At 38.3% G+C, this 72,089-nt stretch overlaps 1 long non-coding RNA gene across 1 annotated transcript; it reads left to right on the top strand.

The window, feature by feature from the left end:
- The first annotated feature begins 55,156 nt into the window (after positions 1-55,156).
- On the top strand, positions 55,157-57,529 carry LOC104246544 (uncharacterized). The gene is made up of 3 exons (XR_715983.2): positions 55,157-55,520; positions 56,604-56,720; positions 56,791-57,529. It is a non-coding gene; the product is annotated as an uncharacterized lncRNA (long non-coding RNA).
- The last annotated feature ends 14,560 nt before the right edge of the window (positions 57,530-72,089 follow it).

Genomic DNA, 72,089 nt, shown 5'->3' on the forward strand with positions numbered 1-72,089 from the left:
TTGCCTAGAACCTTCTACCATTTTCCAAAGTATCTTCTTTATGTTTTTGTTGGCTGCCTCAACTGCTCCATTCGCCTTGGGACGATATGGGGTAGAATTGCGGTGTGTAATCTTAAATTGTAGACATACCTCTTTCATCAAATTGCTGTTAAGATTAGCACCATTATTCGTGAGGATCGCCTTTGGGATTCCAAATCGACAGATGATATTTGAGTGAACAAAATCGACCACTGCTTTCTTGGTCACAGACATGAAAGATTTGGCCTCCACCCATTTGGTGAAATAATCAATGGCTACCAGAATGAACCTATGCCCGTTGGATGCTGCTGGCTCAATTGGTCCAATGATATCTATGCCCCAAGCGACGAAGGGCCATGGCGCTGACATTGTGTGCAATTCCGATGGTGGAGAATGAATCAAATCTCCGCGTATCTGGCACTAATGACATTTGCGCACAAACTAATACAATCTCGCCCCATGGTGAGCCAATAATAACCTGCTCGGAGAATTTTCTTCGCCAGCACATATCCGCTCATATGTGGTTCGCAGACTCCTGAATGTACTTCGGACATGACAGACGTAGCTTGTCTAGCATCTATGCATCTTAACAATCCCAGGTCTGGTGTTCTTTTATACAAAACTCCTCCACTCAAGAAAAATCCGCTCGCCAACCGTCGAATCGTTCTCTTTTGATCCCTCGTGGCTTGCACTGGGTATATCCCCATTCTAATGTATTCCTTGATATCGTGGAACCATGGTTCGCCATCCAGTTCTTCTTCAATTATGTTACAATAAGCATGCTGATCTCGGACTTGAATATGCAAAGGATTGACATAAGCTTTGTCTGGCTAGTACAACATTGATGCTAGGGTAGCCAAAGCACTGGCGACCTCATTATGGACCCTTGGAATATGCATGAACTCCACTGATCTAAACCGTTGGCAAAGATCATGTAAGCATTGTCGGTATGGTATGAGCTTCAGGTCTCGCGTTTCCCATTCTCCTTGAATTTGATGTACCAGAAGGTCCGAGTCTCCCAAGACCAAGACTTCCTGGACATCCATGTCTGCAGCTAACCTTAAACCCAAAATGCATGCTTTGTACTCAGCCATATTGTTGGTATAATAAAAACGAAGCTGAGTCGTAACAGGATAATGATGCATTGTTTTAGAAATAAGCATAGAACCTATTCTGACCCCTTTCATGTTAGCAGCCCCATCAAAGAAAAGTTTCCAGCTTGGTTTTTCGGCATGTTCTAGTTCATCAATATACATCACCTATTCATCAGGAAAATAAGTCCTCAGTGGCTCATACTCTTCATCGACCGGGTTCTCGGCCAAATAATTGGCCAATGCTTGGGCTTTCATTGCAGTCCGAGTCAAATAGATTATGTCAAACTCTGTGAGCAAAATCTACCATTTTGCAAGTCTTCCTGTCGGCATAGGCTTTTGAAAGATATACTTCAATGGATCCAAGCGTGAAATGAGGTAAGTAGTGTAGGATGACAAATAATGTTTCAACTTCTGTGCCACCCAAGTTAGGGCACAACATGTCTTTTCCAAGTGAGTGTACTTAACCTCATAAGCTGTGAACTTCTTGCTAAGATAGTAGATGGCCTATTCTTTTCTGCCGGTGGTGTCATGCTGTCCCAGTACACAGCCAAATGAATTTCCCAGGACAGTCAAATAAAGAATCAAAGGTCTCCCTGGTTCTGGTAGTACCAGCACATGCGGGTTTGTCAAGTAACCCTTTATCTTATCAAACGCTTCTTGACACTCATCAGTCCACTTGATCGCAGCGTCCTTCTTAAATAACTTGAAAATAGGCTCACAAGTTGTCGTGAGCTGAGCAATAAACCTATTGATGTAGATCAACCTTCCTAACAGACTCATCATTCAGTCTTGTTCCTCGGAGGAGGCAATTTTTGTATGGCTTTGATCTTTGACGGGTCCAACTTGATGCCTCGCCGACTGACTATGAATCCTAACAGCTTTCCGGATGGAACACCAAATGCGCATTTGGCAGGGTTAAGCTTGAGGTTGTACCTGCGAAGCCTCTGGAAGAATTTCCTCAAATCTCTAGCGTGGTCGGCTTGATGCTTTGATTTTATGATCACATCATCTACATATACCTCAATCTTCTTGTGTATCATATCATGAAACACAGTAGTCATTGCCCTCATATAACTTGCCCCAGCATTCTTCAAACCAAATGGCATTACCCGATAGCAAATACGTTCCCCAGGGTGTGATGAATGCCGTCTTTTCTGCATCTTCTTCATCCATTAGAATTTGATGATACCCGGCATAGCAATCTATAAAATATCCGATCTCACGCTTGGCACAATTATCGATCAAAATGTGGATATTGGGTAGTGGGAAGTTATCCTTCGGACTTGCTTTGTTGAGATTGCGGTAATCGACGCATACTCTGATCTTGCCGTCCTTTTTCGGTACAGGCACGACATTAGCCAACCAGACAGGATATCGAGTGACCCGAATAACCTTTGCATCCAACTGCTTGGTAACTTCTTTTTTAATCTTCACACTCATATCAGTTTTGAATTTCCTCAACTTTTGCTTGACGGGTGGGAACGCTGGATCAGTGGGCAATTTGTGGACCACTAAATCAGTGCTTAAACCTGGCATATCGTCATATGACCACGCAATAACATCTTTGTACTCAATGAGTGCTTTGATTAACTCCTCCCGGATTTTTGGTTCGAGGTGGACACTTATTTTAGTCTCTCGAACGTTGTTTGTGTCCCCTAAATAGATGGCTTCTGTGTCATTCAAATTGGGTTTGGGTTTTTCTTCAAAGTGAATTAACTCCTTACTAATTTCTTCGAAGGCTTCATTCTCGTTATCATATTCTGATTCATAATCACAATCTACTTCTTGAATTATCATTTCGGAATTAGATTGATTTTTAAGACAGGGCTGAGGATTCCTTATGCACGCCATGTCATTAAGACCAGTATAAAGAGAACTGTACAGAAAAAGAAAAGAAGAAAACAAAATTAAAATGAAATAAGGAATGAAGAATAAACTTTTTTATTTTATTGATTACGGGATAACAAGGTTTCACACTTTGATGAACACAACAAAATAAAAGAAATCTGGACTACAACCCTGGAATAATCCAGAAAATAGGAATAAAAATCAGAGCCAACTACCAAGACTCCCTCCGAATGGGAAAAGGAGTAGCCATCCAATTGTTGATTTTTTCCTTTGGCCCCACAAACCGCACATCCACCTTGCTGGACCCCTCCCCAACTTCTACCATGGTGATATCGGTGAATAATCTTTCAAAGCCTTCATTTAAGTCTCTATCTGCACCAATCAATGGCCCTGTAACCTTGGACAGCCATTGCTTTTTTATGCTCGGCCTGACAAAAGATCTGGACTGGCGTGGGATTGGCTTGGGAAGGACCCAGCCTCTTTTCTTCAAATTGCGGGCCCGTCTCACATCCACCGCAGTAGGCTTGAACCCCAGCCCAAAGGTATCCAGATTTTTGGGCAAAGAAACCGGTTGAACAATACCCTGAAGATCATCCCCTAAACCTTTGCCTGGCACAAAACCGTTTTTCAACATCTCCGAGGCTACCATGACAGTTGCAGCTGCTATTTTGGGAAGTGGGATGCTTTCACCCTCGGGAACTTTGTCCACTAAAAATGTATCGAAGACCTGGTAAACCCAGGGCCCCTTGTCATTGTCAGCCTCTATGAAGGGTACGATGGCATCACTTACGGCGCTTGCATTGTCTTTCCCATGTACTACGATCTCTTGCCTATCCCATTCGAATTTGACCATCTGATGTAGTGTAGAAGGCACTGCTTTGTCGGCGTGGATCTAGGGTCTCCCCAACAGAAGATTATATGACACTGCCACATCTAACACTTGAAACTCCATGGTGAACTCGACCGGACCAATTGTTAATTCAAGTATAATGTCACCCACTGTGTCTGTACCACCACCATCAAACCCTCGAACATAGCTGTTGCTCTTGTGAATTCTATCACCATCGACCTTCAGTTTGTTTAAGGTAATCAAAGGACAGATATTGGCACTGTACCCATTATCAATCAGTACTCGAGTGACTACCGAATCTTCACACTTCATGGTCAAATGGAGGGCTCTATTATGTTCTGTACCCTCCACGGGCAACTCATTGTCTGAATAAGTGACCCTGTTGACCTCGAAAATCTTGTTTGCTAATTTCTCCAGATGGCTCATAGAGATCTTATCCGGAACATGGGCTTCCTTCAGAATTTTCACCAATACCCGGCGGTGCTCATCTGAATGGATCAACAAGGATAACAATGAGATCTGTGCTGGGGTCTTCCTCAACTACTCCATAATGGAGTAATCTTGCACCTTCATTTTCTTTAAAAATTCTTCCGCAACTTTCTCGGTAACTGGATTCTTTGTCGCTACTGGATTGGCCCTTCTTAACTCTGTGGGAGCAAAACACCTTCCCGAACGAGTTAGACCTTGGGCTTCACACACTTCTCTTTTGACTTCTTTCCCTTTGTAATTCACCATCACCCGTTCATAATTCCAAGGAACAGCCTTGCTGTTGATCACTAGAAGCTGAGTTACCGGTTTTATAATAACAGGCCCTGTGCGAGCACCCTTCACGACCAAAACAGGTTTACTTGCAACCCCTGGCACTACCACTTTAGTTTTCTTGGGTTTCACTGCAACAAGGCTCAACAACCCTCTCTCGACTACCACAGCTGGCTTATCATCTACCCCTCTCAACTGGACCACTGATTTCCCACTGGTTACTTTTTCCTTTGAGCTGGTTTCGCTGGAACTGATCATCATTACCATCTGTGAGGGCTTCCTGGGCTCCCCCTCTTTGTGTATCAACTCAATCATGTGTGTCTCCTGGTGAGCTGGCAGTGGATTCTGGTTAATATTTGGTGCTTCTGGGGTTTGAAACTCGATCTGATGAGTAACGATAAGCTCTTGCACAGCTGTTTTTAGTTTCCAACACTTCTCTGTATCATGCCCAGGGACCCCTAAATAGTACTCACAACTTATCGAGTGGTCAAGATTTCTAGGGGGAGGATTTGGCATTTTAGGCTCAATTGGATTCAACATGCCCAACTGCCTCAATCTATGGAAAAGACTGGTATATGATTCCCCCAGTGGAGTGAAAGTCTTTTGCTTCTGTGACCTCTCATTCTTGAGGGCTGGGTTTGGTCGGAAACCTGTACCGGGGGGGATTTTTGTAGGCCCTTGGAGGTGGATATGTGTTTTGTGGAGCTGGGTATGGATTTTGTGGAGCCGGCGCACGCCATGGCGCGTGTGCCGGAGTTTGGGTATATGTTTGTGCATGATGGATGGAAAAATGGGGATCTGGTGGTGGGTAGTAATATTGTGGAGGGCTATATAGAGTATGGGGGTAATTTTGGTGGTATGGTCATGGTTGGCTATAGTAGGGTGACGGGCCTCTAGATCCGAACCAGGCTACGGACTCAACAGTCGTGACATCTTCTTTCTTCTTATTCCCAAGTACACCCCCAGTGTCGCTTTGGATGGCCTGAGTGGTTACCTTGATCGCTGAATAGCTCATGATTTTGTTGGACTTAAGCCCCTCCTCGACCATGCCTCCCATTTTTACAACCTCATTAAAAGACTTGCCAATTGCGGACACCAAATGACCAAAGTAAGTTGGCTCCAGAGCCTGCAAAAAGTAATCGACCATCTTGCTTTCTTTCATTGGGGAATATACCCTTGCTGCTTGCTCCCTCCACCGGAAACCATATTCTCTAAAGTTTTCACTGTGCTTCTTTTCCAGTTTGGTCAGGGACAGTCGGTCCGGAATGATCTCAAGATTATATTGAAAGTGACAAGCGAATGCTTGGGTCAAATCATCCCATGTGTACCACCTACTATGATCTTGTCTGGTGTACCATTCTAACGCCGATCCACTTAAGCTTTGGCTGAAATACGCCATGAGTAATTCATCTCTTCCGCCCGCTCCCCTTATCTTGCTACAAAAACCCTGTCAGATGAGCCACCGGATCACCGTGCCCATTGTACAAGTCGAACTTGGGCATTTTGAACCCTGCCGGTTGTTGTACATTTGGGAATAAACACAGATCTTTGTAATCCACGCTTTCCTGACCTCCTAGCCCTCTCATATCCCTGAAGGATTGCTCTATGCTTTTCATTTTTCTGAACATCTCTTCCTGTTCAGGATTTCTGGCCGGTTTTTCTGCTTTCCCCGATAGGTCAGAATGTGAATCATGTGGATAGGCTTCAGGCGCTTTTAAAGTAAGCTCCGGGGGATAATACTGGTTGTTATGTGCTTGGATCACAGGTTCACTCGAGGATTTATGGAGTGCAGTTGGTGGAGATGCCACAAAGACAGGGGTGGTTGGTGGAGGAGGGTATGGAATTGATTTTGGTGGTGGAGCTTGTGGGGTATGAGAAGTAGTGCCATGGTAGTGTTGATAAATGGGAAAACCTGGATCGGTGGCGGGATGATCTTGAGACTGAGTTAATAGTGGGGTAAAAGCAGGGTTAGCAGGGTAAGCTGGCGGTGATTGCCCTATGGACCAGGCTTGGTACATTTCGACCATCTGTTGCTTAAGCTTGAGCATCTCCTCTTTCATTTTATAGACGTCCAACTCCTCTACCTCAACACTAGTGTCGACATCTGGAATAGACATGATTTCTGGTATTGGTCCCTTTGATCTGGTTTGGTAATGATAATGTGTCAGTATCCTCTAAATAAACTAACTGCTTGAATTCTATGGAAATCAACAAATTTGTTAGTTTTCAGAGTTTAACACATATGCAATTACACGTTGGGATGCAATGCATCTAGGCAATTAACCGTCTTCTATCATGCATTTGCTTCGGTTGCGTGTGTCATTCCGGCCTCTCATAATTGTGCCCCTTCTTTTAAGCTTACTTATTTATTTATTTTTTCATTTTCCCCTTTTTCTTTTTTAGTGGTGGTCGAATCCTATAGAGATTGCCTACGTATCATGTCCCCGCATGAATCAGACCGTGCGTAGTTCTATCACGAGTGCGAAAATAGAGACACCATTTTTGGATTTTTCAATCTTCATTAGCAAAACGTTTTATTACAAGGCAAAACTATGAAGGTGTGACAGTGCCTTCATAGTAGACTCTGAAGACAAGGAAAATACAGACTCAAACTATGAATGTCTCAAAGTTTTGAATTTTGGCGCCTGCGGGGCGTCGTTCGGCCTTGCCGCGGGCTTTGGTGCAAGGCCCCTTTCCAGCAGTTTCAACTCATACATGATTTGCTTCACAAATATCATCATTGCCGAGAAGAAAGTAGTGCGGGTCATGTTTTCACACACCCGACATTTCCTGGTAATAGCATGAGCAATAGTCAAAATCTTGTCCTTGATTTGGTGTTTCTCCGGGAGTAGGCGTTCTTTTGATCCCCTCTACCCTTCAAAACCCGAGAATCATGTAGATGTTGTTTCTATAATTGCTGTATTTCATCTTCCATCAAGGTCATTAGATCATAGCAGTGTTCACCTTCGGTTTCAAAAACCTTGGCTTGTTTAGCCGCCTCGCTTTCTAGGGTGGTCACCTTCCTTTTTAGACTGGCAATGGTCTTTTCATAATCTTTCCTTGCCCGCTGTAAGTACTATGTGCGCTCTTTTGTTCTTGTGCCTGGAATTGTGCTATGGTATCCTCAGATTTCTTCAAATCATCCTGCCACTCACCGATTTCCTTTTTCAACCCTTGTTTTAACCGCTCATCCGACAGAATCCTTTGTTGTTTGTCAGCATCTCTCCTCATTTGTCGGATTTGGGCTTTCAGAGCCTCATTTTCTTGGGCCAATTTGTTCTTTTCTCCCCGATCAGCATCAACTTGCAGACTATTTTCAAATTCCAGGTATCTAATATGTCGCTTCAGCTTGCCTATTTCTGCCCTGTAACCCTCTTCTTTTGCTAACCAACCCCATTGCTCTTGTGAATCATTAGTAAACTGTTGGACATGGGCTCTTTGGCGGGCCTTTGGAGAATCTGGAACCTTTTCCCAAACGACGCATTATACTTTGGGTCCACCTCACCTTCAGCCAGATCTCGGACCATAGTCTTAGGATCGAGGAACCGACATTCGTTCCATAATTTGCAAATTTTATCTTCCGGTAATGCGGCTCTCAGACTCAACTCAATGACGTGCTTGCTCGAGTCTTCATCTTTAGGGATGACTTGAAACCTTCCTAGTTGGCGTAGTACTCGATAGGGAGCATACGGTTGGATACTCCGAACAACCATTAAGAGAATATGACACTCTCCCGCTGACATATATAGCACCTCGGCAACCACCCAAATGCCCATTCAATTTGATCAGCAGCCAATGACCTCAGTCGTATAAGCCAAGCTTGGGTACCTTTAGGAAATGCAATACCCCTTACCCGCTTTTCAAATTCTTCGATACAGCTTAACCCAGTCAGCCCATAGTTCATGTACCCCGCCCGGTGGCACAAATGTTATTGCATCCACAACTGAAGTAATAGATTGCAACCTTGGAAAAAATTTCCTCCCTCCCTGCACACAGTCAATGCTTGGTAAATTTCTAACAAAATCAAGGGGACTATAGTGCCATCTACCCTTTTAATCGCAACATCATCCATCCCCACAAGACCTGCTTCTATTTTCTTATCTTCTCTTGGACAAATCACGATTCCCAAGAATGTCGTTATGAATGCCAAGGTTCATCTTACTTCCCACTTGCTTCTGTTTCCAGTATGGGTCAGTCCCAGATTTGGTTCTTCAAAACCCCGAGGATTACCATAACACTGATACAGGAACTGAAGAGTGCAACATCCTCCCAACAAATCATCATTCTAAACACTCCGGCTGATGTTTAGCAAATCCAAAAATTTGTGCGGAGATACTGGTCTTGGTGAAAACAAATATTGACCCCTCATATTTCCATTCAGACCCGCATAACCCGCGACTTCCTCCAGCGTGGGCGTAAGCTCAAAACCTCCAAAGCGAAACACATTGGGGGTCGGGTCCCAAAATGATATTAAGGCCTCGATGACATCCAACTTTGGCTTGACAAGACCTCCCAGGATTCCAGCCGCTATCTCTTTGTTGCCTTTTCCCAGATCATTCCACCACATATGGAGCTGGATGGGGACCTCGTTAAGTACGGTGAAAGATTCGCTTGCCTTTGTGCTCATCCTGCACATTTATTAAGGTGATTAAGAGAAAGGTAAATTTATTTGATTCAAAAAAGACTACTATTTTTTTCTTTTTCTTTTTCAAACTAAAATGAAGGACCCGATTTTTCAAACACGGCCTTTCAGCACTTCGGAGACGAGGATTTTAAGGCTATGTGGATTAACCGATCGAAATCTTAAAAATGAACAAAGGTGGCTATTTATGCAAAATTGGCCTTCCGTCGTCCCTTTTGGGGACATTCGGCTATTTTTGACAAAACGGCATCGCCCGACTTATTTATGTTGACAATTAAAATTTTGACATTTTTTGGCTATTTTCGCAAAAGGGGAGGTTGGACCCGATGAGGGTTGCCTACGTATCTCACACCCGGTGAGAATCAAACTGGCGTAGTTCGGGCCGAACAAACTTCTTTTGAAAACCAGACTCTTTTCATTGGCAAACAACACTATATATATTCTTCTTCTTTTTTTCATTTTCTCAAAAATTTGGCAGAGTTTCGACACTATTTGGACATTGGTTTTTTCAAAACATGCGATTAACTCTTTTTAACCCTCGTACCTCTATCTCAAAAATATTCAAAAGCCGGTCAGCATGCAAGTCCAAAGCAAACAAATGCACAAGTAGAAAGTAAGATGCATCAGGATGGTCTTTTCCATTTCAGGTTGTTTGTCCTAGACGGACCCAACCCCTGTGTTGAGTCCCTAAAGTCAAATGCACATGATGCAAACAAACGTGCCTACTAGGGATCCGGTATGAGGCTGAGTTATTCTGGGTTCAAAATCCTGGGTTTATTGTTCTAGACCTGGCTTACCCGAGCGGACAGCTCGAGCCGAAGGGGGCAGCGTACCGGGAATTCAGAAGCTTCACCGGCTTTGCAACTTGTCCGAACCTCGTTCTAACTTTGGAATATGACTCTAACAGAAAAGAAGTCATACAAAGTTCACACTTCTTCATGATTTAGAAGACTCAGAGAGAAGAGGGATTTCGCAACAATTTATATACAGTTCACGGAATATCAAAGCGGTAAGAGCAATCAATTAGCACATTAGGCCCGGACCATGTAACAAAATCAAATACTGGGTAAAGCCAACTATAACAATTATTCTAAGCTCAAATTCTTGACCCCTGAACCAGAGATTCTGGGTCGAGTCCCCATCAGAGTCGCCAGAGATGTCACACCTCATTTTTACGCACTTACCCCGAAGGATAAACGTATAAGGGAGTTTTTCCATTTTAAGTGACATTATTCGAATCGGGATTATTTATTCATTTAAAGTCGCCACTTGGGAAAGGTTTGGCTTTTGGTGTCCCAAGTCACCGATTTATTTTAAATCCCCAATCGAGGAAATTTTGACTTTCCTTTTGAAGTCTGCGAACCAGAAATTCTAAGCAAGGAATTCTGTTGACACGAGGGAAGGTGCTAGGCACCCCCGGATCCCGTGGTTCTAGCACGGTCGCTTAAACTATTATAAATGGCTAAATATCTGAGTTTAATACATGTTATCCTATAGTGCAATTTTAAAGATTATTTACCGCTTTAATTAAAATTTTGAGAAAGTGAACGTCGTTTAAAAATGTGTTTTCGGATCACGTCACATGAAATGCACCCGGATCCTCAACACAGTTCTATACAACGTTTTAGGATTTGGATTTAGGTTACATGAAATGCACACCCGAGTTTAGGAATGTAATTTTATTAAAATCGTGCCTAAAGAATCTAACGCGTTATTATTTTGGGGAAGGCCGTGAAGTTTGCTAGACGGCTCATCCCGGATTCTAAGTGTTTTAACATGAACAATTAAAGAGGGCCCCGCAAGTTATGCTTTTTATTTGGCGAGACTCGTCTCATTTTTTATTTATTTAAGGATATCATAAAGTGACTATGATTTCTTCTATTTATTTTTGTCTCTAAGAACGAAAGAAATAATTGTAGTTGATTAATGTATTTGAAACGACCAAATTCTCACAATTCAAACTCAACTCGACTAATTCCAATAACATGATAAGTGACAAACAAAGCATTGTTAGCCGTTCGTTCAAAACAATCAAGATTGCATCTTATAAACAAAAATGAATGGACAGTATGGGCATGGGCCCAGGTCCAAACATACACATGCAGCAAAAGGGGACCTGGGCCGCTCCTTAAGGCATTGAAGCCTTCATTTCGTGCAAATGGGCCGTTGAGCCCAAACCGTCATACTAAACCAGGCCTCAATTGTTTACACAAATATTCACTAAAATTCCCTTCCAGTCATTCAAAGTGTGGTTGGCAATTTGTAATGAAGAAGAAACGGCACTCACCTACTTCAAAACCAGTGAAGCACTAGTCATTTGAGTTCTAATTCCAACTTAGATTATCCTATTTATTTGCCTATTAATGAGTTCCTAAATATTACCACAACTTCACATCAGAATGAAGACTTGGTTTGGCCTTGACAACAGTAGTATCAACTTAATTAACAACTCAAATCAACACCACTAAACCAGCTCTCAACACTTAAGTGATTTCGATATCTTGGACTGGGATTATTGAAATTGGATACTGGCACTTATAACCATTTTGGACCCCCCTTTATAACTACCAAAACAAACTGAGAATAGCTACTGAAGCTCATGACCCTTTTGACACTACTTCTTCAATCGCAAAATTAAATCAGGAGTTCAAACAATAGTACAAGCCTGTAAGAATAATAATTATACAGTCCACTTACTACAAATGGTGAAAAGGTTGTAACTGGATGAATCTTGAAATATTTAACACTTTTAACTACTATGGGTTACACTAGGCTATATTACCATGCATTAGACCTTCTACAATTGTTTAATGGGGCTTGCACATTTAATACTTGAATGAGTCAGGGAGGGGGGCGAAATAAAACTAACACATAAAGTGATTATAACACTAATTACAAATCAACTACAAACATAGAGTAATTGAAAACTACAGAAGAATAAACAGAACCATTCTAATGAACTGAAATGCATTTCATGCTTCAATTTCCTCATGGTTAATTCATTTTCTCCAATCCATTCCACAACCAACAGAGTTACAGGAAAATGTACCTGGAATTGAAACAACAGGAAGGGATGGAATGAGCTGTCAACGAAGTCAGTCAGTAACAAATTAACAATCAGCAACAGCAGCAATCCAAACCAGCAAATGATACCAAAGATCAGGAAAAGGACTTCAAGCAATGCAGCAGCAACTTAAACCAAAACTCAACGACCAAAACCAATCAACCTCAAACCATAGGATGCAGTTCTTTGAAACAAAATCTAGTTTCGGATTCACACTTAACCAAAAAAATACAGAACAGAGTCTTAAACTACTCAAGATATTTCAGATTTGAAAGTGAACTGAAGGTTTGCTCAAAGGGTTGATGAAACAGTAACCTAACACTGTAGACTCAAGTTCAAACACTCTCAAAATTGAATCCTTACAAGCTTTCTGAACTGTTTCTTTTTAACTGACTAAAAACTGACCTCAAGATGCTCTCAAACAGTGCTCTTTTAGACTGATTAAAGACTCACCAAAACTGATTTTCAGGACTCTCTTTTCCAACTGCCTAATATTTGTTTTTCATATTTCCTGATATTCTTTTTGTGTCACCTTTGAGTCTAATTTCCAAAAGCCACCCCCCCCCCTTCAGATAGCTCTCTTTTTCTTCCTTAAGGTCCGACCCTTTTATTCTAAGGTCTGTCCTGTATTTTATACCCTAGGACAGACCCCTTTTCCAGCCTGTTTTAACACTTAGATCATTAAGAAATGTATTTCTTCTATTATATTCCCTGACAGCCACTACTAAGTGTCTAATTTTATTATTTAATTCAAAGGTGTATGGGCAGCCTGAATTTAAAACTCAGGCGTGCCCTGACAATCAGAATGGGCTTCCACTTGATTTTAACACTTTCACTTCAGTGATTTACCCTTAACTTCATTAACTAATGATTCCTAAACTGACTAACAAGCATGATACAGATTCGAACAACAGCTAAAAAAAACAAATTCACAAAACTCAAATGATTAACCAATTCAGTGTTTCATTCTAACAACAAAAGAAACAAGACAACACTGAATTGCCAATAAGATTGTTTAACAATACGCACGAGCATGGGATGAACAAGTTCTATTAAGTTGAAATGAACCAGTTTGACTGACTAAATTATTAAACAAGGCAGGGCTTCACACAACTGACTATACAGCCTTGTGAGACCAAGAACAGATTCCCCAAATATTATGACAAACAAAACAGCGAATTGGCAACAGAATAAACAAAATGCCAAATGTTTGTTCTTGATAAACAAAATGGTCGAATAAACAAAATGCCAAAACAGAGGACTGGTCGAGTTTAAATCCAAAAACGACCAGAGAAAAGAAAAAGAGACAGGGAAAGATTGACAACAGAGTAAACAAAACTAGGAAATAAACTCACCGGCCAGGCTCATACTGGGAAATGGAATACTGAGTCAACACAACATAATGCCAAACGTTTGTTCTTGTTGTAGAACAAACGGGCGTCATTATTTATGCTGAAACAGACTTGAATAAACCAAGAAATCCAAACGAACGACCCCTTTGTGCACTGGTCCCATTTTAGGGTTCTAAGGCTTGAACTTAGATTTGATATTCGACGAACTTTGGTCTGATTCGAAAGAAATCCATGATGAATTCGTTATGAAGGAGTCACATGGGGTATGTGGTGTTGATTTGGGGTCGATTTGGATGAACTAGGGTTTGGGTTGATTTCTTTGATCTAAGATTCGAGGGGCTCGGGGGTGATTCGAAGAAAAATGTGTGTGGATTCGGAGAGGGGATGGTTTGTTGGTTTAGGGGTGTGATTTTCACGGCCATCGAAGTCGGCGCCGCCGGGTTTTCAGGCGAAGGGAACGAGGGCGGCTAGGGTTTGGGGGGTCGTCTCTGAAGGGTCTGAGAGAGACGATGGGGCGAGGGGGGTTTGGTTTGGGGGGTGGGGGTATGGTTTGAAGTATATATATGAAAGGGTGGGATGAATCCAGGCCGTTCGATCTAATGAGATCAATGGCTTGGATCTATTCATAAACGGAAACGACGTCACTTTGTTTGCCCTTGAGACCGGATCGGTCTTGGATGGGAATGGATCGGGTATTGGAGGAGTTGATCTGGACCGTTGATCAGCTGAGATCAACGACCCACATTGAGCGTTACTAAACGATGTCGTTTGGTTTGTATCTGAGACGGACAGGATTGGGGCGGGTATTGGGCTGGTTTTTGGTATGGGCCTGTTCCGAATTCTTTTCCTTCTTTTTCCATTTTTCCTCTTTTCTTTTATTTCCCTTTTTTAATTTATTATTCAAAACTAAAATCCTAACTTAAATTGTAAACCAAATTAAAAATACCAATTAATTCCTGATAAAAATCATCACACACAATTAAACACCAATTAAAATAAAACCACACAATTTGACATTAAACGCCAAAAAATGCAAAGTACGTAGTTTTGTGCTTTTCATTCTCGCAAATCCAAATATTGTTTAATTAATTCCTAATTGTAAAATTAAATCTTAAATGCACATGCAACACATATTTTTGTATTTTGTTTTAATTAAAGTAGAAATAAACATGCACAGACAAAAATACAAATAAATCACAAATAACACAAAACCATTTTATTTTGAATTTTTGGGAGTAGTTCTCGTAGGGAAAAAAATCACATGCTCACAGTCGCCACCATGGCGCGGTCCTTACTATCTGCTGGAGCAGCCAATACCACATTTAGAGCAGACTTTCCAACCGGCCGATGTTGTATGTGGGTCAGAAGAAGAGAAAGCACTGGCAGCTGTGAAAAACTTGTTCTTAGAGGACAATGACATGGATTGTTGTGTTGTTCTCGAGAAGGAAGGGGAGGAAGGCTTTCTTACAGGCTGTAAGCAGAGGAGAACGCCTCAATAACTAGACCACCAGAACAACCAGGGCCCGATGAGTCTCGGGGTAGCAAGGCTAAAACAAGCACTGTTTTGATTTACTAAAAGATTTCTATTTTTTGCATGTTTTCAATTCCTCCAATAAGATATCCAATGTTCAAAACAATTATTATGCAATTAATCAAAGCATTTTGACTTTTCTTATGAATCAACACTTATTACTATCGTTTCCGTTCATTACTTTACTTATACAACATTACTATTACTTATCTTGATGAATTGATGACTGTGACATGCAATGACACAACGCAACAAACGGACATACATTCAGAGGAAGATGACATACTAGAAGAGATTGTTAAAGAAGTAGAGAATTTTGAGAACAAACCTAAGTCCAACCTGGACGAAACAGAAGTTGTTAAGCTGGGAGATACAAAAAATGTCAAAGAAACACGAATCAGCATCCACTTATCACCGTCAGAAAAGAAGGAATACACGAAATTCCTAAGGGAATATGAGGACATATTCGCCTGGTCATATGATGACATGACTGGTCTAAGTACGTCTATTGTGGCTCACAAACTGCCAACTGATCCGACATGTCCGGCGGTAAAGCAAAAGCTCAGGAAATTCTAGCTTGATATGAGTCTGAAAATCAAGGAAGAGGTCACTAAGAAGGTCAAAGCTAAGGTTCTCAAGGTAGTAGAATACCCGACATGGTTAGCCAACATCGTGCCAGTACCAAAGAAGGACGGGAAGGTCAGAGTCTATGTCGACTACCGAGATCTCAATCGGGCCAGTCCGAAAGACGACTTCCCCTTGTCAAATATACACATATTGATTGACAATTGTGCCAAACATGAGTTGCAATCATTTGTAGATTGTTTCACTGGGTATACGTAGATGATGTTATTATCAAGTCCAAGAAAGCCACTGATCATATGGAAGATTTGAGGAAGTTTTTCCACAGATTGTGAAGGTACAACCTGAAACTGAATCCCGCAAAATGTGCATTTGGGGTTCCTGCCGGAAAACTACTTGGGTTTATTGTGAGTCGCTGAGGAATAGAACTAGATCCATTAAAGGTCAAAGCTATTCAAGAATTGCCACCGCCAAAAAATAAGAAGGATGTGATGAGTTTCTTGGGGAGACTCAATTACATCAGCCAGTTCATAGCATAGTCTACAGTTATCTGTGAGCCAATATTTAAAATGTTAAAGAAAGACGTCACTGCCAAATGGACTAATGACTTCCAAAAAGCTTTCGATAGAATCAAGGAATACCTGTCAACACCACCAGTTTTGGTCCCGCCCGAGCCAGGTAGACCTTAATTACTCTACCTTGCAGTACTAGATAGAGCTTTCGACTGCATTTTGGGGCAGCATGATGAGACGAGGAGGAAAGAGTAGGCCATCTATTATCTCAGTAAGAAGTTCACCCTGTACGAGGCCCGGTATTCTCTATTAGAACGCACCTGTTGTGCTTTGACTTGGGTAGCTCAAAAGCTGAGGCACTACTTCTGTGCTTACACTACATATCTCATATCAAGGATGGATCCTTTGAAGTACATCTTTCAGAAGCCCATGCCCATTGGCAAGCTAGCTAAGTGGCAAATCCTATTGAGTGAATTTGACATTGTCTACGTAACTCAGAAGGCAATCAAGGGACATGCACTAGCAGATCACCTTGCTAAAAATCCCGTGGACGGAGAATACGAACCCCTAAAAATGTATTTTCCCGATGAAGAGGTATCGTTCATAGGAGAAGACATTGCAGAATCCTATGATGGTTGGGGAATGTTTTTCGATGGAGCAGCAAATTTCAAAGGAGTTGGCGTAGGAGAAGTACTAGTATCGGAAACCAGTCAACATTACCTGGTGGCTGCCAAACTCAGATTCTCATACACCAACAACATGACCGAATACGAAGCTTGCATCTTAGGGCTCAAGATGGCCATCGACATGAACATTCAATAATTGCTAGTGATTGAAGATTCAGACTTGCTTATACATCAGGTATGAGAAGAATGGGTAACCAAGAACTCCAAGATACTCTCTTATCTACATCATGTACAAGAATTGAGAAAGAGGTTTATAAAGACGGAATTCCAGCATGTTCATAGAATCCAGAATGAGTTCGTCGATGCATTGGCTACCTTGTCATCCATGACACAACATCCAAACAAGAACTTCATTGAACCCATTCCAGTAAATATCCATGATCAGCTAGCTTATTGTGCCCATGTTGAAGAAGAAGTAGACGGAAAGCCTTGGTTTCATGACATCAAGAAATATTTGGCAAGGGGCGAATACCCAGAACTTGCAAATCCTACTCAGAAACGCACCCTTCGGAGGTTGTCCAACAATTTCTTCCACATCGAAGGAATCCTGTATAGGAGGACTCCTGATTTGGGATTGCTAAGGTGTGTGTATGCAAGGGAAGCATCCAGGCTACTAGAGGAAATTCACGTTGGGACCTGTGGCCCACATATGAATGGCTTTGTCTTAGCAAAGAAGATACTCTGAGCTGGTTACTTTTGGATGACTATGGAAATGGACTGCATCCAATATGTCCAGAAATGCCACTGCTATTAGATACATGCAGACATGATAAAGGTACCTCCAAACGAGCTTAATGCAACAAGCTCACCATGGACGTTCATTTCTTGGGGAATGGATGTTGTTAGACCAATAGAGTTTGCCGCCTCCAACGGGCACAAGTTTATCCTAGTAGCAATCGACTATTTCACCAAATGGGTCGAAGCAACATCTTACAGAGCAGTGACTAAGAAAGTCATGACAGACTTTGTCTGCGACCGCATCGTTTGTCGATTCAGGATTCCAGAATCAATCATTACCGATAATGGATCCAACCTCAACAGTGACTTGATGAAATCCATGTGTGAAACTTTCAAGATCAGGCATAAGAATTCTACAACCTACAAGAATATCAAGAAGATATTGAGGAAAATGATAGATAAGAATAAACAGTGGCACGAGAAGTTATCATTTGCTCTATTAGGGTATTGCACCACAGTTTGCACATCAACTGGGGCAACCCCCTATATGTTGGTTTATGGTACAGAAGTTGTAATCCCCGCCGAAGTAGAAATTCCTTCCCTAAGGATCATACAGGAAGCTGAGCTCGACGACGCAGAGTGGGTGAAAAGTCGTTATGAGCAACTAGCCCTTATAGACGGGAAAAGAATAAATGCAGTTTGTCATGCTCAACTTTATCAAAATAGAATGTCCAGAGCCTTCAACAAAAGAGTCAAGCCGAGACAGTTCACACCGGGGCAAATTGTGTTAAAGAAGATTTTCCCGCATCAAGATAAAGCCAATGGGAAGTTCTCTCCCAACTGACAGGGTCCGTACATGGTTCACCAGGTCCTGACAGAAGGAGCCCTCATACTTGCAGAAATGGACGGAGAAGTTTGGCTGAAGCCGATCAACTCAGATGCAGTCATGTGTTACTATGTGTAATCTTATGCTTTCATATATGAGGTAAATTGAACTACGCTTGACCTAATTCCCGTTTAAGAGGGGATACGTAGGCAGCCCTATGGGTTCGGTCACAATTCAATAAAATTCCCATTTTCCCCCGAAATTAGAAACTGGGGCAGAATTTTGAGGAGGACCCTCAAAATTTCGAAGTTGATTTCAGCCAATCATCGCAAGCAATAGTCAAAACATCAACCCATTAAACTGGGGCGGAATTTTGAGGAGGACCCTTAAAATTCCGTAGCAAGAGAGGTTGCAATGTCCTGAACCACATCACAGTTATCGGTTCATCTAAAAAATTATTATTATTATGTCATATTTTAACTAAATCATGCGTGTTTATTACTGAAATTGCCTTGTTTAGCAACGCTACCCCAATGATAGACACAATATCACCAGTTCAAAGCCGAGTAGGTCAAGCAGAGCTAGCGGGGGATAAGAACTAACCACCCCCCCTTTTTTTTTACAAAACTCACAATTTTTCTTTGGATGCAAGCACTTGAATTGCAAAATCATCAAATATACTATACACTCACGAGACAAACACTGTTCAGGACTATAACTCTCAGAACTATTGTACTTACTCACAGTTTCTATCCGCACACAACAGTATCCCCAGCAGGCACAATATCCCCAGCAATCACAATATCACAATCTGCTATCAGCTAAGAAAGCTCTATTACCATTTGCTATCTTCTTTTTGCATAAGGCTACTATTCTGCCATCCAAGACTAAACACTGTCGCCATCTACATTTCTGCATTGCATAAGGCTACCATTCTGCCTTCCAAGGTTAATATCTACCTCCATCTGCATTTTTGCATTGCATAAGGCTACCATTCTGCCTTCCAAGACTAAGCTCTGTCTCCATCTGCATTTCTGCATTGCATAAGGACTACCATTCTGCCTTTCGAGACTAAGCTCTATCTCCATTTGCATTATTGCATTGCACAAGGCTACCATTCTGCCTTCTGAGACTAAGCGTTGTCTCCATCTTCATTTCTGCATTGCATAAGGCTACAATTCTACCTCCATCTACATTTGCATGGCTAAAAGATCACCACTTTATTTACATTTGCATGGCTGAAAGATCGCCACCTCTACATTTGCATGGCTGAAAGATCACCACTTTATTTACATTTGCATGGCTGAAAGATCGCCACCTCTACATTTGCATGGCTAAAAGATCGCTGCCTCTACATTTGCATGGATGAAAGATTGCCACCTCTACAATTTTGCACGGCTGAAAGATCGCCACCTCCTGCATTGCATAGACTGAAAGATCACCAAATACTGCATCTCATAGGCTGAAATATTGCCAAATTATCCGAAGGCATCATTGTTCGGAGGCACCATTTTCATAGCCCGAGAACACCATGCCATGACCTGAGGACCCCTTTTAATCTTTTGCATATCATTATTCAAAGGCATCATGGTTTGGAGGCATCATTCTCATAGCCCGAGAGCGTCATTTTATGGCCAGCGGATCCTTTATTATACGCTTCATGGCCAGGACATCATGATCTAAGGACATCATCCTAACTGTCCAAAGACAACATTTATGGTCCGACGGGAATGTGCATCATGTTTAAATTACACACCATATATGCTTGTATTGCTTATTTGTAGGAAATACGGCGAGCAATGGCCGTCTCGATAGGAGTGGTCCCGCTCCGATTCCCGCAGCCCTATCAAACTTCAACCATTCCCCCGTCATTAATATTGCGTCCGTTCTCGAAAAGTCTCCATCGGCATACTCCGCCGACAGATCCTGAACTACATATGGCCTGATTCCTGTAAGACCATGGATAGGTAGGTAGCTCAAAATCCAGAGCACGGCCTAAGTCTCCTCGAACCATTTCGTTCGGTCAAAATTGGCCATCATATTTTTACCCGACAACTCTTTCATCCTTCGCGAGTAAAGAGGGGCAGCTGTTGATACCTAATTTTTTCCTATATATTTTTAATATGCAAAATACTTTCAAAATAGAATATCTGTGCATATATAAGTATGTCCAAATGTTTTGTTATTTTTCCTTAATTTTTAAAGATTTTTAAATCAATTTATTACCTTATCTTATCCAAAAAAACCCAATAACTTATTCTCAACATTTTCATTTTTGTTGATTCATTTATTGGACTCTCATATTTATACTAAAATATAGATAATGTAATTTTTGCATATTTTTACAAATTTATTTAGTATTTTTAAAGCTAAATTGCATATAATTGCAGTATTAGCCTCTTTTAGATTTAATTACATTTATGTATATAAATATTAGGTCCAATATGTTTAATTTGATAATTATGTACTATTAATTATTTTAGTACCTTTAATTTATTTTCAGAAATTATTCTACTATTTTTTATAAAATAAATAAAGGAAGAGTGGCTATTTAAAATATAGCCCAATTGTGTTTCAATTGTATCCTGAATTGAACCCCAATTTTAAACCCAATTACCCATCCCAAATCCTAATCTACCCAACCCACGACCCTTTTTAAATAACCCACCCGAATTTCCTTTTAATCCCAGCCGTTGATCGCCTAGATCAACGGCTCACATCAGCCCTTTCCTTTTTTAATCCCGACCTACCCCAAACCCTAGTCATTTTTCACCTATAGCCGCCTTCAAACCCCCCTCCTCTCTCAATTCTCTCTCAATCCCCTATCAAACCCTGGCAGCCACCCTCAATTACCACCTGAAAATCTCCCAAATCCATGGCCTCCAAAGCCATTAGAGGCCTGTATCCACTTCCCTTGGCTTCTATGTGTTCGAGTACTATGGTTTCAAGGATAGATCGGGAAAGCTCGATCCAGACCTTGGTCGATTTCAGTTCTTATGGTTGTCTCCGGTCATCTTTGACTTTGCTCCAGCTAGCCATGGCTATTCAAGAACCCTTATCTTTTCCGATTTGAGTTTCTGTTAAGTTCTTTCGAAGCTTTCTCTGATTTTCTAACATGTTCTACTATGTTTCCTTATGTTGTTCTTTTACTCAAGTTTGCATCTTAAGGGTTTTGACCTTTTGAGATTTCTCAATCTATTTTGTTAGTATTTGTCCGATTTACTTTCTTTTCATCTTTAGAACTCGATTGATGGTGAAAACCCTAAAATTTTGGGTTCATTCGAGTCCTAAGACTACTTGCTATGTGATTTATTCGTCATGCTCTGAATTCGATTAATTTCAAAATCGTAATTTCTCTAGACCTATTCGAACTTCTGAAAATTGCTTCATCTGTTTGAATTAGCTCGACTGGATTCGAAGTCTTTTTCGTTTCAACTTTTGTTTCTCTATGTGATTTGGTTTCTTGCAAGCATTGAAACTAGACCATATTTTTCAGAAAAAGTCTTTTTACCCGGACTTTTGCATGCTTCTGATACCTTTTTTCCCTATTACTAAGTTGACCTATGTGACTACCACGTTGCGATAATTCACTATCTACTAATTTTGTGATTGTTATTCTCTTTGTCACAAGTTTAGCCTCGCATGCCTAATGTTTATGCACTCTTTTATATGCTAAATTCCCCTCTAAAATTACCTTCAATTTTGGACTGATTTCAAACCTCCCGTATAATTCTGATTGCACTCATGTAATTGATTCTTTCCTTGTTTTACTGATTTTCCTGATTTTTGAATTAGTTTGAAAACTTCCTCTTAGACTTTCGATTCTCTTGTCTTTAACTTGGTTTACTTGTTTATTCTTGGGAAACCATGTTAGTCTCCTTAAATTAGTGATTTTGAAATCCTTGACTCCCTAATTTGCTATGTAACGATTTTCGATTGTCTCCATATGCTGCAACTTTACTTTGTTTTCTTACCTTATTTGGCTAATCGAGTATTTCAAAGATTCTTCCCTTAATTAAACCTCTATGAACTTACCCCTAATTGTCTACTCTACACATGATGCTTACTTGATTTCTTTCCATAAATGTTTTCTGCCCATTACCGTTTGATTTTAACTCCTTAATTAAAAGAAGTCTTTATACTTATTTGATTTTAATTGGTACATAGTTCCATAATTATTGCTAAACTGTGATCCTTGCCTTATTTTCTGCCTGTCTTCAAACTATAAATACCTTGCTCTTTCATTAACACAGACACACGAACATACTTAGTTCTGAAATCACTTACACTCAAAATATTCTCTCTTGCTACTTGTACTGTGGCCTATCTTCAAAGTCCTACTACCCGCTTTTACTATATTTTGCTTCTTTGAACTGGTAGATTCTGATTAAGATTTCAGCATCACAACAATATGTTTATGTAATACTTTTGCTTTCTTGTTTGCCTACTGTTTGTGTTTAGTCCAGTACTTAATTTAGCATGCTATAATTTCCTTCTACCTGTTTTGAATCTATTATGTGTCCTAAAACCCTACCCCAATGTGTTGATACTGACGGTTTATTTGAGGCATGACAGTATTAAGTATCGTTGTCTATGACTCAAACGTGATTCCCCTGGGATCATAACCTCTATGTTACCATTATGTTATTGTGTATTCTGATTGATTTTGTAAGCATAACAGCACTCCCTATTGATGTGCATGCCCAGAATTAACTAATGCCTAAGTGCATAGGCTCTTTGCAATCCCCAATCCTTGAACCCCTTTTGTGTGAAGTCCTTAACTCTGTAACTGTTTCCCAGCACCTCTCTCCCTCTTCTTTACTCTGTTTCTTCACCTGCACTCTCTCTTAGACTTAAGTTCTACCCCCTCTTACGAGCCATGCCTTGGGACCCATGAGCTCCCTCTGAACTTGGACACTTGAGGGCTGGCACTTCCACACTGCACTTATCCCTATTCTGTTAATACAGTTTGGGTGTGAGCAGTGCCCGGTGTCCCATTAAGTCTCTTAGGGAACTCTGACACACTCAAATTGGAGAAAGGCTTTGGATAAATGGTCTTTGAATTGGTTTTTCTCGTAACTCAGAGAGGAAGTCAAGAATCAGGCCTCCTCTAGTTGCACTTTCTTTGTATTTTTCCTGTTCTGATGTAATTTGTTATTTTGGTTTGTAATAAGTTGTAATAAACACTTGGGTATGGCTAGTGAAAAGGGTTGGGTAACTATACATGCAAGGGTAGAAAACATGCCTATAGGATGTTTTAACTCCTGCATATTCGAACTTCGCCTAGAGACCATGCCTATAGGATACTTTTAATTTTGCATATTCAACTTCACATAGAAAACCTGCCTATAGGGTACTTTTAATTCTACATATTCAACTTCATGTAGAAAACCTGCCTATAGGGTACTTTTAATTATGCATATTCAAACTTTATTTACATGCCATGCCTATAAGGTTTGAAACGAGTAATGCATAGAAATCATGCTTATAGGGGTTTCTTAAATCAATCTGATTCGCTTTCATTCGCAGTCAATGTTAGATAACATGCTCCTAGGAATTAAAGTCGGTAATAGTAGATACTACCACCAGCAAAACCTGTAACCAGTTCAGTTTTTTTTTTTTTTGCTTCTCTTAATAACCTAATTCCCCCGGTTAACAAGGTTTAACAAGCATGCTTATAGGATTTCGAATAATTTATTTTAAGCTTCTACTATCTCATCACCTTTTAAATTCAGTAGATATCATGCCTATAGGACCCCTTCTAAACACTTCGGCAAGCCTTAGAATAATAACTATAAAACTGAATCTGTTAATCACTACAACCAACAGGCAGGCTTGATTCGGACTTCTTATCTGAGTTATGCAATAAACTAAAACTGCCTCAACAATCTCATCTTCCTCTTCTTTAATGCTTTTAAATCAGACCTAAGTAGTATGTATAAGACATGCTACTTTATGTGTTTGTTCGAGGAGGTATACTTGAGCCTATGTGCTTCCCCTTTTATATGCAATATGAGTTTTTGTATGTCGCCTTAGAATTTTTACCTTTGAAACTCCAAATAAGCCCAACATCCCTCCTTTTTAGGATTAGTAGTCCTAAGTGCTTCCAGGATTGATAGGAATGATATGGGTAATTGCATGCAATAGGTAATCGAGACCAATCCGCGCTTTAATACCTTACCGGGGTGGGAAGGGTAGATATGGATATGATGACCACGCGATAATGTCACGTGTATCCCCTCATTGAGGAGTGATTAACGGACATTGTGTGGGGTGATCCATATTTTTTTATAAACCTAGGACCCCCTTTCCTTTATTCTTTATTCTTTATTCTTTTAGCAATTTAACTCCTTATTCTAAAGAATCAGCTTTGCTAATTGTTCTTTCAAAACTTGTTTACTTTCAAACTATTATGTGTTGAAATCCCCTATTATTTGAGCCTTATTTGCTTATACGTTAATTGCACCTCAATTCACAATAATTATCTGGCCGGGAACCACACTAGTGGATTCTGAGGAGTGCCTAACACCTTCCCCTTAGAATAATTTCAAGCTCTTACCCTATATCTGGTTATTCAAATCGAACTCTTTTCGTGTCCTAATTCACCCTAATCATTAGGTGGCGACTCTCCAAATTCAAACCCAGTTCCCAAAAGGAATGAGTTGTCTCTCCAAATGTCATAAACCCTATTTCCGTTTAGGAAAAAAAGGGGGCGCGATAGCATGCTTGGACTAATTCACAAAAAATAAGTTCGTTATGGTAAGAGCCTAAAATATCCCCAGCAGAGTCGCCATACTGTCGCTTCCCCCTTTTTTCTCTTTTGCGGGGAAGTCCGGGTTTCGACATTCATGGGGGAACAACTCGTTTCCTTTTGGGAATGGGTATTTGAAGAGTTGTCATCTAACGGATTATGGTGTGTTAGGGCATCTAGAGCGATTAACACATGTAACTAGTTCGCATTACTAGAGATTAGGGTAAGGGCTCGAAATAACCTTGTGGGGAAGGTGTTAGGCACCCTTCGCAGTCCACAATGGTGGGTCCCGGCCGAACTTAAACTATGTGAATTAGTAAACAGTTTCAACACATATTTGCAAATAAAGGCAAGTTCTCACATTCTAAGTACATGTATGATTCAGGTAATGAAAGAAGAGATAGGTTTGAACAACTTACACATGTAAATTTAAATAAAAGGAAGTTTATAGAATTTAAACACATATAGGTATTGGGAAAGGGAAGTCCTAAGTTGATTAGCTTAAAGGATCATACCCATGCAATGCCCAGTAATCACTCTTCAATGAGAGGGGCTACACGTGATATTAACGCGCAGGTCATCATATCCTTTTACTACCCACTACCATCCCCTTAGCGGTTATATAAGCGAGTTTGATTAACGACCTCTAAGCGTGCTGCTACCCGTCCCTTCCTTATGGTCCTGGAGGAATTTAGGACTTCTAAATCTGGACAGTTCTAGACAACCTAAGGTTTTTAAAAGGTAAAGATCTAGGTGACAAGCAAATAATATGTAGGACAAGTAAATAGAGATAAATGGTTAGAAGGCTCATATTTACCTCTGCATGTATATAGGCAAATAGACAGCATGTCTAAAAACACAGATTGTAAAGAAGTTCAGAAATCCTAAGAACATGATATCTAGATGGATGCTACAGATACAAGATATGCATAAGGAAAGTGGCAGAATCCTAACCAGTTTGCCTACTAGTTTATAGCATGTTAAGCTTAAGCATTTTAACACAATCAAACGCAGTTTCCAGTTTATGTATATATAGAGACTGATAACCTAAGGCTTGCCTAGGCGGGGGACTGTTTGTAATCACAGTTATAGGAGACGATTAACAGTTTAAGAAATTGTTCAAACTACAAGCATGCTATCCTAGATGACACAGATTATAATAGGCATTTTATTTATATTTTAAGACACAATGTCTATGTGTGAGGCTGCTTAACCCTTTTTTAGCCAACTATTTATTTGGTCGAAGTGGTCATGTTCAATGAAATGCAAACAAACTTCTTAAAGCAGGGTATCTAATGCATACATGGGATGACTATTTTATTTAAAACAGGATTATTGACCTAATGGCAGGATCTCTATGCGATAGCACTTATGCACAAATCAAAAGTTGGAATAATGGTATATGATATGCAGTATGCTGAAGCGATAAACATGTATGCCCTAAATCAGGATGTCTAGTGCACAAGTTTGGCATGGTTTGAATGCAAATAGATATGGTAATCCTAAAACATAATTTCTAACATAGATTTACACAACTTAAGACTTAGAAGCATGTTTTCTACCCAGTTTTACCCACAGTACCATACAATTACCCTCTCTTTTCACTAGTCACCCCCAACATTTGTTTACAATTAATTATTACAGACCAATAATTGAATAAATTACATAAATATAAATTAAGCTATAGGGAGCCTAAAGTAGGTCCAAAGCAAATCCTGATGTACAAGGCCTTCAGTAGTCTCAAATGCTCAAAGGTTTCATAGTCAATTTCATGTCCAGGTGTGTTAGAGTTCCCTAAGGACCTCAAAGATCCCTGGTAGTGATCGCACCCAAACCTTTCTCAAATAAGGAGTGACTTATGTGCAGTGTGGAAAAGCTAGCCCTGATATGCTAGAGCTTAGAGAGATCTCAGGGACGTCTAAGTACTACACATACTAGAGGGGCAGGACTTAATAACCTAAGAATAAGTGAGAGTGCTTGACATGACTTGAAAGAGTTTTGATAAACAGTATAGAGAGGATTCTTAGAGGTGAAAAGGTTTTCTGAAAATCAAAGCTAGTTTGGTGGTAAAACAGCTTGAGAAATAGCATGAAAAACATTTTTTTGAAATCAGAACCCAAGTCACAGAATAGACAGCTTTAGAAACACTTTAGGGCAAACAGATTCCACACATGGAAAGAGGGGTTGGGGACACATAGAATACACCCTAGTGTATAAGCAGATAGATGCACAAACTTCTCAAGAATTTGTAGAATTAATAAGTTAGTTACAAAGATTACAGCAAAGACATGTTGAAAACACATAGACCTTGGACATGGCCAAACACATAACTAGAGTTACCTTGAAGGGCTAGATGGCTTAGCAGTATCTTATTAGTAAAGTAGAGTAGGCAATACTTAAATGAACAAACTATATGTGATTAGTATCTCTAAACTATGAATGTTTATGTCTCAAATGCTCAAAGGTTTCATAGTCAATTTCATGTCCAGGTGTGTTAGAGTTCCCTAAGGACCTCAAAGATCCCTGGTAGTGATCGCACCCAAACCTTTCTCAAATAAGGAGTGACTTATGTGCAGTGTGGAAAAGCTAGCCCTGATATGCTAGAGCTTAGAGAGATCTCAGGGACGTCTAAGTACTACACATACTAGAGGGGCAGGACTTAATAACCTAAGAATAAGTGAGAGTGCTTGACATGACTTGAAAGAGTTTTGATAAACAGTATAGAGAGGATTCTTAGAGGTGAAAAGGTTTTCTGAAAATCAAAGCTAGTTTGGTGGTAAAACAGCTTGAGAAATAGCATGAAAAACATTTTTTTGAAATCAGAACCCAAGTCACAGAATAGACAGCTTTAGAAACACTTTAGGGCAAACAGATTCCACACATGGAAAGAGGGGTTGGGGACACATAGAATACACCCTAGTGTATAAGTAGATAGATGCACAAACTTCTCAAGAATTTGTAGAATTAATAAGTTAGTTACAAAGATTACAGCTAAGACATGTTGAAAACACATAGACCTTGGACATGGCCAAACACATAACTAGAGTTACCTTGAAGGGCTAGATGGCTTAGCAGTATCTTATTAGTAAAGTAGAGTAGGCAATACTTAAATGAACAAACTAGGCAAGCACTACATAAACATTCATAGTTTAGAGATACTAATCACATATAGAACAAGCAGAGTTTAGACATGCTGGGTGAGACAGTAAACAAACAACGTAGTTTGGACATGCTAATGAGCAAACAAGATGCATGCAATTATCACAAGACAGGATTGGGCATGCTAAACAAAATAGTAAGCAGATTATTCTGGGTAAATAAACTAGTCATAAATTCTAATAGAATAAACTCCAACATTCTAGGTGAGATAGTAGTTGGGTAGTGTGATCTAGACATGTTTGTTACACATTGAGCAACCTGACAGGAAACAATAAATAGGATTGGAAGTCATTACTAATGGACTGAAACAACAAAGAAACACATAGTTTTGGAATTTGAATTGAATCAGAACATACCAGTTAAGGAGAGAGAATACAAAGTATAGAGCAGATATAGTGCAATTAGCTAGCCTTGGCTTACAATCGGCTAGGTCAGTGAGAATTGCAAGTAACAAAGAAGAATATAGAGAGAGAGCTTTTAAGAGTGTTCGAGTAATTTTTGAACCAATGTTCTTGTCTTGAACTGAGAGTATAGGAGAGTATATATAGCAATTTAAGAGTGAAGCAGAATAAGGTAAAAGAAATCAAATCTCATCAATTAGGAAAATTACAAAATCAATCACATACGAAATTAGTGTAGTCTTCCTTTAATTAAGGACAACTACTCAACGGTTAGAGGACACGAATCACTTAAAGAAAGAAAATCAAATCAAACCTAAGTAAAGAGGTAAACAAGCAGGAGTTTAATTAAGGAAATAATCGTGAGGAATCAGTAACATTACAGGCAATAAGGTAATAAGAATAATTAAAGTCGTAAACAAGGGAATGAATCACGAATCAGCACATAATTTTTTAACCAAGCAAACTAATAAATCGAAATTCAAAATAAAACTGATTTAAAGAGAGGGAAAAATATCAATTTTCCACAAATAGATGAGTAGGCTGAACAAAACTTCATAAACACATATAAATTAGCCAAGAGATTGACTCAGAAACCCTAGTAGAGATGAACTATGGTAAAAGTCACATGATACTGAATTTGACTAAAAAAACTCATGAAAGTAAAAACACAGAAATAAATAAGGTAACAGGTAACACGGAAAGACTCAAAATCGGAGAAAAAATGTAAGAAATTAGGGCTTTAGCATAAATCGACCAAGGTTCAAACAATATTAACATTAATCAGTCAGTAACACTTAAGAACCACAATAAAACACTTGAAAATCAGAAAGTCTTTGAAAAAATGAGTTCAGTAAACTCTAGTTTTTTAGGAAAAATGGAGAATTGATTAAAAACCATAAGACTTTCGTGAAAGCATGTGAAATGGGTTCAATTCATCTTAGATCTGGACAGATCTGAGAGGATCAAAGGGTAAAAATTAGGGTTTTTTTGGAAAAGTAACAGAGACATGCACAGACTTAGGAAACCATGGATCCAAGATGAAAAATGAGAAAGATCTTACTCAAGATCAAGATAAATAGCTTGAAACCAGCAAGAAAACCTAAGGTGTAAATAGACCACCTAGGTCCCTTGAGGATCTCTTCAAGGGTCGAAGAAATGGAGACACCATAGCAAGCAGGAGGCCATTAAAGGTATGAGGTGGTGAAGAATCACCATAGGAAGGCAGTAGGTGAGTGACGGCATTTGGAGATTATGGTTTGGGTAGAGAGCATTTGAAAGAGGAGGGGAACAGATGACGGCGTGGAAGGGGTGGGAAATGATTAGGGTTTTGGGGGTATAGGTTAGTTTAATTATGGTATGGGAAAATCTAAGTCGTTGATCGGTCAGGATTGGCCAGGGTATAGGGTCGGGTAGGCTTAAATTGGGTTGGGGTCAGATGGGATTTGGGCCTGGGTAGATTTTGAGCTGTTGTGGAATTGAATTTGGGCATTTAATTAGGCTAGGCCCAAAATAGGAATGGGGCTATTTGTTCAATACATATTTAATCTCTAAAACAGTTTTAAAAAATAGTTAATAAATTATAAAAAATAATTTTCATACATGAAAGTGTTCAAAATAATTACTTAATATTTTAATAATATAAAAGGCTATTTTTCAGTAAAATAATGTAATAATGCATGCATAGGCTATAATTGCAAAGTAATTGCAATTTCATCCTAAAAATACAAATGTGGCTATTTGTGCAATAATTGAAACTTAGTACAAATGTAAATGATAAAATTAAGCGACAAAAATTATTATAAAAATATTTGTGATGCAATCAATGATTGTTTTATAAATAAAATATTGGGAGAAATTAATTAAAATATTTTTAAAATGCAGAAATTGTATGAAAAATACCAATTGTTGCCCAGGCATAGTTTTAAAAATATTATAGGGAAAAATTATTATCAATAATAATATTTTTGGAAAAGATTGCACCGTTCTTCTTTAGAACCGCAAAATTTTACGTTGCTACGATTCTAAAAATTCTCGTTGGAACCTTGTAGGGGAATAAGAATTATCGTTATTAATGAAGTGATTAGAATCAGAACATTGTTGAACATTTTGATAAGAATGGCACGTTCTGTTTTTTGTGGAATTTTTCTAAGAGATTTTGTTGCTAAAGCAAAGAAAGAAGATTACATATGAAAGGAGCTCACTTCTGAAAATGCAAAGGCTAACAATATGAAGAAATGACACTTACACTTTTGTATTCAAGACATGAGAATTGGCTTTTGTGAAAGCCTTTTTTTTTTTAAATGGCTAACATTCTCAAGCTTTTGTATTCAGGACATGGGAATTTGGAAAGAATATGTAGTTTTATGACACATAATCAAGGATGACCTTTAGTCATTTCTTTATGATGTGGTTAGCTGCCACATTTTTGGGATAGAAATTATTAATCTTTATTCACTTTTTAGTTAATTAGGTAATGTTCTATTACTCGGTAATTAATCAATTACCCGCATAATTAAGAATTGTCTCAAATTACTTAAAATTCTACTCATTTTAATATACTTTATACATCATAATATTACGGTCATATGGTACCTTGTATGGTACTAGTCCATAGATATCCGGTATTATAGCTCGGACCGTATTTTACCCCAAATCGACAACCTTCAACGAAATGCATTTTCTTTAATTCGTGTACCCTTTATCCTCCATGACACTTACTTATCGCTTGTTATAAATAGCATAAATATGCTAATCTCAAGATAATCTCACCCCCGAGTCTCAATCAATTAACTGAAGACGAAACTTTATCGTACGAAAACGCGAGATGTAACATCCTTCCCCCTTAGAAACATTCATCCTCGAATGTTTAACTCTCTGGGATCTATATAACCTTGGCAGAGTCGCCCTTGGTAACAACACTACTAACAACTCTTCCTGTAGAAACTTAATAATTCAACGCCACATAGGACCACGACCATCAATAACAACAATGGCCTCACATGACCAATGGCAATAACTAACACCAGAATCCATACACGTAGCTTAAGGTTGTGATGTCTCAGTCGGACCCTTTTCTGGAGGAGGAAATAAATATGGATATCTAGACTTCATGTATTCCTCGGCTTTCCAAGTCATTTCTTCCACATTGTTGTTTCTCCAAAGTACTTTTACCGAAGCTATATCTTTAGTTCTCAAACTCTCCGAACCTGTCTGTCTAATATAGCAATGGGAGTTTCTTCATACGATAGCTGCTCTGTGATATGAATGTCGTTAACTGACACGATTCTGGAAGGATCTCCGATACATTTACGGAGCATAGATATATAAAAGACTGGATGTACAGATTCCAAGTCCGAAGGCAAGTTTAACTCATGTGCTACCTGGCCTACCTTGCGTATGATCTTATATGATCCAATGTACCGAGGGCTAAGTTTTCCTTTCTTTTCGAAGTTCATAACACCTTTCGTTAGTGATACCTTTAGGAATACTCAGTCGTCAACCTGGAACTCCAAGTCTTGCCATCCATTATCCGCGTAAGACTTCTGATGGCTTTGAGCTACTAATGGCCTTTCCTGTATAAGCTTAATTTTCTCGATTGTTGTTGTACCAATTCTAGTCTTACTAACGTAGTTTTCCCAACATCGAACCACCCTATAGGCAATCTACACTTTTGTCCATAAAAAGCTTCATATGGAGCCATCTACATACTAGAATGGTAGCTATCATTATATGTGAACTCAATAAGCGACAGATGATCATCCCAGCTACCCTTGAAGTTTATCACACAAACTCGTAATATATCCTCAAAGGTCTGAATAGTACACTCAGCATGTCCGTTTGTCTGGGGATGGAATGTTGTACTAAGACTTACCTGAGTCCACAATCCTTTTTGGAAGGACCTCTAGAAGTTAACTGTAAATTGAGCTCCTCTATCCAAGATAATAGATACAGGGATACCATGCAATCGTACTATCTCCTTAATATAAAGCCTTGCATAACCCTCTGCGGAATATATAGTCCTAACGAGCAGAAAATGGGCTGACTTTGTAAGCCTATCAATAATTACCTATATTGAATCAAACTTATGCTAGGTACGAGGTAAGCCTACGATGAAATCCATATTGATTACTTCCCATTTCCAAGTCGGAATCTCCATAGCCTGCAATAATCCACCGGGCTTTTGATGCTCAATCTTAACCTGTTGATAGTTAGGACACTAGGCAACAAACTCTGCTATATCCTTTTTCATTATTCCCCACCAATATACTTCCCTGATATCATGATACATCTTTGTCGCTCCTGGATGGATAGAATAACGAGAATAGTGAGTTTCTCCCATAACCTGCCGATGTAGGCCTGCAATATTAGGGACACATAATCATCCTCGATATCTGAGGACCCCATCTTCTATAATTTCAAATGGTATCTTTTCCCTCTGAGGGGTGGTATCCCTATAACAAACTAATACAGGATCCTTGTACTGGCATTTCTTTACTTCAGTTACTAAAGAGGATGTTATTGTATCCTGACTAGTAATTCCAATATTGCTTGAGTCCATTAACTGAATTCCAAGACTAGTTAACTGATAAATCTCATGGGCTATTCCCCTTTTTTCTGGTTATAGATATGATAGGCAACTCGTAGACCAACGGCTGAGGGCGTCGGCTGCTCTTCCCTGGATGGTATAAAATATCAATGTCATAGTCGTTAAGTAGCTCCAACCGTCTCCTTTGACGTAGATGCAATTCCTTTTTCTTGAATATACACTGGAGGCTTCTTATGATCCGTATAGATATCAACATGAATGACATACAAGTAGTGTCTCCACATCTTTAGTGCATGGATCACTGCGGCTAACTGTAAATTGTGGGTCGGGTAATTATTCTCATGCTTTCTTAGTTGTCTAGAAGCATAAGCTACAACCTTACCACGCTGTATCAGTAAACAACCCAATCCAATACCTGAAGCGTCATAATAGATAACATAACCATCGGTCCCTTATGGGAGCATTAGAACTGGTGCTGAAGTTAATTTGTCCTTCAATGCCTAGAAACTCCGTTCGCAAGCACCGGTCCATTGAAACTTAGATCCCATATAAGTTAACTTACATGGGTATTCTAATCTTTTACAATTCATGAAATTCCCCTCTTCGAAGGCCCAAACTTCATCATTTATTCATCACAATTACGCCCTTATTCCACTACCAGGACAGCATTTCATCTATTCTAAACGCTACTAGTCTTAAACTCCTTTGAATTCATTCAGGCTATACTGAGCCTTCTATAACTTAGAAAAACCATTAACTCCCTTATGAGCTTAACCCCAAGGACTTATCCATTCTCATCACCTTTTCACTCATCTTTTCTTATCCTTCCTCCTGTCTTCCTAAAATCTTGTCGATCTACCATACTTTAGCTTGCGACTTACACATATCTATTTATACTTATTCGCAACCTTCCTTCAACTTGCTTGTACCATATATTTCCTTATGTTATTCTAGAACATCAAGCGAGACACCATATACCACTTTGGTCAAATGTGCTAAAAGAGAAGAAAATTCCATTACAAGTTTCCTATAATAACCTGCCAAACGGAGAAGCTACGAACCTCTGTCGGTGTTATGGGTCTAGGACAAGTCTTCACTGCCTCAATCTTTTGTGTGTCCACCCGGATGCCTTCACCCAAAATGATATACCCAAGGAAAGCTATAGAGTTCAACCAGAATTCACATTTAGAGAATTTTGCATAAAACTTCCCTTTTTGTAGAACTTTGAGCACAATACGCAAGTGATCTGCATGCTCAGCCTCTGAACAAGAATATACCAATATATATCATTGATAAATACAATTACGAACAAATCTAAAAAGGGCCTGAACACATGGTTCATTAAATCCATGAATACTGCTGGGGCATTGGTTAAATTGAACGGCATAACACGAAACTCAAAGTGCCCGTATCTGGTCCTGAATATTGTTTTTGGAATATCTTCCTCCTTAAACCTTACCTGATGGTACCCGGACCTCAAGTCTATCTTTGAAAAACACTTGGCACCTTGCAACTAATCAAATAAATTATCAATCCTCGGGAGCAGGGTACTTATTCTTGATCGTCACCTTATTCTACTGTCTATAATAAATATATATCCGTAAGGAACCATCTTTCTTCCTCACAAATAACACAGGTGCTCCCCATGGTGATGTACTAGGCCTGATAAAGTCTTTTTCAAGCAAATCCTTTAGTTTTTCCTTAAAATATTTTAGTTCTGCGGGGGCCATTCTATAGGGAGGAATAGATATTGGATGCGTATCTGGTAGTAGGTCAATAGCAACTCAATTTCTCGCTCTAGCGGAAGACCCTAAAGTTTATCGGGAAAAACATCAGGAAACGCATTAGCCACAGGGAAGGACTGAATGGTTGGTAACTCTACTTCCACATCCCAAACCCGAACTCAGTGATAAATGTAGTCTTTTCTGATCATCTTCCTTGCCTTGAGATAGGAGATAAATTTACCTCTCGGCGATGTCGTATTACCTTTCCATTCTAAAACAGGCTCTCCTGGGAATTAAAATCAAACTGTCTTTGATCTACACTCGATGTTATCATAACAAAAGGCCAACCAATCCATACCCATTATAATATCAAGTTCCACACAACCGAACGCCATGTACCTTATCCTTGTTTATTATCAAATCTATCACGGGCCATTTCAGGCCACATCCATATATATAGGTAACAATATTAAAAAATAACTTGCATAACTAATTTTGAAAAAGGTTTATATATATATGGATCGACCAGGCCATAGACATGTCATACCCAAAACTATATACAGGATATTGTCTGCAAAACCTCTAAGTAAATATAACCATAGTATATATACAAGTCAGGACAGAGCTTCCTACGTCCTTACAAAACAATCTAACACATGTCGAACCATAAATTTGTAATATTCCCAGAAGAAGTGGAGCTCACCAACCAAAAGCTGACATCTGGAGGAAGTCTAGAGTAGAGGGTCCTTGCCTCGTCCTATATGAGAGCCTTGATCGGACACACTTTGAAGAGGAATCTTCATGTCCTTATCAGTTACATTCCTACTCTTTGCCCGACTACTATCTTCTTCCTCTGCGTATCCTATAACATACACCGACGAACCTTGATTGACGGACTCCCAAGACTGTGGACTATCTGGAACCTCAGAAGAGCCGATATCCGCAAATACCTTGACATAGTTTTGAGCCTGAGGGAATCCCGATTGTGCCAATCCATGCACTACTCCCCTCTTACCCTGATAAACGGACTGTGATAATGAAACTAAGGGCCTTGGTAAGGTCGGAACTCCTCTCACCCCATCTGCTGCCAGAGTTGTCGAAACAACTCGAATGGATGCTCATATGGATCCTCGGATGGATCCTCCTCAATAGAACCCATGATCTCCGATGGGTCTGACTCCATAGTGTAACTTATATCTTTTTCTAATACTTTCATAGCCTTCTGACCCGTGCTAGTGTTTTGCTCTTGTCGTCTAGTAGTAACAGGCATCGCTAAAAATATAAATAAGGTAAAGATTAGGAGTGGATACTTATGAATCGGTTCTGTCGCACAATCTAGATTAGAAAGAAAAGTAACCATCCTAAATACCCGGTAGCCTCTTGTATATAAGTGTAGTGCACAACACATCCATAAACAAGACTTTAGTAGATACAGTCTATAGACAATTCTAGGACAGAACTGCTCTGATACCACTTTTGTCACGACCCAAACCGAAGGGCCGCGAAGGGTGCCCGAGTTCTACCTATCAAACACCCCTAAGCATGCGTCTAAGCTATTGACCTAAATAACATCTATTGAATTACAAGAATAACATACATGAAGGAAACCTGCCCAAAAGGCATATGTACAAATACGTACGGATTACAATGGGAGATCCGGCAAGGCCGCTATAGACAACTATATACCCAAAGCTGAAAGCCGACAAGGCCACATACTATCCAACTATACATAACAGTCTATAGACCTCTAATAGAAATACAACTGTACAAAGACGAGACTGAGCCACGTCAAACCCTTATATATATACAAGCATATCGTACCAAAATCAAAAGTAGCTCCGGATCAAGTGGAGCATGCCAACTCTCGCTGACTAAGAATCCTAAGAAGGGGGACTGTCAGCTTGCCTACATGTACCTGCAGGCATGAAACGCAGGCCCCGAAAATAGGGCGTCAGTACGAATAATGTACTGAGTATGTAAGGCATGAAAATCAGAACATAAAAGGTGTAGATGAAACATGGGACTAAGAAATCCATTTGTAAATCTGAATAACTTTGTAAAGTCTGAAATATTTATAATGTCATGCAGGTACATATAAATGTCTTGTCATGCATAGGTATAGGTGTACATAATATCATCAAGCCTCTGAGGGAATCCCATCATATCGTCTCGACCTTTATGGGCAACATCATCAACATATACCAACTGATCAGCTGGTGGTACGTATATAACGCCGTAACCTTTTCCCATATCCCATATACATATAATATACATATATATGTGTATATAACGTCATCTAGTCATGGGTCAATATACATGTATAAATGCATGAAATGCACAAGAAATACGTTAATAAGATTTTCTCGGAATGCCATAAAAATTAATATGCCTTTCGCATAAACTTTATAAAATATGAGACCCATGAACAGAAGATATAATAATAATTCACATAGTAAAATCAATTATATAGACATCCCCAGTATTTCTATGAATAGAATCATTTATGGAAATTATACACTTGCTCGTTTCTTCCGTATAATTTGGATCATGCCAAAAAAAGAAAGATGAGATAGCCTTAACATACCTGGAGTTGGGGAAAATCCGTATAATATTCTTGAAAAAGATTGCACCGTACTCCTTTAGAACCACAAAATTTTACGTTGCTACAATTCTAACAATTCTCATTGGAACCTTGTAGGAGAATAAGAATTCTCATTATTAATGAAGTGATTAGAATCAGAACGTTGTTGAAGATTTTGATAAGAATGGCACGTTTTGTTTTTTGTGGAATGTTTCTAAGAGATTTTGTTGCTAAAGCAAAGAAAGAAGATTACACTTGAAAGGAGCGCACTTCTGAAAATGCAAAGGCTAACAATATGAAGAAATGACACTTACACTTTTGTATTCAATACATGGGAATTGGCTTTTGTGAAAGCCTTTTTTTTAAATGGCTAACATTCTCAAGCTTTTGTATTCAGGACATGGGAATTTGGAAAGAATATGTAGTCTTATGACACATAATCAAGGATGACCTTTAGTCATTTCTTTATGATGTGGTTAGCTGCCACGTTTTTGGGGATAGAAATTATTAATCTTTATTCACTTATTAGTTAATTAGGTAATGCTCTTTGAAGAACTAGTGCACTTTGAGGAAGAAGGAGAAGGTTTTTTGTTTGAAGAAAGTTAGAGAAAAGATGGAGAACAAAGATGCAAGTCAGATAAGGGAACCTTGGAAAATTATGGAGTGTAAGAGAGAAAGTTGATGCGTATAAGAAAACATTTTGGCGGCTAAATTCATGGTCATGATTACCTTGATAATCGGCAAAAGTTATGTTGAACTGTAATGACCCGACCTGTCGTTTTTAGCATTTCCATCCCGTTTAGCTATTTGAAGTCTTGAGTAGAGTTGTTTTGTGTATTATGACTTGCGAGACTAGTCAAGTTTTATTTTCAGATGATTCAAAATTTAGTTGAAAGAATAATTCATGTTTGGGAAGCTTAAGTTGAATAAATGGACCGGATGGTAAAATATGTGTAAATGATCCCGAAATGGATTTTTGATAATTTCAATATCTCCATATGGTAATTTTTCACTTAGGAGCATGTCCGGAATTCTTTTTGGAAGTCTATAGTTAAATTAGGCTTGAAATGGCGAAAATACGAAATTTGAGTTTAGAAGTTTGACCCGGGAATTGACTTTTTGATATCGGGATCGAAATATGATTATGAAAATTTGAACAGCTCTGTTATGTCATTTATGACTTGTGTGCAAAATTTGAGGTCAATCAGAATTGATTTGATAGGTTTCGGCATCGAATGTAGAAATTGGAATTTGTTAGTTTTGAATAGGCTTGAATTAGGGTGTGATTCATGTTTTAGTATTGTTCAACGTAATTTGAGATATCGACGAAGTTTGTATTATATTATGTGACTTGTTAGTATATTTGGTTGGGGTCCTATGGGGCTTGGATGAGTTTTGGAAGAGTTTTTGGAAGAAATTGGTATTTTGAGCATAAACATGTAATGATCTAAAGATCCGTTTTTAGTTCTAGAGATCGAAAGTTGATTTCGAGACTTCCGAAATTTTTATAATGAATTATAGGAGTGATCTAGAAAGTTTGGTCTAATTTCGTCAAGTCGCGATTGGGTTATTAACGTGAAACGGTGAGTTAATTGTTTAACGAGCGAAATGGGTATTGCATTAAGCAAATGAACTCCAAATTGAGTTTCGATTGAAGGACTATGTCCGTATTATTATTTGTGACTCATAGGAACAAGAATCATTCAATTCCGAGTTCATATAATGGAGTTAGAGCATTTTTAGTGAAATTAAAGACTGCTGGTGCAGCAGGATTTGGTGCGCACCTTTAGCGACCAGATTTGGCACTTTTAGCAACAGGAATTGGGCCTTTAGCGACCAGAATCGTGTTTTTAATGATGTTCTGGTTTTCTTTGCGCATTTTGACATTTTTGGGCAAAAAAACACGGCCTGGGGCGATTTTTGAGCAAGAAATCATGGAAAATCTTGAGGTAAGTCACTGATCATTTCTACTCCATAATATTGAATTATAATCGAATAATCCGACTAGATTACATGTTTTTGAGGTGTAAATTGAGGATTTGGACCTAGGGATTTGAAAATAAGATTTGAAGATTTGAAGGCCGGGTTGTTATCAAAATTTAGTAATTTTGGTATGGTTGGATTCGTGGTTGAATGGGTTGTCGGATTTTGTGAGTTTCGTCGGATTCCGAGATGTGGGACCCACAGGCGATTTTTAGTTAAATTTCGGATTTCACATGGAATTAATTTATATAAATTGTGTTGACTGAATCACATCAATTGTGGATAGATTCAAGGCGTTCGGATGCTGATTTACGAGGCAAGGGCATAGCGGAGTAAAGAACTCCACGGTTTGAGATAAGTAACTCTTTTAAACTTAGTGTTGAGGGTATAAACCCCAAATTATGTGTTATGTGATTAATGTTGAGGTGACGCACATGCTAGGTGATGGGCGTATGGGCGTGCACCATGTGAATGATGACTCTATTATTTCCAAGACACTGTGCAGTGGTCCTACTTTGTTGATATTTGTGTTTTCACCATGTGATAAGTAAATTAAGTTGTATATCATGGTAGATATCATGTCTAGGCTTTATTCCAACATTGTTGAGACCAATAGTGGTCGTTTCTTGCTGTCATCTCACTGATTTTATTGATATTTCGTACTCAGTCATATTTATGTATTCATATAATATCTCAGTCTCAGTTGTTATTATTGATACATTATATCATTATTTTTGTGCTGATTTTCATGACATAGTGAGCCTGTGAGCGAGACTGGAGAGATTGATGACTGAGTGAGGCCGAGGGCCAGATTGTGCGATATTGATATTATAGCACGTGAGTTGTTCGTGCAGATACTAATATTGATACTATAGCACGTGAGTTGTCCGTGCAGATACTGATATTGATACTATAGTACATGAGTTGTTCGTGCAGCACGTGAGTTGTCCGTGCAGATACTGATATTGATACTATAGCACGTGAGTTGTCCGTACAGCATGTGAGTTGTCCGTGCAGATACTGATATTGATACTATAGCACGTGAGTTGTCCGTGCAACACGTGAGTTATCCGTACAAATTTTAGCGCTTGGGCTGTAGGATCCCCTCCGGAGTTTGCACACCCTTAGTGAGTGCAGTCGACTATATATATATATGGATCGGGTTGCATGCCGCAACGAGTATAGTACAATGCTGAGTGATTGAGAGTGCTGAGTATTGAGCATGGTAAAAGATAATGCGAGGCAGTGAGATTGAGTACTCTGAGAGTGTGAGTACAAGAGTTCATTACTGAGAGGCATTGCATTTGGCATGTGTACTTGAGATATATGCATAGAGTTGCATTTCTTTCTGCTGCCTGGTTCTGGTGACATTCATGATTTTACTTGTATCTTGACATGTAGCCATAGAGATGTACTTTCCTCATGCCATTTGAAAAATGAAATCTCCTATTTTGAAAGAAAGTTTATGGAAAAATCACAGTTTTCAGACTTACTCATATTTTGGTGATTTTAGTGAAAAGAATTGAGTTTTACTATTATACTTGAAAAGAAAATGCTTATTTTTCCTGAACTGTGAACGAGCCGAGCATTTTATTATTAATTTATTCTTTGTGCTGCTTATGAATATTGTTGTGAAGTATTACTGGATGTGGGTATGGACCCTAACTTTGGTACAAGCTCATCACTGCTTTCAACCTGAGTTTAGATTTGTTACTTATTGAGTACATGAGGTCGGTTGTACTCATACTGCACTTCCTGCACATTGCGTGCAGATTTCGGATGTCAATGCCACCGTGCTCGATGAGAGCTGACTTGTAAGATGTTCCAGCGTCCTTGTTGTTGTTGCCTCTTGTTCATGGTAGCCTTAGAATCATTAAACTCTGTTTATGTACTTTTCAAATAGAAGATGTATTTGTTTCATATCAGTTTTGTAAATTCTACTCATAGAAGCTCATGATTTGTACTACCAGTCCTTGGTAGGTATATAAGAGATCATTTATTTTTCCTCAGTATGTTATATTTTTATTGGACTTATGAGTTGACTTACCTAGCGGGATCGGTTAGGTGCCATCACGGCTAGTTGGATTTCGGGTTGTGATAGATTGGTATCAGAGCTCTAGGTTCATAGGTTCTACAAGTCATGAGCAAGTGTCTAGTAGAGTCTTGCGGATCGGTATGATGACGTCCATACCTATCTTTGAGAGGCTACAGGGCATTTAGGATAAACTTCCTATCTTTCTTTCCTTATTGTGCGGAATTGATTCAGCTTTGAAATATAACTCTTTGAATTCCTTACACTCATGCATGTGTGCATATGAGCGCCCGGTATCAGTTGTGTATTGAAGGCTTGTAATTCCATGAACGAGATTCAAGATGTGTAATTTGTGTTTCTGTAATGGGCCAGTCTGAATGACTTGAGGCCAGGTGTAGACCGCAGCTTACGCTCGATAGTTTCAGTTGTAACAACATGTGTATTGAACTTATATGTCCGGTAATGCCCTTATGAGTTGAAATATGTGGCTCCATAAGTGGTTGAATGGTGATACGATGAGTATGAGATGATTGTGGGATGTGTTCAGATGGTTTGAAAGTGAAAAAAGGACTTTTGAGTATATGACTCCTGTCTCAATTTTGACGTAGAGTCTCAAGTTATGAATGTGTTGAAGGATCTTTCATGTTGTGAAATTGTGGGACAAATTTAAATTTTCATGTCTTGTTGATGAGTCCAAACTTAAAAAGTTTAATTGATGGCCTAATAGTTGTGGCTGTGAAAGATCATATAGAGATGCCAGTTTGAAGCTAAACATGTGGGTTATCACATGCGAGATAAAGTACTGATGTGTGATTCTTACAATATTGTGTGGAGAATTTTTTATTTACTACCGGTAGGGTAGTGGTATTGGGATTTGAATTTGAATTAGTCAAGAAAAATTGACCTGACTGTCACTAGAATGAAGGTGAGATTTGGGGATGATTTGAGAAACCATATAGGTTGTGTTGCATGAGCTTGTGAAGAATTTAGTCAAATCTCACTAAGTGTTATGACAGTAACTGGATATGTGCATTGTAAATTATTGAATGTTCTGATCTATGGCTTTAAGCCAAGTGGGGGAGTCCGCTATCGGCAATTTGATTTTATGGTTATATGTTAAATTTAGGTTTTGGTTCGACACATACTCGTGGGTTAGTTATGACCTGCAGAGGTTGAGATCGGGGAAGACTAGAATAATGAAATTTCTAAATACGGGTCATATTGCGCTTTATGAGTATATTAAAATCATGGGATGATTAAGTTATTAATTGTGAAGAATGTAATGCGCATGGAACATGAATGTGACCATTAGTGTTAAGGCATGGTTACTTCTTTGAGTGTTATTGTGCTAATGTGACATGCGTCATTTGGCCTATTTGGGCGGTGCAATTTAGATTTAAGCAGAGTAGATGACTTTTGATAGAGTTCTAATGGATTCAAAAATGTATATGTAGCAATTGAAAATTTTTCGGATTCGTATACCGCTGGAATCAATTATTTGCATTGGATGGTATTGAAACTTGCGGTAATTCTGTATGACTCCGGGTTCTATATTCCAGTGTAAGGGAGGTAAGAGAACGATTTTAAATTCACATAAGGTACTTTCAAAGTGGGCGTTTCAATTGCGATACTTACGGGGGTGCTTAAGAAGAATACAATGGCTTATGGGCCTTAGGGCTGTGTGGTTTTATGCTGGGAACTCTAGTAGTTAGCTTTGGGTAACGTTCATGGTGTACGTCAAGTAAGAGTGTCGACTTGAGGGTAATTCGGAAAGGAATCAAAGCAATAGAAGCTTGGTAGTAAGTTGGACCAACACGATAATGAATATGATCAGTTCTTTTCTATAATAATGATGTGGTGATGCTTTACAGATGTCTTAGTGGCAATATTCTTGGGTTTGGTAACCTATGTGGCTTGGTCGAATTAGAGGAATTAATTTTTGATATCTTAATTATGTGCAAACAGATTTCAAAATGTTTGAGCCGGATATTTCTACCGGTGTGAGGAACACATAGTGTATTGTGATTTTCTTCTGGAAGGGAGCAGATGGAATATTTCTAACCAATCAGGTATGTATTCTACTGGTGACTCAGAGTTGATATAAAATGCTCGTACTTTTCGTATGATAGTCTAATAGAGGTGGTGTGTCTTGTGGGATTGAGAATTTCATGTATAAGGTGCCAGTTTGGTTTTGAAGAAAACATACAAATTTTGGACAGCATGGCCAATTTAAAATATTTAGATCAATGTTATTACAACCTGGTATTTCCCGAGAAAAGGTGTACATTTCAGAAGGGACATTGTGTTTTGACTTACAGATGTCTCATTAGTATTGTAGTACTCACTTGGTTGATAGACTACTGATATACAAATTATTTCTATATGGCACGGGAGAGTTTTGAAAATATTTATCATGGGATGATCGTGCTTGATGGATGTGTTAGTCATTTGAGTGTTGAGGTTGTGATCAGTTACGGTGATTTATGTGATTTATGAATTTGGGGACTGGGAGTTCTCAAAAAGTATACTATTTCGGGATTGTGGAATGTTTGAGATGAGTATTTTATTTAAACTCAATGGAGGCACTAGTTGCACTAATTGATTGTGATAACTATGCACTATGAGTGCGCATATATGCGAAACTTAAACCTATGAGCGAACACCAGGGCAATTATTCATGCTCGAGAATGTGCTTAGGCTATGGTATGCCTAGAGTTGACTTTTAAGCTTGAATTTATAATGGTTCTCATAATCTGTATCTTTGTTGAGAACTATCTGGGCTATACTTGAGGTTACAAGGAGGCTAATTTCCTGAATAAACTTGGTAGTTACTAATTTTGCGTTAACTTGCCGATTTTGAATTGTGATAATGCAATTGGCTCACGCCTACAGTGCAGTGTGTTATTTATGCCAGTTTAGGAGCATGAGAATCTTATTTCATTTGACATATATGTGTGTATTTGTTGGATTACTCCTGTATGATATGCTTGGATTGGAGGCCTATGACTATGCTAGGTGGATTGTGTTATTGGCAACTGAGTTGCTCATGCGGTTGATGTTAATATGAGCTCTAGGAGAGTTGGTTATCGTTATTAGATTCGTGTGTCTTGGTTCTATTATTAATGATGATCTCATAGCGTTTCGGTTGTGGTGGTGTTTGTTGCACTTGTAAAACAGTTCCCTTCTTTGATATATTTTCCCTTTTGGGGGTGCCCGGATGGTGCAATATTGAGTTCTATTGGGGTGGCATGTATGTGGAATAGTCGTGTTTGATAATATAAGGTTATTAGACCTAGAATGTGTACTATCAGATTTGATTATGGTATATTTGGGAGGATAATATCGAATGTCGGCCTAGAAGGTGATTATAGTTTTGATTGAAATGAAAAAGCTCCATGAATTGTTGATCTGATTGGTGGTTAGGTAATTCCGTATGTTTCTTTCATTTTCGGCGGTGTACGAAGGTTTTAGAACGAGGTCTTGTTTGATATGAGGTTTATCACCAGCATTAGATTAATTTGAGCAAATACTGTAATTAGAAAGCATTCCTACGAGCATTGAGATATGTGATATTTGAGTTGGAGTATTTGAGTTATAGTTACGACTTGGTATAACTTGTTCAGAATTATACAGTGTATAGATGTAAGGTTCAGATCTTGTAGGAAAGTTCGGAGGTTGGGAATTTGGATTCTAAGGCTTATAGGGTTGGTTGAATTAAGAAATTTCAGTTATGTGGAGTTATCAGACCTAGATAGGATAGGGTGACGTGGGATCACCCCCGGGTATGTACATTGTAAGGCTACACGTCGGTTTGACGACATTAGGAACAACTTTTGGCCCGTTCGAGGACGAACATGTGTTTAAGTGGGGGAGGATGTAACGACCCGACCTGTCGTTTTTAGCATTTCCATCCCATTCAGCGATTTGAAGTCTTGAGTAGTGTTTTGTGTATTAGGACTTGCGAGAGTGGTCAAGTTCTATTTTCAGATGATTCAAAATTTAGTTGAAAGAATAATTCATGTTTTGGAATCTTAAGTTGAATAAATGGACCGAATGATAAAATATGTTTAAATGATCCCGAAATGGATTTTTGATGATTCTAATAGCTCTGTATGGTGATTTTTGACTTAGGAGCGTTTCTGGAATTCTTTTTGGAAGTCTATAGTTAAATTAGGCTTGAAATGACGAAAATAGAAAATTTGAGTTTGGAAGTTTGACCCAGGAGTTGACTTTTTGATATCGAGATCGAAATACAATTCTAAAATTTGAACAGCTCTGTTATGTCATTTATGACTTGTGTGCAAAATTTGAGGTCAATCGGAATTGATTTGATAGCTTTCGGCATCGAATGTAGAAATTGGAATTTGTTAGTTTTGAATAGGCTTGAATTGGGGTGTGATTCATGTTTTAGTATTGTTCAATGTAATTTGAGATATCGACTAAGTTTGTATCATATTATGTGACTTGTTAGTATATTTGGTTGGGGTCCTATGGGCTCGGATGAGTTTTGGAAGACTTTTTGGAAGAAATTGGTATTTTGAGCATAAACATGTAATGATTCAAAGATCTATTTTTAGTTCTAGAGATTGAAATTTGATTTCGAAACTTCCAAAATTTTTATAATGAATTATAGGAGCGATCTGGAAAGTTTGGTCTAATTTCATCAAGTCGCGATTGGGTTTTTAACGTGAAACAGTGAGTTAATTGTTTAACGAGCGAAATGGGTATCGCATTAAGCAAATGAACTCCAAATTGAGTTTCGATTGAAGGACTATGTTCGTATTATTATTTGTGACTCATAGGAACAAGAATCATCGAATTCCGAGTTCGTATAATGGAGTTAGAGCATTTTTAGTGAAATTAAAGACTGCTGGTGCAGCAGGATCTGGTGTGCACCTTTAGCGACCAGATTTGACGCTTTTAGCGACGTGAATTGGGCCTTTAGCGACCAGAATCGTGTTTTTCATGTTGTTCTGGTATGTTTTGCCCATTTTTGGGCGAAAGAACATGGCCTGGGGCGATTTTTGAGCAAGAAATCATGGGAAATCTTGAGGTAAGTCACTTGTGATCATTTCTACTCCATAATATTGAATTATCGTCGAATAATTCGACTAGATTACATGTTTTTGAGGTGTAAATTGAGGATTTGTACCTAGGGATTTGAAAATAAGATTTGAAGATTTGGAGGCCGAGTTGTTATCGAAATTTAGTAATTTTGGTATGGTTGGACTCGTGGTTAAATAAGTTGTCGGATTTTGTGAGTTTCTTCGGATTCCGAGATGTGGTCCCCACAGGCAATTTTTAGTTAAATTTTGGATTTCACACGGAATTAATTTATATAAATTGTATTGATTGAATCACATCGATTGTGGATAGATTCAAGGCGTTTGGATGTCGATTTACGAGGCAAGGGTATAGCGGAGTAAAGAACTTCACGGTTTGAGATAAGTTACTCTTTTAAATTTAGTGCTGAGGGTATAAACCCCAAATTATGTGTTATGTGATTGATGTTGAGGTGACACACATGCTAGGTGATGGGCGTGTGGGCTTGCACCCTGTGAATGATGACTCTGTTGTTTCCAGGATACTGTGTAGTGGTCCTACTTTATTGATATCTGTGTTTTCACCATGTGATAAGTAAATTGAGTTGTACATCATGGTAGATATCATGTCTAGGCTTTATGCCAATATTGTTGAGACCATAGTGGTCGTTTCTTGCTGTCATCTTACTGATTTTATTGATATTTCGTACTTAGTCATATTCATATATTTATATAATATCTGAGTCTCAGTTGTTATTATTCATACATAATATCATTATTTTTGGGCTAATTTTCATGACATTGTGAGCCCGTGAGCGAGACTGGAGAGATTGATGACTGAGTGAGGTCGAGGGCCAGATTGTGAGATATTGATACTATAGCACGTGAGTTGTCCGTGCAGATACTAATGTTGATACTATAGTACGTGAGTTGTCTGTACAGCACGTGAGTTGTCTGTGCAGATACTGACATTGATACTATAGCACGCGAGTTGTTCGTACAGCACGTGAGTTGTCCGTGCAGATACTGATATTTATATTATAGCATGTGAGTTGTCCGTGCAGATTTTAGCGCTTGGGTTGTAGGAGCCCCTCTGGAGTCTGCACAACCTCAGTGAGCGCAGTCGACTATATATATATATATATGTGTGTGTGTGTGTGTGTGTGTGTGTGTGTGTGTGTGTGTGTGTGTGTGTGTATAGTACAGTGCTGAGTATTGAGCATGGTAAAAGATAATGTGAGTCAGTGAGATTGAGTACTCTGAGAGTGTGAGTACATGAGTTCATTACTGAGAGGCATTGCATTTGGCATGTGTAGTTGAGATATATGCATAGAGTTGCATTTCTTTCTGCTGCCTGGTTTTGGTGACATTAATGATTTTACATGTATCTTGACATATAGGCATAGAGATGTACTTTCCTTATGCCATTTGAAAAATGAAATCTCCTATTTTGAAAGAAAGTTTATGGAAAAATCATAGTTTTCATACTTACTCATATTTTGGTGATTTCAGTAAAAAGAATTGAGTTTTATTGTTATACTTGAAAAGAAAATGCTTATTTTTCCTGAACTGTGAACGAGTTGAGCATTTTATTATTAATTTATTCTTTGTGCTGCTTATGAATATTGTTGTGAAGTACTACTGGATGTGGGTATGAACCCTAACTTTGGTACAAGCTCGTCACTGCTTTCAACCTGAGTGTATGTTTGTTACTTATTGAGTATATGGGGTCAGTTGTACTCATACTACACTTCCTGCACATTGCGTGCAGATTTTGGATGTCGATGCCGCCGTGCTCGATGAGAGCTGACTTGGAAGATGTTCCGGCGTCCCTTTTGTGGCTGCCTCTTGTTCATGGTAGCCTTAGAATCATTAAACTCTATTTATGTACTTTTCAAATAGAAGATGTATTTGTTTCATATCAGTTTTGTAAATTCTACTCATAGAAACTCATGATTTGTACTACCAGTCCTTGGGAGGTGTATAAGAGATCATTTATTTTTCCTCAGTATGTTATATTTTTATTGGACTTGATGAGTTGGCTTACCTAGCGGGATGGGTTAGGTGCCATCACGACTAGTTGAATTTCGGGTCGTGACATGAACTGTGGGATGACGCGTGTTCGGGTAATTAAATGCGGAGAGACGTGCGTCTACTCAACCGTTAGAAGACTTTAGATGGAGTTATAGTAATTCCCGCCAAAAGAATATTTCTACCAACTTTTCAGTAACACAAAGTTATTTCACCGGAAAGCAGGGAGACTATCTGTATAGGGTAAAATACGCTATACCCCGTGGCCGTCCAAAAAAGGGATATGTGGAACCTAAGACAGGGAGAATGTCCAAGATCGAACACTACTAGAAATCAGGTGATCTCCGTCCAAGGATTTCCGACCGAAATCGGTCGGAAATAATAGTATCTGGTCGCAAAAGTCAACAAAAGTGCCTATCAGCAAAAAAAAATAAACTTTCTGACCGATTTTGGTCAAAACCTTTGTCAAATATTTGGTCAAACTTGTATATAATGTAAAAAAATAATTATTTATTAAAATATTTCCAAATTTCCGACCAAATTCGGTCGGCAACTGGTCAAAATTTTGGTCAACCTTGTATATAATGTACAAAAAAAATTATTTATTAAAAAATTTCCAAATTGCCAACCGAATTCGGTCAGAAATTTTGATTTTTTGTTTCCCGCACAAGGTAAAAAACCGAAATAATTATAACTCAATATTTCTGACCGAATTCGGTCGGAAAGTGGTCAAATATTTGGTCAACCTTGTACAAAATAATTATTTATTAAAAAATTTCCAAGTTTCCGACCGAATTTGGTCGGAAAGTCTGAATTTTTTGTTTATATATTTAATCAATCAACCAAAATAATTATAATTGAATATTTCTAACTGAATTCGGTCGGAAAATGCTTATATACAAATTAAAATATAAATTTAATAATATTGTGTGTGTAAATAATAAAGAGGTTTTAAATAAACAATATTTAATATAACTTATATATATATAAGCTATATTCGATATACTATATATATATATATATATATATATATATATATATATATATATATATATATATATATATCATACTATACTATATATACTATACACACTACTAAAAAATAGTTGTTTACCGATGCAGCAGTACCGACGGACTTTTTCTGTCGCTTATAGTAATTAGTAAGTGTATTAGTTGCAATTAATTTATAGATTGGCATTACACTAAGTATAAGTCTTTTTGTAGTATCCTTAAGTAATGTTAGGTTTGATTCGACCGTAAATTGATAATTATATTACGTAGAAGTGTATTAGTGACAATTAGCTTATACAAATTGATAATTACACTAATCATTAAGTGTATTGGCCGATGATTTATTCTAAATTCGTAATCACACTATCTAAATGTATAGTGTGTGTGTGTGTGTGTGTGTGTGTGTATGTATATATATATATATATATATACACACACACATCTTAAATTGATAATTATTGTAAGTAGACCTGCATTAATGGTATCCTTAAGTAACGTTAACAATCAATGAACTAGTGGTATCCTTATATAAGTAACGTTAGTGATTGATTAGCCGATACATTGATAATTATACACTAAATGGAAATGTATTAATGATGTTTGTGAGAAATGTTTGTGATTGTTTATCTTTAGTTTGATAATTAAAGTAAGTGGAGGTTTATTAGTGGTATCGTTAAGTAATATTAGTGTTATCCCGAAGTAACACTAGTGACTCATTAGCCTATACATTGATAATTATACTAATTAAGTATGTATTAGTATAGTCTTAAAAACTATTACTGATTCATTAGAAAGTATATGTGTATTAGTAATATCCTTAAGTAATATTAATGATTGATTAGCCAATGTATCAATAATTAAACTAATTAAGTAGAAGTGTATTTATAATTCTTAAGAACTATTACTAATTGATTAGCTTATACATTGAAAATTATACTAAGTAGAAGTGTATTAGTAATACCAGTAAGAAAAATTAGTGATTGATTAGTCTATACACTGAAAATTCTACTAAGTAGAAGTATATTAGCAGTATTCTTAAGAAATATTACTCATTGATTAATTTATAAAATGATAACTACACTAAGTAGAAGTGCATTAGTGTGTGTGTATATATATGTGTGTGTGCGCGCACACGCTCGCCCGCATAATATTAGAATAATTACACATAAATTATACAGTATGAAGAATTATATGTTAGGTTTTTGTAAATCAATTTAATATTATGTACATAATATTACACATAAATATATATAAGGGAACTTTTTTTAAACCTAAAAGCCAAAATCGCACATACGAAATCTATATAAAAGCAAAGACATGATAAAGAAATATAATTCTTACAAAAGTAGACATAACTTTTGTCCTTTTTCTTGAAATCTTTTCCTTCCCTCGTTTCTTTTTCTTTTCAATTAGTAATTGATAATAATAACATGCAGCAAATCTTCACAATAACAAAACACCCGACCCGTTTCTGCAAATCTTCTCTCAACAAAAAACCTAACAATGCCGCACAACAAGAGAACCCTAATGCCCAATCCGAAAACCCTCTTTTCCACTCTGAAATTGGAATTGTTGTAATTACAAGGGTAGTAATTACACAACCTGGTAGTTACACAGTTGTGTAATTACGATGACTTGTTTGTTTGTCATAGTGTAATTACATATTTACTGTTTGGTTGCACAAGTGTAATTACACAGTTAGATTAAATTTTAAATTAAGTAATTATCAAAACTTAAAAGTTAATATAATAAATATATGCCTATAAATTTTTATAAGTATAAATGATATTATATTTGGTATTATCACGACCCTAAACCCGAATCCGGTCGTGATAGCGCCTCTCGTGAAGACAAGGCCAGCCAACTATTCCCAATTCGAGGTTAATCGGTTAAACAGCAAGAAAATAGTCTAAAACATGATTTAATAATACTAAGTAGCAGGTAATATCATAATATGCGGAAGGACAACCCAACACAACCCTAAACCGGGGTGTCACTACTCATGAGCATCTATAAAACCTAATACAAGTCTGAAAAATCTACAAAACTATTACAATTGTCTGAAGAGAGATAGAAATGATAAAGAGGGAGAAACACGGGGCTGCGGACGTCAATCAGCTACCTCATGAACTCCGAATGTCCGCCGGGAGCTCTTAACTCGCACTGGCAGGATCAACAATGCCTGAATCTGCACACAGGGGTGCAAGGAGTAAAGTGAGTACTCAAACTCGGTGAGTAACAAATGTAAATAAAGACTGAAAGCAAGAAATCATGTAAGGCACAAAGCATTCTATAATGAAGTAGTAAAATAATTAAAACAGTAAACCAGTGAAAGATAAGTAAAATCTTTTAACTCAAATGTAGTTTCATGAAAAGCTTTTTTTTCAATAATTAAGCAGATAATTGATAGTCAATTAATTATGAAAAGCAAACACATAAAGGCTCGCTCTTCGGGCACAGTATCAACAAATTCGCCCCTCGGGCAACATCTCAGAGCAGTACCAGCCCCTCGGGCAATCACATAGAACAATATCAGCCCCTCGGGATCAATCTCACATCACAATGGGTACTCGTGCTCACTGGGGGTGTACAGACTCCTGGAGGGGCCCCTTACGGCCCAAGCAATATCAAGTCATCTCGTGGCGTCATCACTAGGCTCTCGGCCTCATATCAATCAAGTCACCTCGTGGCGTACATATCTCAGGCCCTCGGCCTCATAATCAGTATCAAATGTTTTCTCACAATATAGGTCATCGGCCTTACTCAGTCAAAATCCTCACAAGCCACTCGGGCAATAGTAAAACATGTTTCTCAGCCTAAAATATTTGAAAGATCATATAAGTGTTAAAACAGAGTAAACCTGGCTGAGTACGAAAAACAGTAAAATATAACATGACTGAGTTTAAGTATAAAGTCAAAACAGTGAGCAAATACCAATAAAAATCTCCGAAGGGTACAAATAGTTGGCACAAGGCCCAAATATGGTAATCAGCCCAAATAATGATAATAACAAATAGATTTCAGTCAAATATGCGGTAAAATCATCAATCGGGATGGACCAAGTCATGATCCCCAATAGTGCACGACCCCAAGTTCGTCATCAAGCGTGTGCCTCACCTCAATATAGCACTACGATGAGCAAATCCGGGGTTTCAAACTCTCGGAACATCATTTACAATCATTACTCACCTCGAACCGGTCAAATCTCGAGCTCGCGATGCCTTTGCCCCTCGAATGGGCCTCCACTCGCGTCGAATCTATCCAAAATCAGAATGAGGACGTCAAAATATGCTAAAGGAACGAAGCCCAAGTGAAAATAATCAAAATACGACACAAATCCCGAAATTACCAAAACCCGAAATTACCAAAACCCGACCCCTGGGCCCACGTCTCGGAATTCGATAATTTTTACATCAATAGATTCTTTATCTCCCCACTAGTTCATACATATTAAAAATTCTCAAATCCGACCCCAAATGATCCTTCAAATCCTCAATTAAAAGTCTAAGTTTTCAAGCCCTAGTTTCCCCAATTTTCACCCTTAATTTCCATAATTTCTAGCTCTAATACGTGAAATAATAGCATAGGAATGAGTTTCAGGTCCAAATTCCTTAGCTCAATGAAGTTCCCTTGAAATCCCTCTCTCAAATCGTCCAAAAAGCTCCAAAGTCGAGATAAAAATGGTGAAATAACTCAAAATTCACGAAGACCACAATTTATACTTTCTGCCCAGAACTTTTCGCATCTACGACCAATACCTGCTTCTGTGGTACCGCATATGCGGCCAAATTACCGCTTCTGCGGTTCTTCACTTAAAAGGCCCAATCCGCATCTGCGGTCAACTCTCCACACCCGCGCCTTCGTAGGTGCGGTCACACTACCGCATCTGCGGTTCCTGACGATTCCTCCAAAATCCGCTTCTGCAGCTCTTCTTCCGCACGTGCGGCGTCGCACCTGCAGTCCCCAATCCGCAGGTGCGGAAATACCAGAAGCAGCTGAGATTCTGCAACTTCACAAGTCTCAAACCTTTCCGTCAACCATCTGAAATCACCCCGAGACCCCCAGGACCTCAACCAAAAGCACAAACATATCCTAATACTTTATTCAAACTTGTTCCAATCATCAAAACACCTTAAACAACATCAAATCACCCAAAACACATCGGATTCAAGCCAAACTTTCTAAAATCTTCCGAATTTTGCTTTTGATAAAAAACTCAACCAAACCATGTCCGAATGACCTGAAATTTTGCACACACATCCCAAATGACACAACATAACTATTGCAACTCTCGGAATCCCATTTCGACCCCTATATCAAAATCTCTCCTACCAACCGAAAATCACCAAAATATCAACTTCGCCAATCAAGCCTAAATCTACTCCGAACCTCCAAAACTTATTCCAATCACACTCATAAGCCACAAATCACCTCCCGAAGCTAATCAAATCCCCGGAACTCACATCCGAGCCCTCTAACACATAAGTCAACATCTGGTTGACTTTTCCAACTTAAACTTCCTTAAAAGAGACTAAGTGTCTCAAACCTTACCAAAATCATTCCGGATTCGATCCGACCAACTCGATACCACATAACACGGATAAATAAAGCATAACAAAGTAGGAATAGGGAAAATGGAGCGGTAACTCATGAGACGGTTGACCGGGTCGTCACAAGTATTTAAGATGTATATTTTTTAGTGAATATACATTAATTTAGTAATCATATATTTATAACTAATATTGTAAAAATAATTTATATATATTTTTTAAATTAATAATATTTAGTTTAGATACTTAAAAAATTAAAAATATACGTTTTGTAAGAACGTCATGGAATTTATGTTTGATAAAATAAATTAATATTTATAAATATAATATCATAACATTATTCAAATATTTCACAAAACTAATCTATTAATTCTAACTAAAAATGAACAATATGCAATGTGAGCCAATACTACTAAAACAAGTAAATTGGAACCATGAATATAATACAATTTCAAAATTCAAAAAAAAAAATAGTTTAACATATGTTAAATTCTGACATAACAATAGTAATTCCACTGCAACTTAAGATTAGGAAACATGATAAGTTTATAACCACATTCAACAACGAAATTCCATTTTAATTGCATCACTCATTATATGCCAAGTTTGTTCATGACTCATTATTTTTAATATTAGGAGGTGTAGTTTCAAAAAATAAAAAATAAAATATAAGCAATTACATGGAATCACAAGAAGTAAAGATAGAGAAATAAAAGATATATAATGTACAAAGAAAAATATATTTTAAAATTTTAAAAGAAATCAAAAAGTAAAAATAAAATTAAAAAATTAAAATAATAGAAATAAAAAGTTATAAAGAAAATAAATTAAAATAAAAACAAAAAGGAAAGAAACTAAAAGCAACCTCTGCCTTGAGAATTGGATAGCCTAATTACACTCCTCCAATTACACTCAATTTTATGTTGACCAAGTAATTACTTACCAAACAAATACGTCAAACTATGTAATTATGCTCAATTACACCTAAATCCATTTCCAAAGTGGATTTCCAAACATGCTGTAACTCAAAATCGTGTCGAATCTCTGAAGGAGCTCTGAACTCGGTGGCTTTCTCACGCCGGTCTCTTTCTCTTTCACCCTCGCCGGATTTGAAAGCTTCCTCAGACCACCCATCGCCGGGTTCAACCCAAAACTTGGTGTTGGTGTTGGTCTTGGACTTGACCCTTTCTCTCAGCAAATCATTGAATCTTGGCTTCAACAACCCCACCTCCTTCAACAAACCACCTTGCCTCTTACAGTTGATCAAGTAAGTACACATCAAGAATCCCATCTTTTTTAACAGTTAGTATATTTTGCTCTATTTACTTGAGAGTAGAATTTAGCTGATCGAATGTGTTTGCTATTTTTTTTTTTCTGACTGCTTTGTAAGATACTGTTGCAATAGTTTTTTACCCTGTTCCATCAATAACATATTGTCATAAAGTTCAAGAATTAAATTTTTGTATTTAAATTAATAATTTTATTTGTTGTTTTGTTTGTTAAACCAAATTGGTACATTTTCCCCCAAACAAGGTATATAACAGTTGCTAATTGTTAGTGTAATTAGTATTGTTATACACTAGTATCTGCACTTTGCAACTAGGCTTAATCATGACTCCTTGTTTGCCCATTTATATTACTCAATTTTTAACACTTGTTTCTGTAAATGAAAAAACAATTATTTACTTCTCTTGTAAAAACAACTCTTAGCTATTAACCATATTTTAACTGTCTAAAGCCATCTTTCAGAGATTTACTTTGGCACTAACATTAGCTCATCTTTTTCCCCAATAAAAATTTTAATAGACACAGCTGGACCTTGAGAACTTATTTGCAGGGAAAGCCCTATGTGAAAGATTAATTTGAACAGTTAATTAACAAGTGTCAACTATCATTGTTTTGTTGAAAGACATATACTATTCCAACCAAATAAAGTGTTTGTCTGCACTATTAATTTGAATTATGATCAATATAACATGTAATTTATTCGTTCTTTATGTAGATGGAATATCGTAGTTGGATGTATAATAGGAATTATCCTAATCGTCGGTTTTTTAGGGAGGAATTTATAGAAGGGGTTGAGAAATTTATTACGCATGCAATGTCACTTGAACCGTTTCGGATTGGACGGTTGATTAGGTGTCCTTGTGTGAAGTGTAAGTGTTTGCATTATTTTGGACCGGTGGATGTTAAGACTCATCTTTATAAAAAAGGGTTTATGGTTTTGTGTGGACTAGTCATGGAGAGATTGATAGTATTGATGGTGTATTTCATAATGTAGTTGTTGGTGAAAGTAGTAGGTTGGTGGGGAATAACGTTCAACATCTGAAATACCATGAAATGGTTGCAGATTCTCTAGGGATGCACTTCGATTCTGAAACCCACGAAAGTGTTGAACAACCTCCGGAAGAAGAAGGCACCGACAGATCCAACTAGATGGGTTGAGGACCGGATAGAGACTATACATGTAAGTTTCATAACTACTATAAATGTTTATAATATTATATAGTTAGTAATTTTATATCTTCTAAATAAAGGGCCGCTACAAGATCAATTTGGAGGAGTACACTCAGAGCTTGCCACCGAATGAGCAAGGCGAACGACCACCCATTTCGGACGAAGAGAGGAGAGGATATGGTTGGATACTGTCGGTGGTCCTAAAAAGGGGATAACATATGGCCTTTCGGATAAATCATTTCGGCGCTACTAGGCTGGATTGCAAGGTATAGGGACTTCCGCCCAAGGCGAGGCGATTGATAGTTCGACTATATCGTGTATGGAAAGAAGATCGCAAAGCTGACAGCAAAGCTTGAAGAGACCAAGGCTAGAGAAAAGAAGAGAGTTGATACCCTTCAAGTTCAGCTAGAAAAGAGGGACGAACAATTTGATACCCTTCAAACTCAGCTAGAAAGGAGGACCAAACAATTTGATCTCCTTCAAGGTCAGCCGGCCAATCTTCTTGCTAGTGGTGCTTTCTCTATTCCCGGTCTCCTCCTCCTTTCCCACGTGCCGACGATGAAGGTCCTAAGACTGAAGATAGAGATGATGCTACATAAAAAACTCATTGAATGTTGTGTATTGTTAAACAGAGTTTTGAACTGTCAATATTTTGTTGTTGTTGGTTATTTGAATGATGATTATATTCTTATTTTGTTATTGAACATTTTAGTAGTTGTTGTGCTTATTAGTTGTTGGTTAATTGTTGTTGTTGGTGGTTATTAATTGTTATTTTGTTGGATTTTCATGGTTGAATGGTAACAATGTAAGCTGCCATTATAGGATGTATATTGGTTTAAATTGGCAGGTGGTGTAGCTTAAAAACAGCCATTTTCTGCCCAGTTTTTACCCAGATTTCCAACCGAATTAAATTTTTTTCCCAGAAATGCATAATTTTCCGACCGAAATTCATCGGAAATTTCAAATATATTCTCCAGATTATTGAAATTTCCGACCAAATTCGGTTGGAAATTATGAAATTATATTTATTTTTTAAATAAATTAACATTTACAAACAATTATTTAATTAAATAATATTATTATTTTTTTAAAATTTCCGACCGAATTCGGTCAGAAAACTAAAATTTAAAAAAAAAATATTTTTCAACCGATTTCGGTTGGAAAATAAAGTTTGACAGTTAGTCAACGATTGAATTTTCCGATCGATTTTTTTCGACCAATTGCGGTCGGTCCACGTTTGCGACCATTATTTTTCCGTCCAAATAAAATCGATCGGAATTTGGTCGGAAATTATGGACGGAAATCACCTGATTTCTAGTAGTGGAAGGCAACTATTCCGTCGGTCACCGAAGAGAATAACACTCATATGGATGTAATAAATATTCCTCACCCGATAGAATTTAATAGGGAATATTTCATGGTATTAAATACGATTGCCCGTTACAAGAAATTTGGCATTTATGCTCACTGTTACATCTTCATCAATTGCCCTCATAATTGACACTAAAGAGGGGCATGATCCTAGGACCTCCTTCCCTAGACGTAGCTATAAATAATGAGCTCAGCTACTATTGTAAAGGATATGAATTTTAATACAATCTTACTTTCTCAATTTTTGATTTCATTATTATTGTGCCCGGAAACCTTGTTCCAGGAACTGTTGCTTCTGTCGTTTCGTCTACATTTTAAGGCTAAGTATCGCATAATTCTTCGATTATTTTATTATTTTAAGATCAAAATAATTTACTTGTCTAGAAACCACGCATAAATTCAATTGTATCGTTTTACGGGTAAACAAGTTAGAAACTCACTCAACTTGAAAATCTTCTTAACAGTTGCTTGCAGGAATTGAAGAATGCTCAAATTAAGAAGTAGCGTATGGTCCTGATGGCTTGTGTAATACAATCTTACTGAATAACTTAGTACCCGTTCCTTGTTCGATCCACGGTAAAATCAAGATGGCCGGAACCCTAACACCAAGGCGATTAAACTGAAATTTATAAGGTTCAGGACCAATTATTCCATCAGGGCTAGGAACGCCGGTGACCGGAGTCGGAACATGGTCAAAGAAACCACCGTGTTCATCATATATTATAATGAACAATATTTCATTCCATTGAGGGCTTGATCATAATGACTCGTAGACTTGTTTCACAAATTTTTGGCCTTCAAATACATCATGAGAAGGGTGATCATCATTTCCGGCAAGATTTTTAAGTCAAAGTATCTTTGTTCAATCACAACATAATTTGGCAGCTTTCCTTCTTTGCAGTGGTCTTGAAATGAAGATCGAACTGATGGAAATTCTTTATGAGATCAAATATACTATGACATGCTAGTGGATTTACGTTTTCCTCTAAAGAGGGTAACTAATTCTCAAAATAAATACTATAAATGAATTAAAGTAAAACTATTAATTCAAGACTTAATAATTAAGGTAACGGTGATGGTAGGCTATAATTAAGAATTTTAATCGCTTATCGCACTCTAATAACTATACTTTAATTGAGTTTGAGTATTAATCGCTAGTGTTTTGCGCGAATTGCGTGTTTTATGTCTTGTAGGAGTGATTCCGAGCTAGGTAGATGTTATAGAACGAATTAGAGCTATTTGAAGTTTGAAGTTTGAGTAAAAGCCCAAGGGATTAAACCGGGATCGCGTTCGGGGGTCGAGAACCACATCTGGATATCAAAAAATCAAGAAAAATCTGTACTCTAAGAAAAAGACACAATCGCGGCACGTGGGGCGGCGCGTGGTGTGTCGCGGCTGTGTAAAAGGCTGCTGCCCTCAATTTGCCCGCTCTCTGAAGTTCCCCACAGATGCCTCGCCTGCCGCGTCGCCCCATGCGGCGCGTCTGTTTAATTTTTATAGAGTCGGAATCCTATTTCGCAGGAAAAAGTGTCTTCGTCTGGGCCCGACCCTACTTAGTATAAATACATGTAAAAACGTTATTTGGAGGATTTTTGTCACACATTAGACCTAAAGAGACTATTTCGGAAGGGAGAAGACGTTGGGAGCATTCTTTGGAGGAGAAAATCATCGAGTTCTACGTTCCTTTATCTTTTATTTGTAATTTATTTATGCAAAATACTTGGAAAATTGTTGCTACGAACATTAGTGGTTAAGCACTCTAGTTTCTAGGGTTGTGGTTGACATGATTATTAACGTTTATTAATTACATCTTCATTAATTCGGATTATCATCTTGTGGTTGTTTCTTTAATTCTAGTTTTAACTTATGAATTGTTGTACCTACCAATCCACCCTACTATCTATCCTATGCTTGGAAAGCCATGTTTAGATTAGAGTAGAATTAAAGAGAACTTGTTTCTGAACCTGTGGCTCAGGAAAAGAGTTTCGCGGTTAGGATAGGAATATACATAACTGTCTTGCTTAGTTGAATATCGTATTATATTCGTTCATGATAGACTCAATACCATAGGAACATAGGATTAATATATTGTAGACAGGCGAGTAGTATTGTGAAAACATGCTATTCATATAAAGGATCCGGTTAATTAGAACCCATAGATAATATGGATTAACGAGTGTGATTATCGAACTTAATAGGATAGACAAACCAACCACAACCCTAGAATCTTCATCTCCTCTAAATTAAAATCTCATCATAACCATTTGCATTCTTGTTAAATTAGTTGTTACTTGTTTAACACCCCATACATTCGGACTAGGTGTAAATATATTAAATGAGTATCAATTTGATATTTAAGACATATGAAGTCCTAGCAGGATGAGTATAGGTGAAAATAGTCGTTTTGGAATCAAGACGGAGAGTGGGGTGCATAAGATTCGATAAAATCTACTAAGTTTACAAAAGGTCCTCTTCTAGCAAGATTTAGTGAAAATACTTAAGGAATTTGGCAAAAATTCAAAACACAAAAGTTTTAGTCCATTGAAATAGATTTCCAACGATATATTGTGGAGTCCAAACGGATCTCTGTGCAAAATATTATGCGTGTTTTACAGAGCAGTGCGCAATATGCGTGCCAGGTGCGCGCCTAGAGGGTCACGTGCACAGCCGCGCACTTGTGGCAGTGCTACTGCCATTTTGCGCGGTCAGGTGCGCAATCATGCCTTCAGGTGCATGAGGGCCGCACTTGGGGAGTCATTTTAAAGCCCTACTTCGTCCCCCACACCCCCAAAGCATAAAAACTTGCTCTAAAAAGGGAAGCTCTCAAAAACCTAACTCCTCAAAGGTCCCTCCACCATCCAAGGTAAGTCCTAATGGTGATTCTTAGTTAATTTTAATTTTCCAACATCTTATTAACATGAGTAAACCCTCCATATCATTAGATATTTGATTGTGACATCATTGTTGAGAGAAGAAGTCCTAGAACTCGAATTCAAGAGGATTGAACTTCAAAAAGGTAATGTCTTCACCCTGTAATTGATTATACCATTGGATTAATGATTATAGACTCTAATTCATGAGATATGAGTTGATGGGTTTGATAGAAAAGCATGAACGGATTATATGTTTGGGTTGTTGATTGTTGACTATTGGTTAAGGGTATTGTTTACCTTATGGGTGATGAAGAATGATGTTGATTATAACCATTTGAGACTTTAGAATTTATCTAGGAGCAAGAGAATAGGTTATTGGGTGTAGAAACACCATTAATAAGGATTATGAAGCTTTATTCTCACCAAGTGTTTGATAAAATGCTTAAGTGACCAAAACATAAGTATCATAGCTAATATGAAATCCCTTTGACTTGTATTGCTATAGATTAAAGTTGAAACGGTTGACAAACGTTGTATTACGCGCAAGAGCTGGAAGTTAAGGTATGTGAGGTTAACTCTCAATGTTTGGGGATGTTAATGATTCTCCCTACACTACGTTTCTTTTACGACGTTACTAATTGCCTCAAAAATAGAGTTTAGCCTAGTTCCTTGAATAGTTGTAAAACTTCTATTCTCTAGCTTCATAGCTAGTTCATGACCTTCATTCTGAACGTTGTAAGCTCAGTGCGTATTCAATATAGACTTGGGTTTGATTCCCCCGAGTCTTAGTATAGATTACTCAGTATGTCATAAACAATTGAAGCTTCAGTGTTCATAATCAGTTCAAGAATATATGTCTCAGTCTAGTCCTATTCAGTATTCCAGTATTATGTAACTTAGTGTGATCCAGTATTCCAGTATCATGTAACTTAGTGTGATTCAGTATTTCACTATCATGTATTGCAGTATGATTCTCAGTTCCTGATTTTAAATCCCTGAATGTTGAACACTTGTATTTGGGCCTGAGTCCGGAGTTTATGCTCTATGCATCTTTGGGACTGAGGCCGCAGTTTATGCTTTATGCATCATTGGGCCTGAGGCCGCAGTTATGTATATGTATACTTGGGCCCGAGGCCGCAGTTTGTGCACATATATATTGGGCCTTAGGCCGCAGTCTATTTATTTAGATAAACAAGCGGTTCATCATTCAGAAGATGGGGTATTCATATCCTTACTTCCTATGTTCTGTTCAGTTGTTAGTTATCAGTTAACATTTCAGTTTCAGTTTCGGTAGTTATCATTTCAGTTATCAATTATCAATTCTCAGTTATCAGCTTAGTTTCAGTTTCAGCATTTATAGTTCTTTCTTTCAATTGCTTTACATATCGGTGCAATTCAAATGTACTGACGTCCCTTTTGCCCGGGCCTGCATCTCACGATATAGGTAATGATCTACAGGTTGACGATTCAGAGCGCTAGGATTCTCGTACCAACTATTTGGTGATCCCCAGTTCTTTCGGGGCATTATCATTACCTTATAGTCTTCAGTATTTTCAGACAATCAGTATTTTTAGTACTTCATTAGAAGCTTCATAGACTAGAGTAACAGCTAGACAGAGTCGCAAGCTTTTCATATTAAGCTATGTTAGCTACAAATATGTTTCAGAATTGTATTAGTATTTCCGTACTTTGATTTATATCATCCAGACTTTCAGTATATTAGCATGTGTTAGTTTATCTTTTGCATTCAGTATGTTATGATATCACATGTTGATTCAGCTAGCCAGTTGGTTCGCTCGGTCGCATGTAGTCAAGCACAGGGTGCCATGTTACGTCCAGGCCCAGGTTCAGGGTGTGAAATTTAACTTCTGCAATAGTAAATTAATAGAAAAATATCACTCTTGATTCTCTTGGATAATTAACTGATTTTAGTTTGCTTAGTTAACGATTGATTTAAGTCTCTGTGAGTTCGACATCCGACTTTCGAATCATTTTATTACTTGACGACGGCCACGTATACTTCGATGTACTTGGGAACCAACAAAGAGTTTCGATATAACTTTATCCTTCAACAAATATTATACTTGAGAACTAAAACAATATGTGGTCTACCATTATGACATCTACGCTAAAGTTCTAACTCTTGTTAACATATTCCTCGTTAGGCAACAAAGGAGGACTTCTCTTTCTTCTTCTTCTTGTTATTTTTTGGGAGTAAATGTTGTAGACTTCAACTAACATTTTAGTATTATTTATTAGAAATCTAATATGAAAAGATTACAGTGCTCAACTCTTAATGAAATTTCAAAGTATCTCCGTTTAATTAGAAAGAAATAAATTAATATTTATTTTATTTAGTTTCCAAAGTAATTAGCCATCAGAAAAAGGTGCCAAACCATTACAGAGGAAGGGAGTAGTTCAAAACCCCCCAATAAATATGGAAAAAGAAATTACTCAAGTCAACACATCTTATAAAAGGTAATCCAGTGCGCTTATAAGTTCTACTATATATGCGTTCACAAAAAGGCTTGGACTCTATTAAGAAAATTAATCCTTTCATGGTAGGCTGAAGTTTCTTGCTAGCCAAGTTCTTACTCCATGGAACTCCAAAAATTTGCTCTTAACATCTTGGATTGAGTGGCCGGGATCAGGATGTACGTAAAGTGATTGTTTTCCGAAGAAAAGAACGTGATCGGATTTTGCATTGGAGGTTGAGATAGAGTTGGATGATTTTCTTGTTGGACCAATTATATTAGGGTTTAGGGTATTCATCCAACCCAATATGTGATCAAATGAACGGTTTTCTTGGACTAATACTACTATTGTTTTGATGGGGGATGAAGTTATTTCTGAAGAAGCCATTGAGGCCATTTCTTCCATTGTTTTTGCTAGTAATTCTGAAGGTTTTTTGCTGCTTCTTTTGAACTAATGTGATTGATTTCTGCTATGGTTCTTGCCTTTTAAATGAAAATGGAATATATGGAGAAGATGAAAAACAGCTTCTATATGTATGTTTGTTTCTTGTAGAGAATGATAATTGACAATTAACCAAAAAAAAAACTATTGAAAACAAACCTCATTCGAGAATAAACCCCAGAACAGAACTAAAGAGAGTGATGAAGTCTTAAGATTTTTATCTAAGAAATCAGAAGTTAGACAAAAAGATAGAAACACTATTTTACTACGTAGAAAAACCAATTAATCCTTTTTTTCATTTTATTTTTTAATTTGTATCATTCAAGGCTTGAGCTCGAATCTAACACTACAAAAAGGCCAACACTAGAAAGCCAGGAACTAGAAGTTCACTATTTGTAGTGGTACAAATACAAAAAAAAAAAAAAAGTCAAAGATATGATATATATACATATACCGATCGAAGGGCTCCAGGATATATAGCTCATAGATGTAGTTTTTTTTATTCAGAGGCTGTGTAACTAGTTTGTTTTTGTTGGAGGCCTAAGATATCATATTGGATATAGCTAAGTGCTCTTTAGGTGTATTTATTTAGGATAAAAGCATATGCTTTGCCGTGCGTATGGCATGTAACAAACTTATCTATACCAATTGAAAGAAAACAGGATGGGCTAATTATTAGCTCCAATAAATGTTGTTTACGTAAGAGCTTCTAGCTAGCATGGTTACCCCACTCATTGTTTATACCAAATCCAGTAATTTAACTTTAGCAACAACAAAAAATTAAAGTGGATATACATGTAACTTAACCATAATTAAGTGATAAATACATGATGTATGAAGGTATAAACATAGGATGTTCATATTGATGTTAAAAGTTTGGACTATCCTGTGCTTTGGTTGAACGAGCGTCCATCGAGTATTTCTTACTTACATCCTTGGGTAGTATGTGCATTATTCGGTTTAACCCAAGAAAGAAAAAGGAAAAAAGAAAACTAAATAACTAATTATCCAAAATTTTCGGTTATTTTAGTTCAGTTTTTCACGCTTTCTGATTCCCTTACGTTTCACAAGTGTGAATTTCCTCTTGTTTCTATTTCGAATTCAATATAGAAAATCGAACAAACCAAAAATCATTTTTTAGTAGTATAATGTGGTATTTCAACGTTCTTTACGAAGGTTCACTTAACAATTTTGACATTAGTAAGTGTTATAATTTCACCATGTCATGCTGTTATGTCCAATGGTCGTACTGTTTGATTTGGGAATCCAAACTGAAAGAAAATGAATTCCTAATACCAAAGCTAAGTCAAAATTAAATCAGAGAAATTCGGCACGCGAAGATATAAGGTCGAGGTCGGACAGTCATCAATAGCGGAGATCGGACAGGCCGAGGTCGGACAGTCATCAATAGCCGAGGTCGGACAGTCATCAATAAGACCGAGGTCGGACAGCGATGAAATAGCTAGTTTGCTTTGGAATCCTCAAAAGGAATATTCTACTGAATTTTCCCTCTAATTCTACTTTTTAAAGATTTTCTATGGATACCCCTTATAAATAGGAAGGGAAGACTTCCAAGAAAGGGGGTCTCTCCCTCTCCCTCTCCCTCTCCCTAAAAAATATGTAAACACGCATCTCTGGAGGATCTGTGATCTCATACCTTCATCGGATCCAAAAAGGGTCCTAAGGTTCTTGTATTTGTCTATCATTCATCTTTATCAAATGAAAGAGGATCCATCTCACTCAAGATTGGGTGAATCCTTTCCTTTATTTACATTTTATTGTCGTTTAATGTTACTTAATGCATCTTTCATTATGCTATTAAATCTGGCCATAATCACGGCCAATATTAATACTCGGCTATGTTTTTCTATTTATATTATTCATCTCGGATCTAGAGTTAATTATCTTTAACTAGGATTTACCCTTTCATTTTCTTTGATTGATTTGTTCAAAAAGGTTCCGATATCTTTTGAGTCAAACAATTTGGCGCCGTCTGTGAAAATTTTCTAGTTAAAATTTTAGTTTTCTTTAGATCTAAAATTCAATTCCAACTATGGAGCGTCTTCAGGGAAGCCAAATGAATTTGATACATCAAATAGTTTTTGTATTTAGTGCTCGTGCAAATGAGAGGCAGTTGATTAAAGGGTCATCATTTGATTTTCTTTTTCTTCTTCCTCTTTATTTAAAGAAAACTACTACATTCAATAGGCTGCAAAAAACAGAAAAACAATAATAGAGGTAGTAGGACAATTTTATATATGCTCCCCGTAGGAAGTTATCATAGAAGTTGAAGACTTTTGTTGTTGGTTAATGATCATCAATATGGCCTCATTCAATAAGCATTATCATGAGCTGAAAGTTGTATTCATTTTTGCTCTTTTATGTTATCCTCATGTTACAGTAAAGGGTAAAAGAAAAAGCAATAATTTAGAAGATCACATTTCTTGATAATGAGAAAGGACAACTTGGCAAACGTCAATGGAACAACGCTTAACAACAACACACATTTCTATCATTTAATTAATGCTTTTCACTTTTCACTTTTTTCTATTAGGTGCACTCCATTACTGTCCATAACAATTGATGTCTTCCTTGCAAATTTTAGTTTATTCCTTCTTTACGGTGGCCCAACATTACATTTGGCAGCTAAATTACCACGATTGAGAGGTGTGGTTCTGCACAGTGGCGTCCTTTCAGGCCTTCATGTGCTTTGCCATGCCAACTTCACTTTTTGCTTTGACATTTACAAGGACTGAAACTAGCTCTCAAGTATGGATCACGGCCCGTCGTTAACCAAGTCACTTCCAAATAAAAGAACAAAGGCTACAAATATATCAGGCAGGAATTCATAAGTTATTGCCTGAGTTTGACGAGTGTCAACTCGAACAGATACCCCGAGCATAAAACATCAAAATAGACGGCCTTGCCAAATTGGTAGTGGCCACTGAAAGCATAATCAGAGAAGGGAACGTGATCAAACTGAGGTAATGAATGCTTTTATTTTGTTTTAACTAACTATTTTTCCAAGCGAAATAAAAGTAGGGGCAGTCACCCGAGAAACGCGTCGTATTCTCCAATGCAAGCAAAATTAAGCAAACTGGGGCTCACCCAAGAAATGCAGAAGCTAAGCAAAACTGGGACTCCCCAAGGGAAAACCCTTTAAGGCCAAGATCCATCGCCACAAAAGAAGAGGTCGACCCCTACGGCCAAGAGCCATCGCCAAAAAGAGGAGGTCGACCCCGTACGGCCAAGAGCCATCGCCAAAAAAGAAGAGGTCGACCCCATACGTCCAAGAGCCATCACCAAAAAAAGAAAAGGTCGACCCCTACGGCCAAGGGCCATCACAAAAAAAGAAGAGGTCGCCCCCTACAGCCAAGAGCCATCGCCAAAAAAGAAGAGGTCGACCTCGTTCGAACCACGATGGGTTAACATTTTGACCAGCTCGAAATAACACCCTTACGGCCAAGGGCCATCGCCAAAAAGAAGAATTCGGCCTCGTCCGAATCAACATTCGTCCTTGTCCGAATCAACCTTCGGCCTCGTCCGAATCAACATTCGACCTCGTCCGAATCAACATTTGGTCTTGTCCAAATGAACATCCTTCGACCTCGCCCGAAAGAACATTCGGCCTCGCCCAAATCAGCATTCGGCCTCGCCCGAATCAACCTTCGGCCTCAATCGAATCAACCTTCGGCCTCGCCCGAATCAAAATTCGGCCTCGCCCGAATCAAAATTTGGCCTCGCCTGAATCAACCTTCGGCCCCGACCCCGACCGAATCAACCTTCGACCCCGACCGAATCAACCTTCGGCCCCGACCGAATCAACCTTCGGCCCCGTCCGAATCAACATTTGGCCTCGCCCGAATCAAATTTCGGCCTAGCCCGAATCAACCTTCGTCCTAGCCCGAATCAACCTTTGGCCTCGCCCGAACCAACCATCGGCCTCGCCCGAATCAACCTTCGTCCTCGTCCGAATCAGCATTAGGCCTCGCCCGAATCAACCTTCGGCCTTGCCCGAATCAACCTTCGGCCTCGCCCGAATCTACATTCGGCTTCGCCCGAATTCGAATCAACCTTCGGCCTTGCCCGAATTTGAATCAACCTTCGGCCTCGCCCGAATTCGAAACAACCTTCGGCCATGCCCGAATCAACCTTCGGCCTCGCCCGAATCAACCTTCAGCCTCGCCCGAATAAACATTCGGCTTCGCCCGATTTCGAATCAACCTTCGGCCTTGCCCGAATTTGAATCAACCTTCGGCCTCGCCCGAATTCGAAACAACCTTCGGCCATGCCCGAATCAACCTTCGACCTCGCCCAAATCAACCTTCGGCCTCGGCCGAATAAACATTCGTCCTCGCCCGAATAAACCTTCATCCTCGCCCGAATCAACATTCGTCCTCGACCGAATCAATGTTCGGCCTCGCCCGAATCAAGCTTCGGCCTTGCCCGAATTCGAATCAACCTTCGGCCTCGCCTGAATTCGAATCAACCTTCGGCCTCGCCCAAATCAACCTTCGGTTCGGCCTCGCTCGAATCAACCTTCGGCCTCGCCCGAATCAACCTTCGGCCTTGCCCGAATTCGAATCAATCTTCGGCCTCGCCTGAATTCGAATCAACCTTCGGCCTCGCCCGAATCAACCTTCGGCCTCGCCCCAATCAACCTTTGGCCTCGTCCCAATCAAAATCCAGTCTCGACCGAATCAACATTCGCCAACATTCGGCCTCGACCGAATCAACATTCGGCCTCGACCGAATCAACATTCGGCCTCGATCGAATCAACATTCGGCCTCGACCGAATCAACATTCGGCCTCGCCTGAATCAACCTTCGGCCTCGCCCGCATAAACCTTCGGCCTCGCCCGCATCAACCTTCGGCCTCGCCCGGATCAACCTTCGGCCTCGCCCGGATCAACCTTCGGCCTCGCCCGGATCACCCTTCGGCCTCGCCCGGATCAGCATTCGGCCTCGACCGAATAATCCTTCGGCCTCGACCGAATCAACATTTGGCCTCGACCGAATCAACATTTGGCCTCGACCGAATCAACCTTCGGCCTCGCCCCAATCAACTTTCGGCCTCACCCGGATCAACCTTCGGCCTCGCCCGGTGTAGACATGTGATTTTTGACCCTCCCCGAGATTTTACATATTTTAGCATGTAAATATTTAATTTAGGCCTAATATAGCTATTTCAAATCATTTTTACTTTTTTACTTTTATTTATTACAAGAAAATAAAATTACAAAAAAATAGGTTCATTAATGTTTTATAGTCATTTTTAATCTTGAAAAAATACCAAAAAATAGTTTTGTTTTAACAGTCAGTCTTATTTTAATAACTATTTTTACTTAAGTAGAGCTAATTAATATTTTTGATAATACTTTTAGTTAATTAAGCTAATTTTAAACATAGCTAGTCATTAATGCCAAGCTTCTAGCCAATTCTTTAAGCTCAATATCCAATACCCATTAAGCTAATTCTAGAGACCCTTCTAGACTCTTCTTTGAAATAAAAAATAAATAAAAAGACCCGAAAGACTTAACACAAAAAAGATTTAGGGGCTAATTGGCAAAATACACATTAGACCTAGACTCTACAATAAAGAAGGAAGAGGAGTAAGCCTAAGGGGGCCGAAGACTGAAAATCCTGCGCCGTTTTTTCCAAAATCACATTCCATCGATTCTGCTCCTTCTTCAAAGAAAAACGACGCCTAAGAGACCAACAGGGACGGAAATCCATCATCGTTTTTCACACAATCCCACCCCTGAACCTTCGCTGTCGTCTTCTTCATGTAGACTTTAGGGAAGCAGCCGTCTCTAACAAAGAACACACCCATTAGCAGCCATCTTCATCTCAACCTTTTAACAGAGCTATCAAAATTCGTCACCGAACTCCTCATATCTAGCCCCTAAGAATCAGTGCGAAAACCATCATTATCTCGGCCGAAAGAGGATCTAAAAATCGCTGAAAAAAAACAGACGTTAACACTTTAGTTCTTCTCCTATAAATTTCCCTTGTACCAGCTGAAAGCTTACACGAAAAAGGCCACCATTTGTAGTTCCGAAATCTTATATTTCAGTTTCTTCCGTTGATTTTTCGCTTCGAAAACAATGGAGTCCGTTTGAATCTTAAGCCATCTCGGGTTGATTCGGAGTGCTGTCCGAGGTTGAGTTCGAGGTCCAATCATGAGGTTTAAGTTGGTGATTCCGATTTGGTTCGCGATTCCGTTCGGGTCGGATTGCTTTTTTGATTTCTGATTGAGGCTATGGTTCCATTTCATTCATGAAATTGCTGGATTTTGTTTATCAATCAAGAGGCTATTTCGTGTTCGCCTCTGATTCTTTTGCTCTATTTTGACGTGATTAAAGTATGATAATAGTGGAATACTCGAGTTGTTAAATGTTAATGGATAATTTGGTGATTTAATGTTGATGATTATTTAATCTATGAGACTACTGATTCATGTTTGAAATGATATTAGCTAGGTAAATTAACTTAGTTGGTGTTGGTGTAATGGAATTTTTGTTGGTTTCTACGTTATCTTCATGAAAGCCAAATCTGTATTGGTTTCAAAATGATACTGATTCCTTTTTATGGCTACATATGTAATTTTGTCTATGAGATGCTTGGACTTTGTGGTATCATTTGTAGATTTGGAAGGACAGTAGACGAACTAATATTATTTTCTAGTCACCATGCTTGTCTGGATCATGAAGTTTGGCTAGCTCAATGTTTAAGGGCTGTTTAGCGCTAATCAGAATACTCCCTCATGTTTGATCATGCTTGTGCAATGGTTAGATGATTAAAAACCTATGGTTTGGCTGACTTAAAGACTATTTTGGTCTAAAATATTAGTACAATTCCTACTAAGGTGAGCACACGCACATGACGGTTTAAGGCTAATTCACTGTCCCAATGACCACTTGTTGTCAATATGAATCCACATTTCCATAATCTATGGCCCTGCAATAACTTCAAATTTAGGAAAATAATTAATTCAAGAACATCGTAGTCTGCTTTAGTTAAGTTATAAATTCTTGGGAATAAGTTGAGGCGTGTCATGCCAAATAAAATCTCAAAATTCATGGCCCTCATTTAATTGATCTTGAACCTTTAGAAATCGAGGCGTGCCGTTTAGTTGAATTTTTTATGGCCCTCGCAAAGTTGAAAGCGCATAGTTGCTTTAGGCGTGCTATTTTAAAAAATTACCTTTCTAAATTCGGGTGCGCATTTCATGTGACCCAAATCCATATCTTAACAACGTTAAATAAAATGTGTCTCGGACTGCGGGTGCATTTCATGTGGCGCGGTCCAAAAACGTGTTTTAGATGACGTTGAAATCTTCCCTAAAATGATTAAAAGCGGTTTTAAAGTTAAAATTGAACCATAGGCTAAAACATGTATTAAAATCAGATAATAGGCCAATTATAATAGTTGAGCGACCGTGCTAGAACCACGGAACTCGGGAATGCCTAACACCTTCTCCCGGGTTAACAGAATTCCTTACCGGGATTTTTGTGTTCGCGGACTGTAAAACAGAGTCAATCTTTCCTCGATTCGGGATTTGAAATCGGTGAGTTGGGACACCATAAATTATCCCAAGTGGCGACTCTAAATTTTAATTGAAATAAATCACGTTTCGATTGTCACTTTAATTGGAAGAAACTTCCTTATATACTCTCTTCCGGGGGTGTAGGTAAAAGGAGGTGTAACAGCTCTGGCGACTCTGCTGGGGACAAGAACCCAGAATCTCTGGTTCAGGGTTCGATAATTCGAGCTTAGGATAATTGTTATATTTGACTTTATTTATTATATGATTTTTTACATGTCTGGAGCCTAATGTGGTAAATGGTGTTTTTACCGCTTTGATATTGGTGAACTGTATATAAATTGTTACGAAACTCTTCTTCTCTCTAAATCTTCTAAATCATCTAGGAAGTGTGCACTTCGTGTGACTTATTTTCTGTTAGAGTCATATCCTAATTTTAGAACGAGGTTCGGACAAGTTGCAAAGCCGGTGAAGCTTCTGTATTCCCGGTACGCTTCCCCCCCTCGGCTCGAGCTGTCCGCTTGGGTAAGCCAGGTCTAGAACAAATAAACCCAGGTTTTTAAACCTAGAATAACATAGCCTCATGCCGGATCCCTAGTAGGAACACTTGTTTGCATCACGTGCATCTGACTTTGGGGACTCAACATAGGGGTTGGGTCCGTCTAGGACAGGT

This window comes from Nicotiana sylvestris, chromosome 1, assembly GCF_000393655.2.
Source record: "Nicotiana sylvestris chromosome 1, ASM39365v2, whole genome shotgun sequence".
NCBI lineage: Eukaryota > Viridiplantae > Streptophyta > Magnoliopsida > Solanales > Solanaceae > Nicotiana > Nicotiana sylvestris.